Source organism: Mus musculus, chromosome 10 (assembly GCF_000001635.26).
Source record: "Mus musculus strain C57BL/6J chromosome 10, GRCm38.p6 C57BL/6J".
Taxonomy (NCBI): domain Eukaryota; kingdom Metazoa; phylum Chordata; class Mammalia; order Rodentia; family Muridae; genus Mus; species Mus musculus.
In genome coordinates this window covers 58,443,959-58,494,810 of record NC_000076.6, presented here as the reverse complement: position 1 = coordinate 58,494,810, position 50,852 = coordinate 58,443,959, and the positions used below count along the sequence as shown (strand labels likewise).

Sequence of the window (50,852 nt, the reverse complement as noted above, 5' to 3'; positions counted from 1 at the left end):
ATGGTATAGATCTTTTAAAAATATTGATACTTTATCACAAGAACTAGAGAAAAATCCAATTCTATCATCAGGACCAAGCTGAAGTTTCTGAGGTAGTAGAGACAGGTAACAGAAATGTGAATGGAAAGAAGGAAAAAAGGAAGAGAAGAAAGGAGGATGGGGAGGAAGGAGAGAAGGCTAGCTAAGGAAATGATCAACTTATTTAAAATGTAAAAATTAACGTCTTCAAAAGAGCACAACATATCAAGAAAAGACAGTATCCTACTTAAAAGTTAATTTTTAACTACACAGGAGCATAAAAATGACAGAAGAGCACTTTGGTTAACTCCTATCTTCTGTGGCTCTATCCATATGTCAGTCTATACATAAATGAGCACAGGAATAGCTAAGATTACTATATATATATATATATATATATATATATTTCAAATCTAAAATAAAATTATCTGCATTATGGTCCCCTTATTCAATGATAAGTACCATGCAGGAAGTCCAGATATCTTAACAGGAATTAAAATAAGTTGCATATATCATATTACTTCAATAGTCTGGGAAATTCTATTGCTTTTAACAAAATTTGTATTAGCCATTCTAATATAGATATGTCAGGAGTACATAAAAATAAGTACACCTGAAATACACCAGTGTTTAAACTTTTATTTCACACCATGCAAGATCAATTATTACACACTAAAAAGTGACAACAGCTATAAGCTACAATTTTACATTTATACATCGGAAACATCTGTTTTCAAAAGGTGAACATAATTACTATACTGTCTGTAACAATTACGCATCAATTCAACTGCTTATATAGATAAAACTCACTGTGAAAAATTATTTTATAGCTGTCCACATTCTGTGATACAAATTCTTCTACTAACAGACCCTTTAGGAGAACCAAATGATTCAATCTTTCTCACAGTATCCATGCCATCCTTAACAAACCCAAATACTACATGCTTAAAGTCCAAATGTTCTGCTTTCTTCAGTGTTATAAAAAATTGAGAACTGTTGGTATTCTGGCCGTAATTGGCCATGGATAGTAAGCCAGGACCAGTGTGTTTCAAATCAAAGTTTTCATCGTCAAATTTATCTCCATAAATGGACTGTCCACCTGTTCCATTGTATTTGGTAATATCTCCCCCCTGAAAAAAACAAAAAAATATTTCTGTTAATACTGACTAAACATTAAAACACACAGAATGATAGGGCAAATCACGAATCCTCTATTTCTTTAAGAATACATTTTGACAGCTAGGCAGTGGTGGTGCATGCCTTTAATCCTAGCACCCAGAAGGCAGAGAAAGGTAGATCTCTGTAAGTTTGAAGCCAGCCTGGTCTTCAGGACAACCAGAAGTACACAACACAGAGAAACCCTGTCCCAAAAGAAAATTAAAAGAAAAATTGAAAACTAAGAAATACATGTACTGCTGTTTTGTTCTGGGTGGGGAGGTCAAGTCTGGGGATTCCCTCCTGTCTCTAGCAGGTACAAAGCATTAGAAATTTGGATCCTTTCAGGCTGAATGTTTGAAAGAGAGTGTCCAGTTACAGTGTGGGAAAACTGAAAATTCCCAAGATGAATGAGGATGAGGGGAAGAAGAAATACCTTCCCAAGATGGTGTGGTCTAGTTTTAGCAGATATAACCATGATGTATGTATAGTGACACTTACTTGGCAAATAAAATCTGGAACTACTCGGTGAAAAATGGAGTTCTTAAAACCAAAGCCCTTCTCTCCAGTGCATAATGCTCTGAAGTTCTCAGCAGTTTGAGGAACGATATTTGAAAATAATTCCATGATTATCCGTCCTAGAGGTTCACCATCCGCACAAACATCAAAAAACACCACAGGATTGGTGTCCTTTGATAATTCTGCTGCAAGGGATGTATGTCCATTCTGGAGTTTTATTATATTTTGTTGACATTCTTCAAATTTTTTCTTAAAACTCTCAGTCATTTCCTTTGTCTTAAATCTCACTGCAAGCTGTTCTACTTTTGCTTCTCCATCTGTTATAAGGAGTGGAGGTGGGAAGACCTTAATATTAAACTTACATTCAAAGCATGTGTATGATATAGACTTCAGAAGTCAATCAAGTTAAAAGGCATGTGAAGGTAGAGACTCACCAGCATAATCGGAGGCAGTCCAGACTAAAGCATTGTTTGAAACATTTAAAGGTTTTAATTCCATGGCTTTGGTAATAACATGGTTTGCACACACTTTAAAAACCTGGTCTCTTCTCATTAGGATCCGATAATACTTCTTCATTGTATGCCAGAGAATCTTTATATCTCCAATACCTCTCTCCTTCCACTGACTGACATCTCTGTCCCACCTATAAAGTTTGGCTCTCTCTTTGAACAAAACTTCTTCATCTTCCTCTCCAGATTTCACTTCTACCTATGACGAGATGAGAATAATTTATATAAACAACTAGTCATGACAAATCCATTAACCAGTGCCAACAGGTTTTACTCTAGCATGGTATCTAATTAATACCCTATACTAATAATATATCTGATTTGGTTAAGCAGTAAAGATGTGACTTATCATTAAATATTTTATTTATCTCTGTGAAAAGAAAATGCCTTTAAAGGTTAAAGGGGGTTTCAAAAATGCTGGTTCTTGCCAAGCATGACAGTATACACCAATAATCCCAACATTTGGAGTGTGGAAGCAAAAGGGTCAGTTCAAGGTCGGCCTGGGCTATACAAGAAGAAATGTGGTTTTTTGCATGGATGGGCAGTAATCCCAGCACTCCAGAGGCTGGGAGGCCAGAAGATTAGAACAGTTTTGAGGCCAGTCTGGGCTAGTACATGTAACAGTATGTTAAAAAGTATTCTGTTTTTATAACTTTATATATATGGCTGTTTTGCCTGCCTGTGTATCTAGGCAGTGAATTCCTCTATTGCCCCTGATCTCAAAAGAGGGTAACAGATCCCTTGGAAGCAGAGTTACAGACAGTTGTTAGCTACCATGTGTGTACTAGGAATTAGCCTCTGAGCTATCTTTCCAACCCTTTCTATTCTTTTAAAGATGTGCTCATTTTCAATTTTATGTATGTGTGAGTATGTACATATGAATGCAGATGACTACAGATGCCAAAGGCATTGATCTCCCTGTTACAGGCAGCTGTGAGCTGGCTGACGTGGATGCTGGGAACCAACAAGTACAAACATCACCTCTGAGCAAATCTCTCCAGACACAGCAGTGCTGATTCTTGTACTGTGACAGTAACTGAGACTAAAAATGGATATCATAATTTTCTAAAAACAAGTCTTCTCCATTTCTTACCTAAAATTATTTTATGAAGACAAACATGATCTCCTAATGACAAGACAAAAATGCCTATGGCTGAGCAGGATGTCCAGTGAGTAAACACGATTGCTAGCTACCCAATCCTAAAAACCTGAGGTCAAGGCTGAGAAAGCTATCCTCTAACCTCCATATAACACCATGGCATATGCATACCTGCTTGTGTTCTCTCATACTCTCTGTGGTATGTGCATACCCACTTCTTTCCTCCCTCTCACCCACTCTCTAGAAACAAGAACTCGGGAAAAGTCGAGTGGGCACCAGTAGTATTGTGCTTGTTAACATGAGCAAGGCCCTGGATTCTGTCTTCAACACTACATCCAAAAATAACTCAAAACATTTCCTAGGAAAAGGCTGGGAATCTGGGCTGCTGATATGGGTTCAGCAGTTCCTAGCACTGGCTGCTCTTTCAGAGGACCTGGGTTCAATTCTCAGCGCGCACAAGGCAGCTCATAACCATCTATAACTCCATCTGTATATAACTCCAGTCCAAAGGGAAATGACACCCTCAGGGGATATGACCATAGGCACACACATGATACACAGACATGCATGTAGGCAAAAGATTCATACACATAAAATAAATAATTTTTTAAAAGTTTGGAAATGTAACAAATAGAACATAATATTTAACTGCTTTGGGAAAAAATGTAGATAGCAGTATTTTTAAAAAAAAAATGGATGCAGGGTGTTATTTTTACATATCATCACTAGTGAAGTGTTTACTTCCTGGTATTTACCTCTGGTAAGGAGACTATAGGTTCAAAGTGGATGTCCTCATTATGAACTACATCTTCATCACTGCCGTCTTCATCCTCGCCACCTTTACTTGTTGTCTGTGTTCCAAACACAGCTGCTCCAGTATTTGCCCACTGGAAATTTTTATCTGATAAATAAATTAGACAATTTAAACAGTGAACTCTTAAATTTTTATAAAAAAGAATTTTGCATTTTTTTAGATTACGTTTCAATGATGAAATCAGTGAATGTAATTTTCAACAATGTCATAAACACATCTATTTGAGATGTTCAAAGTAATATTATTCTGGCCATTTCAACAACTATGGAATACAATTGACTGCAGTGTGTTTCTAGGTTAAATACTATTTTAAGAAAGCAAAGTGCCAGACAGAGTGGCCAATACCTTTAATACTAACACCAGGAAGGAGAGGCAGGTGGACATCTGTGTGTTCAAGGCTAGCCTAGTCTACACAGTGAGTTCCTACAGCCAGAGCTATTATAGTGAGACCCTGTTTCAAAGCACAGAAAGAAAGAGGGGGGGAGGGAGGGGGGGAGGGAGGGAGGAAAAGAAAGGAAGGAAGGAAGGAAGGAAGGAAGAGAGAGAGAGAGAGAGAGAGAGAGAGAAAACAGAAGATGTATAAAGTAATGTAAGGATTCAACATGGAAGAAAACAAATACAATGAAGAAAAAAATAAAATATAAGCAAAGCGGAGAAATAATAAAGCAAAAATCTACTTTTGGCTTCACACTCCCTATGTTAACAAAACAAACAAGCGAAGTGAAGAGGATGCAGTGATACTATTTATTAAGGCAAGGCTAACCTGGTAAGCTCCATCTCATCCTTGCTGTACAATACTGATAATAAGCCATCACTACCAATGTTCACTTGGCTTTTCAGGGGAGATAAGTATACCTACTGTACTGGTATATTTACTCACTACCCATCTTTTAATGCTAATCTAGTAAATACATTAAAACTAAAGTTGAAAAGCTTGGTGTCACACCTTTAATTGCAACATTTGGGAGGCAGAAAGAGATAGATCTTTGTGAACTGAAGGCCAGTCTACTCATATTAAGAGTTCCAGCTTAGAAAGGATACATAGCAAGACCCTGTCTCAAAAAAATAGTAACTTGGCATAAGTAAAACTATGAATTCTTATCAATCATTTATTTTCTCCCTCCCCGGCCCCCCCCCCTCCAGACAGGATTTCTCTGTGTGCCGCTGTAATAACTTTTTTTCTTTCTTTCCTTCTTCTTCTTCCTTTTTTTTTTTTTTTTTTTTTTTTTTGAGACAAGCTCTCACTGTATAGCCCTAGCCATCCTGGAACTTATTCTGTAGACCAGGCTAGCCTTGAACTCACAGAGAGCTCTGCCTGCCTTTGCTTCAAGAGTGCAGGGACTCAAGGTGTGTACCACCACTGTCTAGCCCTATCAATCATTTCTAAAAGTTTAATGTGTTTCTGTAAGTAGCATGAACCTAAAAATGTATAAAGATCTAAGTAGGACTTAAAGGACTAAAATTTTAAATTGGATTATTTCATCATTCTAAAATGTCTCCAAATATCTTAAAGAATAATTTACATTGTGCTATATTATGAGTAAAGACAGTGAACAAATAGCACCTGCATGGCTCATAACCATCTGTAACTCCAGTTCCAGAGGATGTGCTCACTAAGGGCACTGCATACATGTGGTAGAAATAAACATATGCGACAGAAACACACTCACAAATAAATGACTCTTAAAAATATACACACCACTGATAAATGAGAAGAGACACTAGTTTGTAAATTTCTACAGCCGTAATGCAGAAATCCAATTTGTCTTAAAACCAAGTCAGGGTTATCCCAAAACTGAAAAACATACATGTATATGAGGAAAGGAAGTACTATCAGTACTAAACTAAAATTAAGAGAAAATTCTTAGAGCTGTTATCATCAATGCCAGACTGTGTAATCCTAGTTACTAATAAGCAAACCAAGGACAGGGCCATCCTACTTAAGTCACAACATGGAAAGGACTGCTTTTTTCAATTACACTTGGCTGAAATCAATAGTCATCTTTTTCCTCTTCATCTTACCTTTAGAGCCAAAAGCAAAATCTCCAGAATTACTTGAAGCCAAGTCTGCAAATGACAGGCCTGTACCACTTCCAAATCCAAACAAAACAGGCTTGTTTTCCCCTGACAACAAACAAACAAGCAGACAAACAAAAAACAACTTTCAGTTTGAGATAAGATTATATATCAAAACCTTACCCAGTACTCCAGGTGAGGCAAGGTATAAAATACACTTTTTAAATCTAGTATTTACTCTTCTAAAATGCCTTCAAGTTCACTAAGTTTTTTGAGTTGTTTTTTTTTACAGACTATGTGTTTGTACATATGTATATATTTCCTTTTTAAAGAAAAGGATTTATTTTAATTATTTGAGTACACTGTTTCTCTCTTCAGATACACCAGAAGAGGGCATTGGATCCCATTACAGATGGTTGTGAACCACCATGCTGGGAATTGAAATCAGGACCTCTGGAAGAACAATTACTGCTCTTAACCACTGAGCCATCTCTCTAGCCCCTACAAACTATATTTTAAATTACAAAATACATTCAATTTCAAGCTTGCTCAGTAATATTAAGTTTACAGGTGCTATGCCCAATGAACACCAACCCAAAACCTAAACCAATTCTCCTTTCAAATCCACTGAGCTACACACTAAGCTACATTATGAGACTACATATCAAGGTTCTTACACACCCAATCAAGCAGTCAAAGGGTAGAGCTTAGAAAAACTCTGTACTAAACATTTTTTAAAAGACTTGGTTCCCCCCACCCCTGGAGACAGGGTTTCTCTGTGTAGCCCTGGCTGTCCTCCAACTCAGAGATTCAGCTGCCTCTGCCTCCCAAGTGCTGGGATTAAAGGCGTGCTCTAACACCACCTGGCAAGACTTGTTATTTTTAACTGTGTGTTTCTGCATGTCTATGTGTGAGTAAATAAATGCACATGAGTGCAGGCTCCCAGAAAGGAGAAAAAAGGCTGAAGGTGTGGGTTACCTGCCTGCCATGGGTGCTATCAACTGAACTCTGCAAAAGCAGTGGGCACTTAAACTAAATTTTCCTGTGTTCTTTACATTTAGACACCTTGTCTAAATTCTACTAGTTTCATGATCTCTGAGATTTCTTTGGCCTACTTAGTGTTCTCTGAAAACAGAGCTTTTGGTTACAAAGTTAGCTATTTTGTCCAGCATATTAAAGATAAAGTGCCACAAATGTGCTCTTTGTGACCTATGTTGGGGTTACTTCTGGAAAGGAAAAGATGATGATATAGATGTCCATATATAAAGAAACACAATTCACAAAGACACTTCTTCCAACTTAGAACAACTGAGACACATAGTAATTACTGTAAATGACAAGTTAGTTTTGGAGCTTGTACAAATTTTAGTATCATAAAAATGTTAAGTTTCTACAGTAATAATCTTTAACTAAAGCACCGTGAATATGTTTGGGTAATACTAATATATAATTCAACAACAGTTAAGTTAAAGTATTATTTAACACCAAGAAAATTACCATGCAAGCAAATTATTCTATTTTATGCAGACAGGCCAATCATAATGCTCTCTATTCTCTAATAGCTTAAAATCAAAAGATAGGTAGGGTGTTTTAGTGCAGCATAGGCAGCCAGATCCCTGAGTGTGAGGCCAGTCTGATCTACAGAATGAGTTCCAGGACAGCCAAGATTACACAGAGAAACCCTGTGTTTAAAAATTAAAATAAGGGCTGGAGAGATGGCTCAGCAGTTAAGAGCACTGACTGCTCTTCCAAAGGTCCTGAGTTCAAATCCCAGCAACCACATGGTAGCTCACAACCATCCGTAATGAGATCTGACGCCCTCTTCTGGTGTGTCTGAAGGCAGCTACAGTGTACTTACATATAATAAATAAATAAATCTTTAAAAAAAAAATTAAAATAAAAGCCTGGTCTACAAAGTGAGTTCCAGGACAGCCTGGTTACAGAGTTACAGAGAAACCCTGTCTCGAAAAACCAAAAAATATTGGGAACAAAACACCCATGGAAGGAGTTACAGAAACAAAGTATGGAGCTGAGATGAAAGGATGGACCATGTAGAGACTGCCATATCCAGGGATCCACCCCATAATCAGCTTCCAAATGCTGACACCATTGCATACACTAGCAAGATTTTACTGAAAGGACCCAGATGTAGCTGTCTCTTGTGAGACTATGCCGGGGCCTAGCAAACACAGAAGTGGATGCTCACAGTCAGCTAATGGATGGATCACAGGGCTCCCAATGGAGGAGCTAGAGAAAGTACCCAAGGAGCTAAAGGGATCTTCAACCCTATAGGTGGAACAACATTATGAACTAACCAGTACCCCTGAGCTCTTGACTCTAGCTGCATATGTATCAAAAGATGGCCTAGTCGGCCATCACTGGAAAGAGAGGCCCATTGGACACGCAGACTTTGTGTGCCCCGGTACAGGGGAACGCCAGGGCCAAAGGGGGGGAGTGGGTGGGTAGGGGAGTGGGGGTGGGTGGGTAAGGGGGACTTTTGGTATAGCATTGGAAATGTAAATGAGCTAAATACCTAATAAAAAATGGAAAAAAAAAAAAAAAAGAAAAACCAAAAAATAAAAATTAAAATTAAAAAAATATACCAAATGATAAAATGTTACTATTCACTGTTTCATTTTTTGAGAAGGCAATGATTGTTTGATTACTGTGACAAATACATTATGCTCCTATATTCATCTTAAACATTTTCAACTAAGCTCTTAGAATCTACTCTATTTTCTCAAACACATAGGCAGAACCTTATATATTGCATAATATAAACACATGATCAACTTTTACCTTTGCTTGGGAATTCCATGTCAGTTTCTTTTCTAGTGGACAAATCGACAGGTTTGTCCATAGTCCCAGAAACAGGGGATGAGCTACTGTGTTTGGTATCAGAATCAGGTTCTTCAGACTTACAGCCAACAGGGTTTGTTACTTCAGTCTCACCTATATGCTCAATACCAACTCTATCAGTCACTTTCTCATTCTGGGATTTCTGCAAAAAGGAAAGAATAAAACATATCATTAAATCATCCTCTACAGTCACCAAAAGAAATAGAAAAATAGTAGGTAGTTTCTATAAAGTTTGGTATGTGTTCTAAAGATTTATTTATTATTTATTTTATGTGAGTACACTATAGCTATCCTCAGACTCATCAGAAGAAAACATCAGATCCCATTACAGATGGTTGTGAGCCACTATGTGGTTGCTGGGAACTGAACTCAAAAGACCTCTAGAAGAGCAGCCAGTGCTCTTAATCACTGAGCTCTCCCCAGTCCCTGGTGTGTATTTTATGTCTTTATAATAATCACTGAAAAGACAGGAAAATTAACAGAAATAAAAACTACAAAGGGACAGGCAAAATTAAAAATGAACTTAGAACCAACCTACCTCTCTGATTAAATGAATGTCAAATAGTCCACTAGTAAAAGATTATTCAATCAGATTTGTTTGTTTTTACTACAGAAAACACCATGGTTGGAGAGTTATCTTGGTACCCAAGCTTGCACATTTAACTGCAAGACCCTGGGTTTGGTTCCATGGAAAAACACACACAGGACATTAACAGGTTTAGGAGAATGAGAAGTTAGAGGGATGGGGGCATAATGATGAAGACATAGATTATCCCTTAGCAGCCTGTTTATTTTCTAATAGAGACAAAGTAGATCCAGATAGGAGAATAGGGAGAAACAGAGAGGAGTTGAAGGAGGGAAATGAAAATATATTGTGTGAGGAAAGAAAATATATTTTCAATAAAAGAGGAAAAAAACTTACTCATATCAGCTATAATTTAATGGTTAAGAAATTTTAAAGCCGATTTGTTTAGATCGACAAAGAATCCTGCTGGTGTTTCAACGGACATGATATTAAGCCTGTAGTTTAGCCTCAGATTCAATATCCTAATCATTTTGAGAGTTCTCATTCATGAACAGTAACACGGTTCTCTATTTATAATCTAACACATGTGCTTGCTAAGGCCAAATATTACATCTGATAGTAAGATTTTAAAATGTACCAAGAGAACTGAGTGGCAAACAATGGAGACAGTCTAACCTGAGCTTCACAGACTTTTCGAAGCTCTGACTGAAAATCCTCCCCATTTCCATTGTCCTCATCAGTATCACTGCAGACTCCACAGAAAAATGTAGGTGGAAGCTTTAAAGTATCTGCTTTTGCTCTTTCTTCAACTGTTGGCTTCTTTTCCCAAACAATAACACATTCCTTGTCATTATCTGAAAAAGCCATACAACACAAGCAATGACACAATCAGAAACCCAATCACTCCATAATTGTCAGTCTGAAGGGTTTGCAATACAATTTAAAGACCTCCTTAACATGGACTAGGAATGCTCATGAAACCAGTGCATGGGTACCAAAGGGAATCAGTGTCTTTCAACTAGTATTACTTTGTTAATACTGTAAATGAGCATGGTTGTATCCCGTAAATAAAACTGGACATTACAGGTAACTATCAGAGTAAACCTTTCTTTACCCATGTATTGTGGCATATGCCTTTAATCCCAGCAGTGGTCAAAGAGGGAGATCTCTGTGAATTCAAGGCCAACCTGGTCTATAAAGTGAGTCCAGGATAGCCATGGCTCTGTTACACAGAGAAATACCGTCTCCAAAAGAAAAAAAAAAAAAAAAAAAAGAGGGGGGCACTTAAAATACTAAAATTGTATAAACATACCTGCTAGATTTTCTTCCAATGGTTTTTCTGAGTCATCCAGATAGAGTTTTCCATTAAGCTTCTTGACAGCCATTTCATAATCTTCATCTTCAAATGCAATTGATCATATTGAGCAAAATAATTTTAGTAGGTAGGTTTTCCCATCCACAAACCTAGAAATGATCTTCACACTCTCCCTCTCTCACACATGGCCCTGAGCTCTGACAATCTGGCCTTTAACCTCCGACTGCTGTTCATAGTTCCCATTTGTGCTCCCCTCATGCTTAGCCATTCTGTCATTTCAACACAGATGCCAACACGTGGTCACTCAGTCCCACATGAGATTTTCTATAAGACCACTGTGCAAAAGATCTTACTGGGCCTTTGAGGATGTTATCCTTCTCCCTCTTTTAATTTGAATACATTTGGAATTATGATTACTTCCAATTTCCTTAAAACATCTGCCTGGCATATGATAACCATCTTTTTAAGGGCTTTTTTTAGTCAATGCCATTCTTCTCATCATTTCATACACTGACAATTTTATAAACACAGGCTAAAAACCCACCGCTAAGGGTATTAAGTCTGTTTCAATTTTGTTTGTTTGTTTGTTTGAGATGAGGTGTCACTCTCTAACCCAAGGTAGTCTGAAACTCCCCATGAACATGAATTCATAAGCATCCTACCTCAGTCTATCAGGTGCTAGGATTACAGGCATGAGCCGTCTTGTCTGGCAAAAAGTCAGGCTTTAAATAAGTAAACTATACTCCCAATTACTAAGATTATCGATTGACAACAAACTTACCATCCTCCTCTTCTTCACTAACATAGCCAGGCCTATTCTTATAACAAAAGAAAGTTGAAGGAAGCAGAAGTTTCTCTGCCAGGGCTTTCTGCTCAGGGGTGGGAGTGAGTTCATACACAATGAGAATATCATTATCTGAGGGGAGATCTTCAGGTTTGCTCTTCTCTTGTGCTGTAACCAAATTAAAACAACTGAGAAGTAAGTGAACATAACCAGCCTAATTAAAAACACAAAGAACATGAAACTTATCTATGAGTTAAAACAGCACACTGATAAAATAAAAACACATACTTTGGAACAAACCAAGTTCTATAATGATCATGACTTTGAATTAAAGCCTGGTTTAGTGTTCTATTAAAACTTTTAGAGGATACAAAGCTTTTAAAAATCCTTTTACTGATCACTCAAATTACTAATTTCTGTAATTTAAAAAGTGTTGCTATAATCACACTCCATACACTAAACAAAAGTATCCATGCATTTACTACTGAGAAAGTACCTCTGGTATTATCCAACATAAATATTAGTACAACCTTTATTAGTTCCTATAAAGGAAGCAAACAATTTTTTTAACTGCAAAGGATGGCAAGTGATAGCATCGTATCCAATTTTTGCATACTTCCAAGTGTGCAACTAGATAAAATCATGTTGCTACTTTACGTATAAGACAATTTCGGTGGCTAAAAACATTGCATCTACTCCCACCTGATAAAAGGACAAAGATTTAGAGAGCAAAAAAGGAACCCTATACATAAAGTCTGTTCTGATATATTAAGAATGTCTAACTTGTAGGTACTGACAAAACAGTGCCTTAAACCAGTCATGAAACATGTATGTGCCAGCCACTACAGGGGACCTATCCTCTAAAGCTTCCCTGTCCAATATGGTAGGCTTACCCATATGCAGTTTCCTAATACTTGAAAGACGGCTAAGTCAAACTAAGGTGTACTAAAGGTACTCAAAGTCTGCACACTGGATTCAAATGGCCTGGCATAAAAGAAAGAATGTAAATACTGTGTGGTTTTTTTTTTTTTAATCTTAATTGACTAAAAGTTGAAATATTTTGTATACATACATTATATTGAATAATTACTAAACTGATTTTCTTTTATGCTACCTATTTCTTTTAGTGTTTCATTTTCTATGTTGCTCTCAGAATACTTTAGACAGATCATAATATATTTCTACTGGTTAGGATAACTAAAGAGAACTGGTACCCATTTTTCTGCAAGGTCAAGATGAATACTAGACAAATTTCCCCCATTTGCTCGTAATGGGCTTCTACAAATTCTGCATTCTTATTATTCTAGTCAAGAAGCAACACTTATTTCTATAAATGACCTGCATTACATAAGAAACATATGTTATAGAATGATAGCTGTTCAAAATGAGGTCTAATTTCAAATATAATCTCTAAACCCTCAGTAGACATGTATTATATTCATATATCTGAATACTGGCAGGCAGTAGGGCTAAGGTCAACAGTGAGAAAAAAACAGGTCTTTATTACAGAGTTAAAAAGAATAAAGAAAAGTTCAATGAAGCAGTAAGACAAAGACAGACAGACATTAATTAAGCAGAGTTGAAAATGAGGCAAAGACAGCATAATAACACATAGACAGCATCCAGATACAAATTTAAATTAAAGGCTGTTACATCACCACTCAAAAAGTATGTTTTGTAATATGTCATTCTTTAACATGCACATTGCAGTGTTAATTACTCCAATTCATACAGCCACAATTACTTGGCTAAGGACTACCAGCTAGTAGTCGCCTCACACCGAGAATGCTAGCTCTATACCTTTGCTCTCAGGTTGTGAGGTAGGGATGCTGGTCCAAAAGGCCATTGGATTAGATTTAAAAAGGCTAAAATTAAATCCTAGGAACATAAAGAATATTTCATTTTTTTCTAACATCTGTGAAACAAAATTAATAACTTAAAAAATTCAGACCTCTCCTTTTATACCAATCTGGTTATCTTACATGTTAACTTTATGCACAAGATCTCTTTCTTTGCCAACTGAATAAATGGTGGCAACACTAACTTATATTACATGCAACTTCTCAGTAACACATGCTTCAAGTGATTTTTAAAAACAATACAACATTGAAGAATCAACATTTAAAAGACTCAATACTCATGATTCAAGTGTATGAGTCCTTGTATTATACTAGGTTCTTTTGCACTGCTTTATAACGAACGATACTGTCTCTTCAGTGGTCTGTTAGTTGTAATATTCACAAGCTTTTTAGGGATTAAACTTGTCCAAATACTTTTGTACGTTTATAAACTCGTGTTTATGACACAACTTTGACTAAAATATGACTTTCCTATAAAGAGTCAAATGTAAACACTAACTGTAATACTAAGTACTTACCCTTTTCTGGTGTTTTAAATGTATAACTAGTTGAAGAGTTCTCTTTTGAAAAGGCACTGAGATTTTTGACTTTGCCATCAGAAGATTGCTTGATGTCAGAGTTCTGTGGCAGCTCACATTTGTCGGGTTTTACTTTTCCTTCAGATCCACTCTGGACTCTGGAAGTCATTTCACTATTGCTATTTTTCAAAGGTGCATTAAAACTAAATCCAAACAAAGAACCAGTGGCTGAACTGTTGCCAAATGCAAATGGCTTGGATTTTTCACTACTAAAAATGCTTTTAACAGATTCTGAGCCAAATACAAACTTAGGAGGAGAAACTACTGCTTTTGGTGTTGTTTCAGAAGTGCTAGATGTTTCTCCAGCTTCTGAAGTTGTATCTATTACTTCATCTCCCTGAGTTAAATCTGTCCTTTCTCTTGTGGTTTCTTCTAAAACAGCAATAGCAATTTTGCCACATGGTGACTCTCTAGGGGTGCTCAGATGAGAAACATGAGGTGTTATCAATGAATCTTTTTCTTGGGCTGTTTTTGCTTCATCAAAAATTTTCTTAAATGAGTCTGCAACATCCTGTAGTTTAAAACGAACAGCCAAATGTTCTATTTTTCTTTCTCCATCTGCAAAATCACATGCAGTCCACACCCACACTCTTTCAGTCCCTTTCATAGTTTGCAAAGTCATATCTGGAGTTATTCTGTGATTGGCACAAAGTTTTAATACCTGGTCCCTTCTCATCACGATGCGAACTTGTTTATTATCATAATTCTGTAAGATCTTTATATCTCCAATGCCTCTTTCTTTCCACTGGCCAACATCTTTATCGTATCTGTAAAGTTTTGCTCTGTGACTAAAAACAACTTGTTCATTTTCCTCACCACTGGATACTTCAACTAGATCAGGTAAAGGAACAACAGGTTCAAAGTACTGTCCATCTCTCTCTTCTTCTTGAGTAACATCAGACTCCTCATCAGTGCCAACTGAAGCTCCACTCTGGTTCAATTTGGCTGGAGACTTAGATGGACTCAGAGCAGATTTAAAACTGAAGTTAAATCCTGTAGTGGACTCACCAAAGCGGAAGAGGTTTTTCCGCACAGGGCTGCTTGCCAATGGAGAAGCATGAACTGAGCTGCTGCTGACACTGTCATCCAAGGCGTCCTCCCGTAAGTCATAGTTATCCCATTCTAAGGCAGGCCCGGTGTTATCAGGATTTTGCTTGGCTGTGGTGTCTGATGCACTGGGAGCATCTGCACCTGAACTTGCATTCTCTTCATCGGTGACCTTTACTTGATCATTTGTCAAAAAGGTTTTGAAATCTTTCAGGCCGCTCTTCATTTCCTCAGCTCTCTGTATTAATTTAGCAGCCCTGCCAGTATCTACAAGTTTATGGGGTGTCTGAAGTGGAATGTCTAAGAGAAGACGTTGACACTCCTCAAATTTCTGCTTGAATTCTTCAGCTAGCTCTGGCGTTTTAAACTTTGCAGCCAGTTGTTCCAGTTTCGCGTCACCATCGGAGAAATCACTAGCTAGCCACATCCATGCTCTATCTGACCCCGAGAGAGGCTTCAGGTTCATTGTAGTGGTTATCCAATGATTGGCACAAACTTTTAGCACTTGTTCTCTTCGCATCAGCATTCTCAGTTTACCATTGACTTCATTTTTGAGAATTTTTAAATTCCCCAAACCCCTTTCTTTCCACTGACTTATCTCAGCATCAAATCTAAATAATTTCACCCTTTGTGAATACAAAACTTTTTCATCTTCTTCTCCTGTTACTAGTTCCACCTTTTCTGGCATCTGCACTACTGGCTCAAAATGGATGTCATCACTGTCCTCAGTCTTATATGCATCATCATCTTTCTCGAGATCAGAAGACGTATTTGCTTTCTCAGCCACTTTGCCGCTTTGTGACGAGAATAATTTTTCTCCTGCACCTGAAAATCCCTTAAAATTAGGGTCTTTCTTGCCAAATTGAAACCCTTCTCTTGATGTTGACTTTGCAAGATCTGCAAAGGTAAAGGTGCTGCTTGTCTGACCAAAGACCACACCACTACCATTCTTCTGACCACTAGTATCATGAGCTTGGAAACTAGGGTCATTTTCAAGATGTTTTTCACTCTTTTTCTCTTGATTTCCCTTTTCCTGAATGCCAAATTTAAACCCATCAGCAGATACAGGAATGCAAAAACTAAATCCATCCTTGATTGACTTAAATTCTGTATTAGAGCCACCCTGAAAGGCAAAGGAAGGTGTTTTTTCTTGATCCACATGCCCAAATTTAAATTTCTGCTCTGAAATGCCAACTTTAAAATTCTTTTCTGGAAAGTTACTTTTGAATTCTGTTCCCACTTGACTTCCTGCAGATTCATTTGACTGTGACTTTGAGCCCACTGTGAAAGCTGAAGGAGCTTCATGAGGCTTATGAGTTGGCTTGGAGGCTTCACAAGCCACACATTTTAGGGAAGAGCTCTCATTTTGTACAGAACAAACAGCACACTCCCACTCTCCTTCCTTTTTGGGGAATAAGCCTTCAAATCCACTCTTTGGAGACCTGCTTGTCTCTGAAGAGGCAGGAGCTGATACACAAGATGTAGGCTGATTCTGCTTATTTGGATACTGACAAGCAATACAGTGAGTAGCACTGGCTTCATTTCGGACAAAACACAAGCTACAGTCCCACTGTCCTTCTTTCTTGGCGAACATACCCTCAAATCCAATCCTGAAAGGCTTACTCATCTCTGAGGTACCAAACTTAAAAGAGGGAGGTGCAGTAGATAAACTTGGTGTAACAGGATTATTACAAGCAACACATTTTATAGCATGTGCTTCATTTTTCACCGAGCACAAACTACAATGCCATTCTTTGAACTGTTTTCCTGGGTTCTCACAAGCAACACATTTTTTAGCGCTTCTTTCATTTCGGACTAGGCATACACTGCATTCCCACTGACCTTCTTTTTTAGAAAAAACAGATCTGAAATCACTGTCAACAGACTTAGGAAGATCTCCCTGACCAAATTTGAAAGAAGTTTGAACAAACGAAGACGCAGACTTTGTGTTCTGACATGCAATGCACCTAGAGACGGTGGGTTCATTTCTTACTAAACAAACACTGCAGTCCCAATGGCCTTCTTTATTTGCAGTCATTGTTGCAAATCGATCTTGAGCATTTTCCAGGCCAGTTTTAGGAGCAAAGCCATTTTCAACTAATGGAGGACCTAGGAGCTCTTTGTTACTGGTTGGGTTTGTATTCTGGCATGATACACATTTCTTAGCAGTTGCAGCATTCTTAAAGGAGCAGCTGTTACAATTCCAGTAAGGCCCTTCCTTCTTTACAATCTGGAATTCAAAATTCAAGTTTCCACCATCAGCTTTGCAAATATCCTTGTTATCCTGAGTTGCAGACTCCTTTACAATTCTAAGAGTATGATTTGGTGCTGTAGATGTGTTTGTTCCTAAGGCTTTTAAAATGTTCTGGGCCTCTTCAAATTTACACTTAAATAGTGCTGCTTCCTCAGGAGTTTTGAATCTAATTGCAAGCTGTTCTGGTTTTGGCAATTCATCTGCATAATCAAGGGCATGCCATACAAAAGATCTATCTGAGCCAGCATTTGGCGTCAGTTTCATATCTGGGCTTATGTAATGATTTGCACAGATCTTTAATACTTGCTCTCGTCTCATCAGAAGGCGAATTTTACCAGATGTTTTATGCCTTAGTATTTTTACATTGCCTATCCCACGTTCCTTCCATTCTTTGGATTCACCATCAAAACGGAACAACTTTGCACGATTGCAAAAGAATTCTTCTTCATCTTCCTCGCCAGTTTTTACTTCTATCTTGTCAGGAAGAGGTACCACAGGCTCAAAGTGAGGGCCATCATCCTCCTCATCCCCATGAGCACTTCCTCCATCTGTCTCATGACTTTTATTTGCCAGCTCGGAAGCAGCTGTTGTAAATACAGACTTCCCTGGACCGTGAAAAGCAAACATGTCATCACTGCGATGAAAACCAAAATTCTTCTGCTGATTTGGGCCCATGTTTTCTGTAAGTGTATTTTTGCTTCCAAAACTGAATGTATTCCGAGACCCACTAGCTTGGCCAGATATTGGCTTTAGTCCACTATAGCCATCTCCTTGTAAAGGCTTATCTGAAGTCAGAAGACCTAGAAGACTTTCACTATTGCTATAAGCTGTTGAAGGAGGCTGGGCCACTACCTGTGGTGATGAAAATGTGAAGTCGCCATCATTTGATTTGAAATTTGAGTTAAATTTAAAGGGAGTTGGCTGTGTTGTATGTGCTGGTGTTGTCAAGGGTGGCCTTATTACTTCACCCTGCATGGGCTGAACGAAATTGGATTTTCCAAATTCTATAACCTTTGATTCTGCTGACCTTGAAGCGTGAGCTACAAGTGGAGGCTTTGTGAAATACCCTGGTTCTGGCAAAGGTGGATTTGTGCTTGTCTGTTGAACATTGTAATTAAAATAATCATCACCCCTAGGTGATAGAATTCCTGTTGCAGGAGACTCAAAACGCAAGGGAGGACCATACATCTCCTGAGAGAACATACAAGCAGATGAACTTTGCACTGGTGGTGTGTGCATCTGTTGTGAATATGCATAAATATGTTGTTGGGGTGGAAGCCTATTCATGCCATAAACTGGACCCTAAAAGGGAAAAAAAATACTTTCTTGATTATTCATAAAACTATAAAAATCTACAAACAAATCAACTCTCACAAACCTCAAATTAGAGTATCATTCAGCAGAAAACACCAATGTACACAGCACATTAACAGATACCAATGGTGCCACAAAGACACCTGAATATATATTTGATAAGACAGCACCTTAAAAATCTGTACTGACAATGACTAGAAAAAAATAATTCTTCATTCACTAAACAATTACTAAATGATGTTAACAGTGATGATTATTACTAACATTCATTAAGCATTTATTAATGTATCAACTAGGCACAGTTCTAACCATTTTAACTTACTTTAGAAGTTAAAGGTTTTTAGCCTCAAAAACTCTATTAACTATAGTATTATTCTCATTTAAAACCAGGTGGCCTAAGAGGTACACAGGTTAAAAAACATTGCCCAAGTTCACAATAAGCAGAACCGGGATCTAAATGTACCAACGCACCCAGATCTCCATCCTGGAAGTCATAGTTTTTAGTTACTGTCATAATATCCAGTTTGAGTCAAAAGGATGACAATAAATCAGCCTAGCAAAACAAAAATAGCCTTACTCCTATCAAAATAGAATAATAACACAAGGGCCAAAACCATCCAATCCTCCTATTTAAAATATTCCAAATGTTTCGACTTATTGTTAACACACAAAAAAAGATGACTATGAAATGCCTATATCAAAGGTCACATATCTTCCAATACTGAACTACTTGTTTCAATTTCTTTAAAAGAAGCCTAAACATTTAAAACGTAAACAGTTCTAATTGTGTGCTTTTCCTTTGTTACCTTGGTGGGAGTTACATTAGCAGCTGGTCTGAGAAGATACTGGGAGTTATATGCAGGTGACTGACTATAATATACTGATGGGCCAGTAGTTGCAACTAAAGTGAAAGAAACAAAAACAAGAAAACAATGTTAAAAGTCTATTCTATAGTTTAAAATACTACCTAGACAAGAATTATAAATATACAATAAGAATCAAAGGAAGTTTTAATTATTCTGATCTTTACATTTCTACATACTCAAGTATACCATAAAGCAATTAATAAATGAAGAACTAAAAAAAAAAAAACCAGTTAAATGACACAAAGAATAAAAAATAACACTACTATTGTCAACAGGAACAAGTACTTAACAAGCATGCCAGAGTAAGGCATAATGGCACATGCCATTTGATCTCCCACACTCAAAGGGACAGGTAGATTTCTGTAAGTTTCAGCTAACGAACGCTACATAGTGAGAGAGCTCTAAAAAGAAAACAAAGAAAGTAAATGGTCCAAGATCAGCAGAATGTAAAAGCACAGAACGGCTCCACGTTAGGAAAAAAGTTATCACAAAGAATTTAGTAACCAAAATGCACCTGATGGCCTAAACATTTAAAAGAGGACTTGAAACTCTAGAGAATGACAGGGTTGCAGAATATGATCTCAAATAATTACTCAGATTTATGCTTAAAATAACCTGGTACAATTATAAAAAGGGTCTCACAATAAGCATAAAGCCAACTACATGGCTCAGCAGGTAAAGATGGTTACCACATAAACATAGCAATATGCCTTTCATTTCTAGAACACATGTAAAGGTAGGTTGTCTTCTGATCTCTGCATATGCTGTGGAGATATATATATATACACACATATACATATATATATATATACACACACACACATACATACATACATTCCACAGCCACGTGTATGTATGTATGTATGTATGTATGTATGTATGTATGTATGTGTATATATATATATACACACACACACACACACACACACACACACACACACGTACAGGCCCGCACGCATGCGCACATGCACGCACATATGTACAAATGTTTTAAATTAAAATTTAAAAACAAATTAGCATCAAATTTGTTCTTTGGCTTAAAGCAGACAGATGTGCACAGATGCATGCATGCATACATACATACATACGTACATATAAATACAGATACACAAACTATATGTTCCATCTGTTCTGTGAGGTTTATAAAAGGCACTTATACTAATGGCAAAACTATAGTGGTATGCTTAATCTGTTTTACAACAGTTTTACCAGAACTAAAAACCAAAAGACCTTTCATACTGTACATGAAGTGGAAAACTGAAATTGTGAATTAATCTTGAAAAAAGCAATAAAAAGTAGACGGACAGTAAATATTTCTCCCCGTTTGAATCTGAAAAACCTAATGGAGTGTTATTTTGGAACTCCCCTGAGGAGGAGTAAACAGGTATGGAAACAGGTTGGTTGACATGAGGCAAGAATCTGAAAAATCTAGATAAGGGGCTGGAGACATGGCTTAACAGTTACCCACACTTGCTGTCCTTACAGCACAGCATACAAGCAACTCACAACTCTCTGCTATCAGCATTGTATGCCTAAGCACATATATACATGCAGTCAAATAAGTACTTATATCTACAATAAAAAAGACATATTTTGTCTACAATTAAAATTAGCAACTCTATCAGTGACTAGTAACTCAGCAGGTAAAGATGGTTACCACATAAACATAGCAAAAAATTAGAAGTCCTTATAAACTTAATGAACAGACAATTCGGGGGTAAAATTCAAGAGACTATAAAATACAAAGCATGTACTATATAAAGATATTAAAACTGGTAACATAGCCGGGCGTGGTGGCGCAATCCCAGCACTCAGGAGGCAGAGGCAGGCGGATTTCTGAGTTCAAGGCCAGCCTGGTCTACAGAGTGAGTTCCAGGACAGCCAGGGGTATACAGAGAAACCCTGTCTCCAAAAAAAAACAAAAAACAAAAAAACCAAAAAAAAAAACAAAAAAACCTAGTAACATTTTGTTCTTACAACTCAGGCCAGGTTTTTGTATAGTTTAGAGTACAAGATGGTACTATTAGATACTAGTAATAAAAGCAAAAACAGAACTTTTAAAACACATGAAGAGTTTAACAGTATAGTTCTATTCAATGGTAGAACACATCAAGCATGTAGGAGACCCTAGGATTAAGCTTCAGCACAATAAAAAAAAGAAAAATAAAAATGAAATTTCTAGGGTTCTAACAACCCTAGAAATGTGACCAAGCATTATTTAGAGGAGAACAAACTAAAACATTAAAAATACTGGCAGTATTTGCATATGAGGAAATAGGGTAATGTGGTTATTTGCATACTGTGTTTTCAAAGATTTTTCAAAAAAATGTTCCAAACTTAAAGTAACATTTAAAAAAAAGCAGGCCATACACATACACATATACACATAAACACACACATATATATGCCTTTATATATATACATATAAAATCATTTTATGTAGCCAAATAAGAATGATCAAGAAAGACAATGTTGCAAATGATCTGACTAGGGACTGGAGAGATGGTTCCCCTGTAAGCTGGCAGACAGTGCACAGGAGTTTTAAGAAGGCAAGCAAGGTCTGAGCTCTAAACACATACTTATCTATGTAAAATATGACATTTGAGTTTAACTTCAAAAAACGTTGCTAACACTTAGAAATCACTGCGAGAAGAACACAGTGATTTAAGTATGGCTCTATGAACCAAATATGCTTATTTCAATTGGATCTCCCTCTAACCTTCCTGGTTTGAAAGCAGTTAGAAAACAACATGCACTAAAGGGAACAGTGGCTCAGACCTTCAATCCCATCCTTCAAGCAGAGATAGGAGAATCACTCTAAGTTTGAAGACAGTTTTGAGTTATATATCATAGGTTCTAGACCAGCCTGGGCTCAAAATAAAATGCTGCCCACCCACCCCCCAATCAATATACATTACAGTTCTAGTTAAGAATCTCTTGTCCAAATTTTTGGTACCAAAGGTATTTCAGGTTTCAGAATATTTGCATATACATAAAAATGTCTTAAAAATAGAATGCAAGTACCACTAAACTCATTCATATTTCATAAATTCATCCAGAACATATTCTGAAAGTCTCTGGACTGTTTCTGAAATGGGGCCTTACTACGCAGGCCAGGCTGGCCTTGACTTGTGATCTTCCTAGCTTAGCATCTTGAGTACTAGATTATAGGCATGTTTGCCACCACACCATGCCTGGTCATTTTCAGTGATATATATTTTGACAACAACCTTCATGAGTGTATGGTATAGGATTTTTCCACTTATAATCAATCCTGTGACAACACACAAAAGTCTCAGGTTTTAAAGAATTTCAGATTTCAGAATGTCAGAATAGGAATACCAAGTGGCACTGTATCAGACTAGAAAGTTGCTTCTCAATTAGGGGACTGCCACATCTACCACTAATTAGCTGTATAGTAAGTAATAATAGAAAACCCTTCTAAAGTTATTTTCTCATCTATAAAACCAAGTTTACCAATAATGTTTACAACCTGTTACTGTAATAAAATTACCTACAAAATGTACTTTTACACATAGCTACCCACAAAAAGACACTATTAATAACCTTGGCTCATTAGGTTTACTAGGTAGTAAAAAAATATTCCATACCTACCTGCACATATACAAATACTCATAGTAATTATGTAAAGCAAGTGTCAAGAAAAACTTATTATGGAGCCAGCTGTGGGAGTGCGTGGCTACAAGTGGGTAGGAAGAGGTAGGTAAATAAATTTCTGAGTTTGAGGCCAGCCTGGCCTACAAAGTGAGTTCCAGGCCATCCAGAGTGACATAGGCCCTAAATAGATGCACAGACAGGTAGGGTAATTAATAAAAAATAGGAAGAGAACAACTCATTATAGGTTTTCCAGTGAATAATCATATTTGAAAATAAGGGCAGGAGAGATAAAAAACACCAAAATTACTCAAGAAGTTTAAATTCTTTTTTTTTTTTTGGTTTTTCGAGACGGGGTTTCTCTTTATAGCTCTGGCTGTCCTGGAACTCACTTTGTAGACCAGGCTGGCCTCGAACTCAGAAATCCGCCTGCCTCTGCCTCCCAAGTGCTGGGATTAAAGGCGTGCGCCACCACGCCCGGCTAGAAGTTTAAATTCTTATTAGGAACCTCTTAATACATAACTATATTAACTAACATGTTTCAATTTATGAAACATTTCACAGTTTAGTTTCAATGTACATAAAAAAATTTAGCTTTAATATATTTAGAGTATTAAGACTTGTTTATTCTGTTTCTGATTGGATTTATAAAATTTCTGTATATTACAGTGTTTTGGTAAACAAGTAGACATATTCTAGAATGTACAAAACCACAAACAAGTTAAATTCACAAGTTACCTATTTAAATGGGGACAAGAAGGCTGAGCTGGGGTATAAATCAGGGGAACACCTATCTAGCAAGCACGAGCTCCAAAGTCTTAGTACTACAAAAAAGAAAAAGAACTTAAAAAGAGAGGCATTATTTTACTGGAATACAGGGTTTGTTTAGCTGACAGCTCACCTGTTAGTGGAGCCCCGTGAAAAGTTTGTGAGCCCTGATATCCGTCAGGAGCTGGGTCTTGTCCGTAAGGCTCTGCCGGCCAGCGATGAGGGGATGCAGAGTTATTGCTATTTAGCTTCAATTCCTGCATCTCTTTCTATTTAAAATAAAAAAGAAATAAGGAATGTTAAATGTTTAATTATACAATGCTGGAAACAGTCTCAGCAAACACTCAACAAATATTGTAAACTTAAGTGGTTGGTGTCATTTAGATTATACTTTCCACTGGAAAAGGAGTGCCAAGAACACAATTCCTTAATTCCTCATTCACTTTAACTCTACTCCAAAGAACTAACTCCCTAAATCTCATAACATTTCCATTCATTTTTACTTACATTTATCTTCATAAAATTTAATCCATCCAAAACATTTACCTACTCAAAAAACTAAGACCTACAAATGAAACATCTTTTTCTGACACTCACTTTCCTAAGCATTCCAAGCTACCTACTCAGCTTCCAAATTCTCGGTCTCATAAATCTATATTCTTCTGATTATCAACACTGAAAATCATCTCTTAATACTTATCCACATGGAAGGTAACCAACAAATGTCCAAGTTTACAACCAATGCTCAGCAGCTACTAAAAGCATTATATGCCCAGACATTATCGCATATACACTGTTAGATCATTGTTAGCAAACAATAACCCATACCTCACATAGACGGGTAGAGAGACAAAAGCAAGGAAGGACAGAGCTGGTACCTAAGCTACACCAGACTCCAAAACGGTTTCACAACAACTCTCTACTGCCAGACAAGATGGCAGAAACACTAGAGCCTTCTACAAGACTATCTTATCTCTGTTACTTTATTAAATGGACAGCATCCCGACACAAGAACTTACAAAACTTTCTTTTTTAATATGGGACTTACCAATGAATTGTTTCTATTTTGTTTGTTGAAACAGAGTTTCTCTATAAAGCTTGGCTGTCCCAGAACATACTACTTGTACCAGGCTGACCTCAAACTGGAGATCCTGTCTCTACCTCCCACGTGCTGGAATTAAAAGTATGAGCAACTACCACCTGGTTTCCTATTTCACTTTTCTCAAAAAAAAAAAAAAAAAATCAAATATATCTGGGTATAAAATGACTGGTCAATTTTGAAAACAGCTTCAAATTTTTGAAAACAGCATCCAACTAATTTAAAATAAATGAGATCAAAAAAACCTAATGTACTTGCTTTCTTGATCTAAATGCTGCATTTGGCAAGGTAGCTCACATATATAATCCGAGTAACAGGAAAAGTAAGGCATGAAAACTGTTACAAGTTTCAAGCCTTCCAGTACTATATATAAACAATGACTCAAACACAAAACAAACAAATAAATGTGTTTCAAATACCTCAATTTTCAAGTTCAAAATAGTCCCCACTTATCCACCTCCTCAACTCCGTCTAGACACTACACGTCCACAAATAAAAACTACAAAACATGATGGGTACCTAGCCCATAGTTCTAAACTGGCTATACAATATAACCGTAACTGTTAATAGTGAAAGAGCTAGGGACCCTGGGGAGCCAACAGTCTGTAAAGTGTCTGTTACACTGTGTTCAGACTCCAGTGTCCACATAAAAGCTGGGCTTAGTGATGTCAACCAAACATCCTAGCATTATAGGGCGGAGAGAGAGAATTCCCCAGAACTCACTGGCCAGTCAATCTAGCCAACTGGTGAATTGCACAATCGATAAGAATAAAATAAGGTGGAAATTAATAGAAGACAACCAGAGGTCAACATCTGTGGCCTCCACATGTACACACACATTAAAAAAAAATGTGGTAACAACTGGTTTCAACAATTCTAAAACTTCACAATACATAAATTAGACAAAAGAAAAAAACAACTTTTCCAAGAATAACTAGCGTCAAGAGCTCTGTGTAGGAACCAGTTTTCTAAGCTCACAGACAAGGTCTCCATTACATTTCCACAGAATAGTGCTGAATGACTGAAACCTGTATATTGAAAGAAACTCTAATGTGGTAGTATGGTTTATATAACACACACACACACACATACACACACACACACACACACACACACACACACAAATTATTGTACAAACCCAAAACTTTGTTATTTAATCAGTTTTCAAAGCTGAACACTGTTGATTATATATACCATAATAATCACCACATAGCAAAATGTACTTAGTGTAACATTAGGTATAGGAATAATTTAGTTCTTAGCCAATAGGCATTAAAAAAGATTTGTGTAATTCTAAAATTAAAAAACAAAACACTAAATGCTAGACTATAAATAAGCCATTCATATAAAAAGCATACACACACACACACACACACAATTAAGTACAGACAACTTTTCAATTCCCAATGATAAATTTGATATACTTTCTCAACAGACATGCTGAGAAATGAATTAACACAAAATAGTATGATAGTGTATAGTAGTACAAGTTACTCATGTGGGGATAACAGAAATCAAATTATGTTTTACATAAAAAGTTATCTTAAAGCCGGGCAGTGGTGAGGCCTTTAATCCCAGCACTTGGGAGGCAGAGACAGGCGGATTTCTGAGTTCGAGGCCAGCCTGGTCTACAAAGTGAGTTCCAGAACAGCCAAGACTATACAGAGAAACCTTGTCTCGAAAAACCAAAAAAAAAAAAAAAAAAGTTATCTTAAAAGACTTGCGGGGGGGAGGGTATGGGGGACTTGAAATGTAAATGAAGAAAATACCTAATTAAAAAAAAAAAAAAAAGGGGGGGGGGGCTGGAGAGATGGCTCAACAGTTAAGAGCACCAAGTGCTCTTCCAGAGGTCCTGAGTTCAATTCCCAGCAACCACATGGTGGCTCACAGCCATCTGTAATGGGATCCGATGCCCTCTTCTGGTGTGTCTGAAGACAGCTACAGTGTACTTACATAAAATAAAAAATAAATCTTAAAAAAAAAAGAAGAAGACTTGCATCTCATATGGAAATAGTAAGTAATTTAGAAAATATGGTTAAGAGTCAAGGGAAACTGATTCTAACTATACTAAGGGTACACTTTGATCAACTGTAAGTAAGGACAGGGGGGGGGGGGGAGAGAAATGAATGAACTTGAAGCCAGGTGTGGTGGTGAAAGCACTTAATGACAGTACTCAGGAGGCAAAGGCCAGCCCAGTGGACAGAGGCAGGGCAGCCAGAGTTACAAAGAAAAACATTTGTCTTGCAAAACCAAAGAAAGTAAGGAACTGATTAGAGAAAAAAATCTTAGCATGAGAGTTACAGTGAACCAAACTAAATGTCACCTTAATGGCCTCTACTTGCTGGCAGATCATTTTCAGTAAAGAATTTTGATCTTCTGCCCATCGAGGTGGTGTCTTTGGAGAATACTAGACATACAAACAAACACACGAATATGTTAACAGTGTTTACAACATGTAGAAAACAACCTCATAGTACAATGACTCGTTTGCATTCTACTTGCCTTGTAACTTTTACTTGGTGATAGAGAATATTTGGTAGGAGATGGTGTTGAATGCTTTAACTCTGAATCAGCACTTCGCCAGCAACCATTTTTATAAAGAGTACCTCCTTCACTGTAGTCTTCAAGTTCCTGCATAACTGAGTTCAGCATCTCTTTTACAGACTCAAGGGGAACAGGCAACTGAAAAAGAAAATGCCTTAGTTTGCAAAAATAATGCTAAAATACCTTAGAAATAAAGACCCAATTTTATTAAGCTGTTCGCATTTTCCTTATTTTGTTTATTTGAGTCAGGAACTCACTTTGTAGCCCAGGGTACCCTTGACTTCTCAGTCCTTATTCAGCCTTCGAAGTGTGAAGACTATGTGTGTACCACAGCACATTTTAACAAGCATCTTATTACATGTTAAGTTATACATATAAAGGCATTGCAGAATATAAAGTCTAAGTTGTTCCTATCACATTTGTAAGTCATAGTAACAAAGAAAAGTGAACTTAGAAAGCTTTTCCTTATGGAAGTTACACATTCTTCTCAGATACTTTGAACAGAGTGAAATATAAATGCTGAAATACACCAGACAATATAATCCTAAGATCAGCAATACACATTAATAAACAAAATACTCAGAAAGAAGGTTAAACAGAAAACCCCTTTGAGTGTGAAACTGCTGAGAGCTAGTCCATAGGAAATAATAAGGGGAAAAAAATGCTGATTTTACATAACCAAAATTCATTAAGAACTAGTCCTGGAGCCTGGCGTGGTGGCACATGCCTTTAATCCCAGCAACTTGGGAAGCAGAGGCAGGCGGATTTCTGAGTTCGAGGCCAGCCTGGTCTACAAAGTGAGTTCCAGGACAACACAGAAAAACCCTGTCTCGAAAAACAAAAAACAAAACAAAACTAGTCCTCAAGTTATCATATTCATTTTGAATACATGAAAAAAAGACAAAATTACTGTCTATCTTAGAAATCAGTATGTACTTAGATACCAAAGTTGTGTAGGTGTATGAGTGTGTGAGTGAGTGCAAGCAAGCTAGATATTTACACATGTATGGCAGGAATGTGCACATGCGTGCATGTGGAAGCCAGAGATTGATATCAAATATTTCCCTTGATCACTTGATCTCCACCTTATATATGGAACCATGGACTCTTGCTGAACCCTGAGCTGCTTCTTCTAATCTAACTAGTAAGCTTGCTCAAGGGATGTCCTATCATGGCCACCTAGAATTTACTTGAGCACTGAGTGGCCAATCTTAGACCCTCACACTTGTGCAATCTTCCCAACCCCAAATGCCAAATTTTTGTTGTTTCGAGATATACCAAAGCTAAGATAAAAGAAAACTTAACATTCGTACACATTCACACTACACACATGCCCCTAGCACATCTATCCTAAGTGATACTTAGAGACATAAGAAATGCCCACATTTAAAGCCTGGGCAGTTATCAACAATACTAAACATCAGACAACAGCCAGCAACTTACTTTCTGAACCACAGAAGTATTTGAATCACTATCATCTAAAATCCTTATCAGGTAGTCCCTAGTCTTTCTCAGATAATTTTTGCATTCTTCTTGTTCTTCAGGAGACAAGGCATCATTTTCAATGTCTTCTGCTTTCCTGTGGAAAATCTACACAAAATACAATTAGATTTTTCAAAGCAAGCAAGCAAACAAACAAACAAAACTCAATTCAATTCTTATTTCACTTACCAGTGCAAGATTCCAATAAGAAACTACATTTTTAATAGATTCAAAAGCAGTCATAGCATCTTCTATATTTCCATTAACAGCATCCAATATAGCAAAAGTTATGTGTGCATCTTCTTCATATTCACCAATTTCAGATGCCTAAATACATTTATTATTAGTTAAACTGCTTCAAACCCAAATTTCCAAAGATTACATTTTATCTGAAGAAAATTAACATTTCATTATAGTCATAATTCTTATCAGCTACAAGATTTAGAAAGCAAAACTATCATAAAATAGCAACACAATTTACTTAGTTATTTTCTATATGTGTATAAATTACATAAGTAATCGGTTCATTAGCATTCTTTATTACCTGAATATCCACACTATGGAAATGTTTAAACAGAGGATCAATAGGTTCAGGAATACTATTCTTCTTTCTGATCATCTTCAACAATGGTAAAACTTTCCTCCAATAATGAACACTTCTGCCTATGTATTCCCGTTGATCATAAAAAGAATTAAGACTGCTGCCCTAAAATAGAAAGTCAGAAGTCCGCAACATTATAACTGTTTTTGAGAAACTGAGAAAACTTTCAAATTAAAATTAAGTAGAGCATCAAAAGAAAAAGTTATGAACTGCCTACAAGAGGCAGCCCAATCTATTTTCAAGAGTTGCCATTTTTAAGTGGCAAGATGGCACACAACTGGCTCACAACCTTGTATCTGGGATATAGAAGCAAGCAAATTGGAAGTTTAAAGTCATCCCTGGCCATATATCAAGTTCAAGGCCAGTTAGGCTATGTGAGACTATGTATCACATTTCCTCTGTAACAACACTTGCAATAAAACCTGACATTTTTAGAGAACCAAAGTCTGCCTCTGAAAGAAACACTTTGGTCAAAAAGCTAAACAGCCACATCTACTCTGATATACAATACATAATATTAGTCTTAGCACTAGTCAGCATTTTACTAATTACTTATGTGTAAGCAATTAACTTTATTACAGAAAAACACTTTTATTTAAGACAAAGTTCTCTTTTAAAAATTAACATTTCAATGAACTCACTGTTTTTTGAAGACTCTGGGCCCAATGCACAAGCAGAGCAGGTTGAAGGCCGTGCTTTTCCTGGCCTCTCAGACTGTTTATTTCACGTTGAACTAGAAGTCGCAATTTTGCTGAGGTTCCAGGTCTTAAAAAAGTAAGTTTAATTGAATTATTTTAAAGAACTGCAGTTCAGCACTTACATATATGTTAAGTGTCTTCACGTGACAACTAAACTAAAGCCCTAGTAAAACTCGGGCCCTAATCTAAGGAGTATCACTGTTTACTACTTACAGCGCCTTTCGGTGAATCAGAGTACAAACTGCATCCCACCACGTCTTCTGTCTCTCTGTACAAAGCTGTCTGCACACAGGAAGTGGCAAACACAATGGTTGATAGGAAGTGTGGTGAGAATTACACTTCTCCTTTAATTGTAAGTGACTGGTATATATAACTCCAAGTAAGAATACCTGTTTGATTTTAAAAAATAGTAAGTTAGAAAAACAAATTACAAACACTAAAAATATTTAATTAATTATCATCATTGCTTACTTCAAGATCTAAAATACAGATTGATTCAGGTGCATTTGTTTCAAGCCTTGACGTCTCCTGAGGCAAATGGTGGAAGAGCTGTTTTAACCATTTTCGAATTGCTGGTAAAGTAGACAGTGAATTCCATTGTAAGCCAAGCCAGGTAAGGTGCTGAAGACTACCATTATGTGCTCGAACGGCACCTGGAACAGAGGGGAAAAACTGCCATGCATGATACATTTTCTTTGGGTCTTTAGATTACAAAAATAAACAACTAATTTAGCAAAAAATTTAATTACAAACATTTTTTTCTGTTTCAAAACTGAAGAACAGAATAGCAAAAATTTCACATTTTTATTGAATGTATTCATACTTTTAAAAACTTTGTTTTTCCAAGACAGGGTTTCTCTATGCAGCCAGTCTGTCCCGAAACTCACATGCTATGGCCTTGAACTCAAGAGATCTACCTACCTCTGCCTTCTGAATGTTGAGACTAAGGGAGTATGCCACCATGCCCAGCTACACTTTATAAATTTTAATAAGAAACAGTGTAAATGAAAAAGGTTTTCTATACCATCTAAGAAAATAAGACTCATCAAGAAAGTTAAAAATTAAACTTAAAAAAACTTAAAAAATTAATAAAACTAAACTGTCAAGAATAATGTGCACTTTATATTATTATTATTATTAAAGTTTCAAGATTTTCCTTTCAATAAGGAGTAATTAAATTACAATGGAATACTTAATTTATGAGCATATTAAAAGATGTTTTCTTCTATAAGAAATCTAATACTGAAAAAGCTTATGAAATTCTGGAAGTAAAAAAAAGTCCAACTTTCCTAGAAACGATAACACTTCTAGCAATTTGCAAGAAAAAAAAATCTGTCTCAGTAGTTTCATTTTTAGGAAACTCCAAGGAATTGATTTCGAAACACATACTATCTATTAATGAAGTTCTCTAACACACTGCCCTTTTGTGATCATCACTGCCCATCTGAAAGAATAAAGTTATTCAGTTTGTACAAGGGCACTAAAAAGGTCAGCAGACTAGCAAAGTGGTCCAGATTTATAGGAAGAAATAGGCCATGTACATTGACTAGGTATAGCAAGAAAAGGCTAATGGCACTCCTGTCCAAATAAGTATTCACCCCAACAAGGTGACTGTCACAAAGATAAAACAAAACAAAAACAAAAAACACCCTAGAACATAAACAAGGAAAAAAAGGGCAAATACAACGAAGAAAACAATGGAGAAGATGCAAAGGTAGAAAAATCTTAAATACAACTTTCATTAAAACCTGGTTAAATGAGGCCAGGTGTAGTAGAGTATACCATTAATATCAGCACTTCAGAGGCAGAGCAGTCGGATCTCTGAGTTCAAGGCCATCACTTACATAGCTAATTGCAGGCCAGGCAAGACTATATATAGTGAGACCCTGTTTCAAAACAAGCAAAAAGATCCTGTTTGAAGTTCTAAGTAGTATTATTTTAACAGTAGTAAAAAACTGTAAATAAATTAAATGTTGAATAATACAAAGTACCTAGCAAACAACATATACATACAGATATATACATACACACTATAGGAGAGAAAATTCACAAAAGCAAAACATATATAAATATATGTTTATAAATAATTATTTTGCCAGGCAGTGGTGGCACACACCTTTAATCACAGCACTCAGGAGGCAAAAAACAGGCAGATCTATTAATTCAAGAACAGCCTGGTCTACAGAGCAAATTCTAGGAGAGCCAGGGATACACAGAAAAAAATTCTGTCTTGAGAGAGAGAGACAGAGAGAGACAGAAAAATATAGAAGCAAACAAATATTTCAAAGAAAATGTGTCATTTACACCTGTACATCTATTTTATGTAAACTAAATCTAGAAAGAATCCAAAATATATTATGACTGTTGCGCCTTCCTGGTAGAAACAGATTATGATGAAGAATATTTCTTTGAAAGATGCAACTTACCAGTATCATATCTAGCCAAGTCATCAGGGTCTGGCACTTGTCCATCAAGGTTTCCAATATCATCATTCCCAAGAAAGGATCTCTCCTTGGATGACTGACTGGAAAACAGAGCATCACAGAGAGCAGACTGGCCGCTTTTGTTAGCAAAAGATTCCACAACTTCCTTTAGAAAGTCTTGCTTGCCACGACTTAAGTTTAACAACATGTGCCCTGAAAAACAAATTATTCCCATCATTGTATAATGAAACAATTACTTACTCCTGTCTCTTAATCATTTCATTGAGACATCCAAGAAGAAATTAACAAGGTTATCTGAGACCCCATTTTCCAACCTCCAAATCACAGCTGGTCAACAAAAACAGTACTTTATCAAAACTAAACAAGACAGGCTTCACAGTATCTGTCTACATAAAGTAAAACAAACAGAAGGGGAAATAAAATGAATTTAAAAATGCCAAAGGTCTTATCATTTTAGATAGTTAATATAGGAATTAAGAGACCTTCCGACAACAGCCAAGAACCAAGCCCCAATGCTCTGATCTGACGCCCTGGTGGCTAAAACTCTGATGGCTAAAACTGGGTTCTCAGATTCTTGCTGTTTTTAAAGAACATTAAGGAAATATCTATATGTAGGCTCTACCGAATTTTTTTTTTATTCCACAAGTTCAGGATAAGGATTTAAGCCAGTACTTGGATTAAATACTATTACATATTACACCATGGATGGACCCCAAAAAATATAGGAAATATAGAGTTACGAAGCATTTTCTATCACTCTATTTAGGCAATTAAAGACTGTCCCCACAGAGCAGTGTCTCCAAGCAGTAGTGTTAAACAACATTTGGCTACAGAAATGCTTTGCACACTCAAGAGGGATGCTCTAACACCCAGATAGAGCAGGTATCTCCACTGGGAAGCAAACAAAATTAAGTAGGTTCTTATTTTTAAAGAATGCAATGGGGATTTAGCTTAGTCCTAGCCTATCAAGTACAGAGTCCTAGGTTCAGTCCTCAGCCCACACCCTCTGGGGGGAGCAAAGTGGGGCAGATAGAATGTCTTTTTTTTTTTTTCTAATCTCTGCTATGCATAACACCTTTGGCAAAGTAAGAACAAGTATGAATATAGCAAAACGTGGCAAAAATAAGCCAAGTAATTATAGAGAATTATCTAAGGATACTATAAAGACTTTAACTAAAGTAGCCTAAAGAAAGTTTGAATCTTAGGATGGCAAGATGGCTCAACTTTCAAGGCATGTGCCACTAAGTCTGAGGACCTGAGTTCAACCCCAGAGCCCACATGGTAAAGACAGAATCAACTCCTAAGTGATGTACAGTATGAGTGAGAACACATACAACTCATACACACAAATAAATAAGTGTAAGGAAAAAAATTTAAATATTTTATCATTTCAGAATTTAATCAGTTAAAATATTATGTTACCTGACTGGCTAAGGCGATCGTGGGCCATCGTTTCCAGGAGATTTTGTCCAGCTTCTCCTTTTATTAATTTAACCTTTGGTCTGGGAACCTGACAATTTTAGAATAAAAATAATCTAATTCAATGATACCCATATTCCCAACAGTTAGATATTCCTTTCCATACTATTTCTTAAATAATCTCGTTAATTAGAAAATAATTATTTTTTTAAAAATATTTTAATTAGGGTATAGTAGATAACAGAAGAATCTATTGTGAGTTCAAGACCTGCCTGTGCTACACATGGACTTCCAAACAAACCAGGGCTATGAAGATCTTGTCAAACACCTTGAACATGGAGAAGTGGAGCAGGTGCCTAACTAGACAGAGCCTTCAGTCCTACAGACTAGTGTTCATAGTACTGAAAGATATTCTTCACACTGCCAAAGGAGAATGGTAAACACCAACTGTAATGGTTTGTATATGCTTGGCCCAGGGAGTGGTACTATTAGAAGGTGTGGCTTTGTTTGGGTAGGTGTGGCCTCATTGGAGGAAGTGTGTCCCTGTGGGCATTAGCTTCAAGAGCCTCATCCTAGCTGCTTGGAAGCCAGTGTTCTATTCTGCTAGCAGCCTTCAAATGAAGATGTAGAACTCCCAGCTCCTCCTGCACTATGCCTGCCTGGATGCTGCCATGCTCGATGATAATGGACTGAACCTCTGAACCTGTAGGCCAGCCCCAATTAAATGTTGTCTTTATATGAAGAGTTCTTGGTCACTGTATCTGTGCACAGCAATGAAAACCCTAACTAAGATACCAACCCAGCCACACACCCTTCACTCTACAAAGGTGACCTGACTGCGAGATACACTGACAGTGTACAAAGCTTGCCACCGAATAACTGATCTGACTTAAGGCTCACTCCATTAGATGAACCCTATGCCCAATGCCACCTGGGTGACTAAGACTAAATAGGCCAATGAGCTAGGAAAAACCAAGTACTACTGTTCTGCTAAAGGAACGTTGCAATAAAATGCATCCTAACAACCTCCTGCTATACTCATAAATCTTTGCATGGCTCAACTAACATCAGAGAAGCTGTCTCCTGCACCAGATGGAGACAAATGAAGACCCACAGTCAGACAGTATACAAAGAATGAAAGACCTAGGAACACTCAGCCCTAAAAAGAAATGTTCCAATCAAATCCCTCCCCACTAGGGCTCAGGGAACATTACAGAAGAGGCAGCAGAAAGAGTCTAAGAGCCAGGATATAAAAAAGGAAGCCAAGGAATCAAGGCCTTCTAGATACAACAGGGCTGGCGCACATATGAACTCACAGAGACTGTGACACCTGCACAGGGCTTGCATGGGGCTGCACTGCATAAGGTCCCAGAGCTGAAAGTGAATAAACATCTCATTCCTAACCCTGAAGCTATCTCCAATTGACTGCCACTTGCAAATGAAAAAGTTTCCTCCAAGACAGTCTCACTAAAGAAACAGACCACTCTTAGGGGTAGGCCGCATGGCCAGCATTAGGCACAAAATGAACAGCATCTTTGAAGGTTCTTTCTCTCATGTTATGTCAGGGAAGTTTTTTGTTTGTTTCTTTTTTTTTTTTTTTTTTTTTTTTACCTTACATGTCCTTTGCACGTAATTATGGCTTCCAGTTTGGGACTTTTATAAGAATCCTAAGTGTGCAAATATGAGTATCACTACATCTATAGCCTTTTTGTGCTTTTTCTTTGGTTCTTCTTCATCTCATTTTATCATATTCCAATTTTTTGTTTTTATTTTACTATTTTTTCTTACTATTATTCCTTAGATGTCTGTTTTTCTATTAAAGACAGAAAGTGTGTGGATCAAGATGAAAAGATAGAAAGGAACTGAGAGTAGTAGGGAGAAGGAAAACTAACCAGAATATACTGTATAAAAGTATCTTCAATTTGAAAAATGTTGCCAAAAGAAACAGACAGAGAGGGATAGGAGCATAAGAGAAAAGGGAGAGAAAGAAAAGAGCAAAAGAAGGAGAGGAGAGGGAGAGTGGGGAGAAAATGAAATATGTGAAGGGAAAGAGGAGAGGGGAGAGAAAGGTAGAAAGGGAAAGAAAGGAAGAAGAGAAAGTGGAAGGACGGAGGGAAGGTTATCTGCCCTATATAACCTCTTGAATCAAGCTTATTTAGCCCATATACAATTTCATCTTTAGAGGCTGGAGAGATGGTTCAGTAGTTAAGAACAGTAGCTGCGCTGGGAGCTGGTGGCAGGCGGATTTCTGAGTTAGAGGCCAGCCTGGTCTACAAAGTGAGTTCCAGGACAGCCAGGGCTACACAGAAAAACCCTGTCTCGAAAAAACAAACAAACAAAACAAAAAACAAAAAAAACAAAACAAAAAAAAACAGTAGCCACTCTTACAGAGAACTTGGGTTCAATTTCCAGTACCCTCATGGCAGCTCACAACTGTAATTCTAGTTCCAAGAGATCCAACAGCCTCATACAGACATATGCAAGCAAAACACCAGTGTACATGAAATAAAAATAAAACATTAATAATAAAATTTCATTTTTAATATTATGTTCCTAGAGATGGCCAAGCTAAAAGAACAAATGCTTCAAAATGATCTACAAATAAATAAGCCCAATATAGACTGTCCACAAGAATGCATTAACGCCTGCTTCACCTAACTAAACAATGCACTGACCTTGTTAGAGTTGTTTATCAAATTAACTTGTATCCTAATTTTAACACAGGATTTATTCACATATTTTTATTATACATTATGACATTAACTATAAGAAACACAACAGTCTTTTTGAAATAATAACTACACCTAAAACCGGAAAAGCTTACCTGAAATGCTACAAGATAGCACAATGCAGCCAGCTCAGAAAGAGCTCGCCACTGGATGTCACTCTGCTGACCCATCTTCAAAAGCAGAGAACCAACATGCATGTAGAAATGTCCTTTTGTTTCTAGGAAAGTAGCTGATAGCTCATCATTTCCACCCACAGAAGACTTCACAGACTGAAGAGCACTATCAAAGCTGTAAAATTAAAAGAGTAAACAGGCAGTCCACACCTACAACAATGTGACTAATCAGTTTCATTATTTAATTCAAAATAAAATTACTAAGACCTACATTAAATTTCATCTTCTTCATTCACACTTCACAGATGAAGCACCCTAGTGGATAATCACACATCAAAGAGCTAGTAGGAATTTTCACCCAGCACTCTACAAGGATATCCTACTCCAAAATAGCTATTACTTACACACACAAAAAAAAGCAAATCAAATTATTGATAAAATGTGAATATCCAATATTAAATGAGAATAAGACATAGTTCAGAAATTTTTAGTTTATATTTTAACTAACATTTTTAAAATCTAGTAGTGACCAATCCCTGCAAGTTTCACACTGTGTGAAGGATTATTTTAAAGCAGCTTATCTCAAGAAATGAGAGCAAGAGACTTTCTACCAAATAATGTCTGAGAATTTCTATGGGTTCTCAAAGATCTCTTAGGGAATTCCTTGAGGTTAAAACAATTTTTGTAATAATAGTAAGAAACAAGAAATGTTTTGCCCTTTATACTTTTTCCCACACATGTCTAAATGAATTTTCAGAGAATTCAAATATTAAACATAATGACATAGTTGAGAACCTAGCTGTGTTCAATTAAGACAGATGCTACACAACCAAAATGTATAATAATGTCTTATTTTCTCACAACTTTGTTGTTTAAGAAATCCTTTAACTCTTAGGGTCTTTCTCTTTAGCTCTGGCTGTCCTGGAACTCATTCTCTAGACCAGGCTGGCCACAAACTCAAGAAATCTTCCTGTCTCTGCATCCTGACTGCTAGGTTTAAAGTCAAGCGAATTTTGGCACCTCTGTCCAGTGAATCCTTTATTTTCAAAGTAGTGATCCATGAACTCCTATCAGCCTGTCCTTACACAAATACAAAGCGATGTTTATGTGATATGAAATTTGGTTCAAAAAAAATTTTTAAAAATGGGGGTAGTAGGGTAAACATGAAAACTTGTTATATCTGAATTACTTTGTTCCTAAGCCAAAACGATGTTTTCCAAAATATTAGCGATGCTGAACGCTTACATCAGCAGATCTGAACCTGGCCACTGAGAGACAAAAAACTTTCTTACATGGTTTTTACTCAAAATTACATTAAAAATAAAAAGTGACGGCCAGAACATTCATTTGGCTGTACTATTAAGCATGCCAAAATTGAATATTAAGCTGTGAGGCTAATTTTAAAAGATGAACTGTAATAATCTTCTGAGGATGGCAATACAGCTTAAGAGGGTAAAGCTATTTATAGCCAAGACTGATGAAGTCGTTCCCCGGGACCTACAAAGTGGAAGAACAGAACCAACTAACTCCTCTACGTTATCCTGATAACTGCACCACAGCATGTGACACCTCATACATAAAAGAATGGAACTTAAAATTACAAGAAAATAATTCTCTAAAAATAAGTTGTATATAATTATATAAAATCCCATAAGAGCAAAAGTAATTTTCCTCTGAGTGTTTTACTGTGTGGACTGTAGGTAAACTAGAGGAATGCTAACAATGTAAAGAACCTAGACCAATTATTGCAAAAAAGAAAACCTGTCATTTGTTAAGTGTGTGCCTGTGCACACTCTCTCAACATCACCATACCTTTCCAATAGTTCTCTACCTTCCTGCACATCTCTGGTGGAAAGTGTAAGTAGCATAAGGTTAGCATAGGCTAGAAGTAAGTCTTTATTGGTTGCTCTCCAAGTACTTTTATCAGAATCCAAACACTGCAGAGACTCCAGATATTCCTAATTTTTAAGAAAAACACAGTGAGTTACAAAACTTCAATAGACTTTGAAAAATTGACCACTGTATCCCTACAAACTACTTGGCCCATTCTTATTAAAACTGTGCAAAACTGAGTGTTTTTATGCTAGCCTTTTAAATAAAATATCAAACACACACACACAGAGCAAATTATAGGTGTATGAAATTACATTAGCCTTATAAATAAAAATACCAAATACACAGAAAGATCCACACCGAATTTATTTTCCCAATTTATTGACTTAAATTGAGCTTGGCAAAAATGTCATTTTACAGTTGTGCTATATCAATGAAAGAAATTGAAGTGTTAGAACACTGTAGAGAAATAAGTTTCACCTACCTTAAGAGTCTGTACAACACATAAATTCCATTCTAAACTTGAACGTAAAGCTGTGTTCCTGTCTGCCTCATGGCAGTGGGCCACAGCATCCTTCAATCTTTTATTTGAACGGTAAAGCTCTACTAGTCGGATATTTACATGAATATCATCAGGTCTTGCATAAAGTTCTGACTGAATCAAGTCAAAAAGTTTATTCCATCCATCTTCACCTTTACAATCTAAAAGTTGTTCCTATTTGGGAGAAAAGTCATTAAATGTTGAGTAATCTAAGTTTCCTCTGCTTCCCAAGTACTGGGACTAAAGTCATGCACTACCATGGCAGGCTACAACACATTTCTTTATAATAGGTCTAAGCTTCTGACCTGTAGATAATTATCTAATGAACCAAAGATTTTATTCCAGACAGAGCTTCATTTACACCTTAGCTGCACACACCCTCACCTTACTTCCACTGATTACAATATGATACAATCGACCAACTACACTGTACAATCTATGAAACTGTATAATCACTAAAACATGATTCCAGAAAAATAACTGAGATAGCATTTGTAAAGTTTTATGTTGCCTAGAAAGACAACACTCAGAACTGTTTTAAAGGAATTACTTAAAGAAAGCAGGAGCATGTTCTGTTAAGTTGCTACTGAGAAGTATTTAAGCTTCAAAATACTAAAAATGATCGTATCTTAGTTTTCTCCATAAGTTTCTTGGTTTGAGGCTTTACCTTTAACTTATAAATGGCAGGACTTCCTGGGAAAAGTTTGGCTGCTCTTTCAACCCAGTATTTTGCTCTTCCATCAGTCACATCATTTTTACAAAGCAATTCTGCAATCTTCAACACAAGATCTTTTTGCGTTGGGTTTAATTCCACTGAACGCTGATGTCAGAAAAAATACCGAAAATAGAAAATTTAACTTGTATACATAAAGTCATCAAAAAAGCTGTACACATTATCTATTTTTCAAAGACTTTTACATTTTTAAAAATTATATGTTTTTGCACATGAGCACCCACATGAATGTAGGTACACAAAGAGGACTACAGAGGATGTCAGATCCCCTAAAACTAGAAGTACAGGTAGTTGAGTAGTTCCATATGGGTGCTGGGACCCCACTCAGTACAAGAGTAGAAGCAGTCTTCTGCTGAGCCTCTGAAGATCCTATTCCTAAATGATGTGAGTTTAAAGCTGGGAAAGCACCCATAGGTTTTTTGTGGAGTGGTGTGGTGCCCCCATATGCCACACTTTTCATTTTAGAACTCAGGAGGCAGAGGCAGGAAGATCTGCGAGTTCAAGACCAGCTTGGCCTACATAGCAAATTCTAGTTCAGCCAGCACTATATAAGATGCCCTTGAAAAACAGAGCAAAAACAAATTTTTGCAAAAACAAATCAAATAACTTTTGCATTACTTAGGAAAATTAAAAGAATAAATGAAATCATTATCTCTGACCTTTTTTTGGCCTTTTTATAAGTTACATTTTTATTTATTCTGGATTCCAGGGGTGTATGTACCCTTGTGCCAAGGCAAACCAGTCAAGGTCACAGGACAACTCCCTGCTTTTACCTTGCAGGTTGTAGGAATCAAACTCAAATGGCCAGCCTTAGCAGCAGGTGCCTTTACCAGCTGGGCCATCTCACCAGTATGGACTTAAATTTTGTGTTTTAAATATTCAAAATCTCAAGTATGTTCCGAGCTAAGCCACCTAGTAGTACTGATGTTTGTTTTCACTACGTGGATAAAATGTGTATGATTATTTACTACATACCATGGGTTACTTATTACAACCCCTGCAAGGTTATATTTTTCTTTTAAGCATGTACTGCTTTTTAGCCTGCTTGTAGTATGTCTGCGCACTATGTATGTGTCAGGGAGGCCAGCAAGATGCCAGATGCCTTTGAACTGGAATTACAAAAGGCTGTGAACCATCATGTGGGTGCTGGGAAGGAAACCCAGCTCCTCTGGAAGAGCAGCCTATGCTCTTAATTATTCCAGCCTCACATAACCTGTACTTTAATCATATAATTACCTTATAACATTCTACAGCTTTGTCTATATTTTCTTCGACTTCATAAAGAAGACCCAAAAATCTGTGGGCTTTAGGGTCTCTCTCTTGCACATTAATATACGTAGAAATGTATCTGTTTTAAAATACAAAAATAACAAATTAAACATATACTGTACCTAGTATGTACATTAAAATAATTTAAAATAAAAATACTTGCAACTAGACTGAAATACTGATAGTAGATTACAGCCTAAACCAAGCAACCATCCAATTATTTTATTGTAGCTCAATTACTGGCTACCATTACTTATTTAACATAGAGTTTAAAAATATTCATTTCAAAGTAACTAATAACCATACAGAGCTAATAACATGTTTACACATTTTACTATTTAATTCACGATTTAGACACTTATTTTATGTGTATCTAAGTGCTAGCATAAAAGTATTTGTGCCACAATGGTGCCTGGTGCCCAAGGAGACCAGAAGGTGGCACCAGGTCTCCTGGAGCTCAAGTTACAGGTGTTAGGAAGTCCCCACTTCCTCTGCAAGAGCCTCTGAGCACTCCTAACCACTAAGCCACCTCTCCTGACCCTCATTTTACTACAAAGTGCTATATTCCTCAAATATTTTTCCACCGCTACCTACCAGAAATGAACACATAAAATGCTTTTTCTTCCTGATTACACTTAGTAAAGCATTGAAGAATTTCACATAAGATAATCAAAATGATTATCATCTACAAACAATAAAATTTTAAAGTGAAAATATGTAAAACACTAAAGTTTCCCAAACTAAGAGAATCGTGTCTAAACAAGAAAATTATACATAAATACATTATGTCATACATAAAATTCATCAGAGAGATAAGTAACTAAGTGTGGTATTAAAGAACTATCCTTTTAAAACCAAGGTTACATGCAGCCTTTCTCACTACCAAGTGCCCTCCTCTTCCTATCACTGCTTTCATAATCTGCCTCCAGTGTAACTTCCACCTCTAGGCTACTCTGAGTAAGGAAATGAGACTCAGCAAGTCTCTTGCCTTACTGACAAGACAGCAACTGCTCAACTGTTAGCACTGAGTCTGTGTCTGTTGCTTATCTCCAGCCACCTGAAGCACCAGATAGCTAACCAAGAAGAAATTGACAAACAGGAATGATCTCTTTCATCCTACCCGAGAGCAATTTTAGAAAAAGTGTTTTAAACCAAGTAACTTCTGCACTAGATATAAACAGAAAGCAGTAAGAAATACTTGTTAGAGGCTCAATCTAACTATTGTCTGAGAGCAGTTAATTCCTGATTCCAGAATACACTTGAAAGAAAAAATGTGTTCTTTAGCAGTTTTTCCTATTACAAGGATGAAAAATTAAAACATTTCCAGTTTGGTACTTACTTTTTAGCAAGATCATATTCTTTAGCTTCATAGTACAGCTTTGCAAAATAGAATCCTTTCATTGACTTCTAAAAAAGAGAGTTGAGTGGTTTTACTGTTCACATTTTCAAATATTGCATTTTTTTCAAAGTACCAAAAAAAATACCCTAACAAGTTTAATACTATTTTTTTTATATAAAAGGTAAAAAATGCTGCCTAGTGTTTTAAAAGTTAATGGTCCCAAATATTATAATTTCTATCATAAAAAATAAATTCAAGGATAGTTAAAACAGACATCAGAAGCTACATTTCAAGGCATGTAAAGTAATTCATATCTGTACTCCTAAGCACTCAGGAAATAGAAGCAAAAAGATCATGAGTTCAAAGCCATCCTAAACTCAAAACCAGCCTGAGCTTACAGACAGACAGAGACACAGACACAGTCAGACACACACACAGCTTCACTCATTCTGACTGGCTAGGGATGCTTGGCCATGTATTACCCAGCATGTTTTATGTATTACCCACCAAGTATTACCCAGCATGTTTTATGTATTACCCACCAAGTATTACCCAGCATGTTTTGTACTGACTCACTGGCATCACTCTACAGAGAAGTACACAGAAAACAACTTGTCTGGGGAAAGAGACATATACTAGAAATCACTCTTTTCCTACCATGTGTAAGAAGTCTCCTTGGGAAAGCATTTCAGAACCATTAAGGTACTAGAAATTCCCTGGTCAACGTACTATTTTCTTTACAGACCAGCATTTTACACAAGGCTAAAATAAAATTTGGTATTTTGTTTTGGTTTAGGTTTTTGTTGTTTTTTTATTTGCTTGTTTTTTGTTTTTTGAGACAGGGTTTCTCTGTATAGCCCTGGCTGTCCTGGAACTCACTCTGTAGACCAGGCTGGCCTCGAACTCAGAAATCCACCTGCCTCTGCCTCCCGAGTGCTGGGATTAAAGGCGTGCACCACCACCGCCCAGCTCAAGCAAGACTGATTTCTTAAGCAATGAAATTGGTTTTTTTGCTATTTACTTTAGTGGTAATATGCTAAGAAAAGCTATTCTCACTTGAGATTCGTAAAATTTTCATCCCTATTCTTTCAGTTTCTCTAAAATTATTTTGAAATATAACACCTATTTTTCCAAGTAGTATACACTGGAGCCTTTGTTTCTAAAACCAACCATCAATTTTCAAGCAATACCTACTAGATAACCCACCCATTAAACAAACCAATCCCTTTCTCCATATTTTGGAAAGAACCAAATGTTCACGTGTAACAGAATCTGGTTCTGTTTTGAAGCCATCTTCTAGCTCTAGCACAAACTGACCTGAAATGCCACTACAGCCCAGGCTGCAAATGAACTGGGATTACGGTTATGAGCTACTATGCATTAGTATGTATCTTTTATGTATTGCAGTCTTAATTTATTAATACCTCTTTCTGCTACCCAACTTTACAAATGATTTACAAGATTATATTTGAAAATTGAACATGACATGACAATAGCAAGTTGTATTTACTTTCAATTTTTTTTAACAGTTTGTTTATCCAATTTACTTGTCTGCATGTAGGTTGTGTACACCACATACCTGTGTGATGCTGGAGGAGGTCAGAAATTAGTGTTGTATCCCCTGGAACTCAAATTATGAGCCACCATGTGGGTCCTGAGAACTAAACCAGTGTCTTTTGCAAGAGTAGTAAGTGCTCTTAGCCTCTAAGCCATCTCTCCAGCCCCTTCAATTTTTAGCTAAGTCAGACAAACTTGTAATTCAGTATTAGCTTTAGTTATTCAAAAACAATATTACAATATACAATCAATGTATATATCTGACTAGAGGTGCTTTTGCAAGTTCACTAGGACAAGTAGAGGAGATATATCGCTACTATAAATTTGTAAACTATATGAACATAATATTTAAGATAACTGGGGCTGCAGGGGATCTGATACATTCTTCTGGCCTCCTTAGGCACAAGCACACACAAAGATACATAGACATACATGTAGGCAGTACACCTACACACATAAAAATAAATTTAAATTTTTTTTAAAGACTAAATATAATTAGGACTGACAACGTGGCTTCAGTGAGTAAATGTACCTGGCATTAAGCCTAAAGACCTAAATCCCATCCCTAGGCCTCACATGGCAGAAGAGAACCAACTGCAGCAAACTTACCTTTAACTTCTACACACGTGAGCATACACATATACATACATAAACACACACACACACGCTCCCAAAATAAAATGTAGTAAGGTATTAAGCTTAAGTATCAAGCAGAACATTGGTGAGCAAGCACTCAAATGTTTTTATATCAATGTTTGTTGCATTATATGTATTAGGCAAAAGATATAAACAACCTAAGTGTCAATCAACAGTGAATGAATAACCACATGTAGCATACCTAAGGTAATATATAATCTTATAATGTTAACTTATAAATATCTTAAAAATTATCTTATAATATTAAAATATTCAGCCACTCACCGCTCCCCACAAAAAAGCTGGGCAGTGGTAGCACACGCCTTTAATCCCAGCACTCAATGCCACTATAGCAGAAGAAGCAGGCTGCTCTCTTGAATTCAAACTAGCCAGATCTACAAAGTTAGTTCCAGGATAGCCAGGGCTACACACAGAAACCCCATCTGAAAAACTATTTAAAGAATAACAATAGGGGCTGGAGAGATGGCTCAGCAGTTAAGAAAACAGACTGCTCTTCCAGAGGTCCTGAGTTCAATTCCCAGCAACCACATGGTGGCTCACAACCATCTGTAATAGAATCTGATGCCCTCTTCTGGTGTGCCTGAAAACAGTTACAGTGTACTCATATAAATACAAATAAAACCTTTAAAAGAAAAGATTAATAGTAGTAATAATAATAAGGAATTAATAAGGAATAATTCTCCCAACACCTGCTACAACATGGATGACCTTAAAAATATACTAACAGGACAAATATAAGATTCTACAAATGAAAAATAAAAAATAACCAAATTCATAAATAGAAAAAGAGGTCACCAGGAACACAGAAAAGAAGGGCCTGTGGCATTATTTCTTAATAGAACGCGTTTAGCATCATCTTTTTTAAAAATACAAAAAAAATTGGAAATAAGAATTATGACTGAGCTGGACATGATGGCGTACACGTTTAATCCCAGCACTTGGGAGGCAGAGGCAGAGGCAGGCGGCGGATTTCTGAGTTTGAGGCCAGCCTGGTCTACAAAATGAGTTCCAGGACAGCCAGAGCTATACAGAGAAACCCTGTCCAAAAAGAAAAAAAAAAAAAAAAATTGAACAATGGAACTAGTTAAAACAAAAAATGTCTTATAGTTGTCATACTATCCAAATCAATATAACCAACCCAACCAACCTTCGATAAATATTAAAAAAAAAATAGTAGCAGGATGTGGTGGCACACACCTTCAATCCCAGAACTTGGGAAGAAGAGGCAGGTGGATCTCTGTGAGTTTGAGGCCAGCCTGATCTACACAGTGAGTTCCAGAACATAATAGAAACTCTGTCTCAAAACAAAGAAAAACAACTCAAAAGTCATATTTGAATATGTAGAGACTTTGAAATGGTTCCTAACATAATTTAACAACCATTTACACATTTACATACAATTAATACAATAGTATTAGATACTTTAGTATGCTTTATCTGAAATGCTTGGCATTTTTAGATTTCAGGGTCTTGTTTTTTTAGATTTTTAAATATCTTCAAGCATGTTAGATATCCTGGTAACAAATCCTAAATCTAATATAAACACATTTATCTAAAATGTACACCTTATAGACAGAAACCCAAAAGCACTTTCATATAACTCTTGTACCATGGCATTCTGATTTTGATCCATCAGAGGAAACTGGGTGTAAAATTTCCCACTTTGGGCATACCAGCACTAAATGAACTTGAGACTTTTAAAATCGCTTTGGGGGAGGGGTTGTAGATTTGCTGGACTGGATTATTTAACCTGCAGAAGCCATCTAAAGAAGAGACTTTAAGTAACAACAACAACAACAACAAAAATTATGCCATTTGACTTGTATGTTCATGAACTTTGGTTTATATAGATGACCATAAAACCCTCAGAGACAGAATGTAAAATATATATATATATATATATATATATATATATATATATACACAACTGAATTGGGCGTTTGTAAACAAAAATTGAAGCCCTCTGACTCTTTGTATCTCAAAGTCTGCCCTAAATGTTAACACGAATCATCCTCGGTAACACTAAATAACACTAACAAGGTCAAAATGCCGTTTACTGATGAAGAGTCTATACTGTACCAAGTTAGTTTACCAATGGTAGAACTTGATTGTTCAACACACCCCTCCCCCGCCCAAAAAATAACTGACTGTAGAGCCTCTGTACATCTCTCTCCACCGGCCAACACTCTTTAAGAACCCAAAATAAACACAACGTTAATGATCTTAAACACACACACACACACACACACACACAAAACACGTTGCGAAATAACGTTAGAAATGTTAAGGTATTGCAACTACCGCCTAGAAGGAATTCCGACTAGCAGCCTCCAAAAGGGGTTTGGGGAAGCGGGGCACAGCACTAGAAGACTTAAATTATGGGCCTTCCGTGTCGTTTATGCTGACGCGCCCTTCCTTCCCGCCCTGCTTCGTCCGTGGAGCCACCCACACAACCGTGCAAGCCCACCGCCGCGCGGTGTCAGCCTCCCCCCGAGACACGGCAGCCGTGACAGGGCCTAGCTATCCGGGAGACCGACGACGCCGGGCGGGCGGGCGGGCGAACCCCGCAGAGCGCCCCACGACGGCCTACGGAGCGGAGGCCGAAGAAGCCAGGCCCGAGTGGGCCCGCGGATAGCCATGAAGAGGAAACGCTGGCGGCCGCAGTCCCCACGCCTCCGGTGCTCAGCAGCGCCACGCCGCCCGCGACCGCCTCCACTCCAGCGGGGAGCCGAGGCCGCCGGGAGCCATGACACCGGCGCCACCGCCACCGGACCAGACCCGCTTACCTCTCGGGGCGACGGGGCGGAGCCCTGCACCGAGGCGATGTACCGCTCCACGTCGGCCTTGCTACGCCTCATCGCGCCGCGGACCAGGCTCCCCAGGAGCGGCAGACCAGCCCTGGGGCCTACAGCGACTGCGGGCTCCAGGAGGTGAGCGCCGAACACCGGTGACGCAGCTCCGTCGCGAACGGATGGGCACAGGGCGTGCGGCGCGCGTCATCACTGTGCGCCGCGCTGCGGCCTGGAGCGCCTGCTCGCTGTCACCCCGCCACGCCCGCGCTCCAGACCACGTGACCGTTTCGCAAACGATCGAGACGAACTCCCTTTCCCCGGGAAAGGCTTTATAGATTTCACTGGTGCTACGTCACAAAGCGGACCTAAAATGGCAGTGCCCTAATAAATCCGACCTTTTCGGGTGCTGCATCTGGTCAACACTTGATTTCCTTCTAAAGAGACAAACGTCGTCATTGCCTCCGGTTTCAGCAGAATAAAGGTTAATATTGGTTGAACAGTGTCTTTATGCTTAGATAAATCGGAGTGGAAATATTAGCGTTACGTGATGAGATGCACCTCACGGGGTAGTTGACGGTTAGGGGCAGAGGAGGAAGTGGTGGCTTTCCTGGCAAACAGAAACAGGCTTCACGAGGTTTTAAGAAATGATGACTTTAGGTTTCTGTTTGGGTAAGAATCGAGGCGGCCGTTAGGACGCTGTCAGCAACAATTGCCTTCAGGGGCCTGTTTTGTGACTTAACAATGAGCAGAACAGATTATATTAGAATATTAAAAGTAATAATCTCTTCGTGCTAGAGAGATGGCTCCGCAGTTAAGAGTGCTTGTTGGTCCTCTGAAGGACCGAAGTTCAGTTCTCAGCAGCCGGTTCCAGGGCATCTATCTAAATCCGGGTTCTGACCCCCGTAGAACCCACACACACACGTCCTCATGTACACACACACACACACACACACACAAAGTTTTAAGTAATAGTCTCAAGATTGTGAATAAACTGTCGTAAACGACAACTGCTGAAAAGAACCTTTGTCTGCAAAGACTGATCAAAACCGCAGTGGAGAGGTTAGAGTGGTGCAGTTCCAGATGTTAAATACCTTATTGTCAGATACAAAGGGTACCCCACCCATCCCCCAAAAATGCCACTGACTCCAAAATTGGATCTAACTTAGACTCAGTCTGGACTGTGGAGGATTTCTAGTGGTTAGGAAAAGCCTGCATTCCTTAGTAACTTGTGAAACTGTTTCCTATCTACCAAAGGAGTAATTTCCCTTACCTCTGGCAGAAATGGATTTACAGCTCTGCGCTAGCCCCCAGGCTCCCCAGTCCATACTTACAAGTACTTGTTATACAATTCAAAGCCCCCTTGCCAGCATCCTGGCTCTTTGCTTCCCTCCTCCCCAGATACATATTCCCCCATCTCCCTTCTCTCAGCTTTTCCTGAGAGAGACAACCTTTGTTGTTTGGAATAAACTTTACCTTGTCTACCCAAAGAGTGGCCGTTTCAGTCTCTTTACTGTGCCCCTTGCCCTTGCATACACTTACCTTGGACTAGGTTAGTCCCAGAACAGCATCTTGCTCACCTCTGTGTCAGAACTAACATTCTGTAAACTATAGATTAAAAATCATTGGAATCTATTAACTTAGCAGACTACCAGCTTCTACCAGCAAACAGCCCAAAATGTCAGCAGTGTCATAGGACTATAAAAAGCTTCTCCGCCTTACTGTTACTACATCTCTCATATATCAGGATATATGTTAAGCTTACCTTTATTTATATGACTTTCTTTATTCTATAAAACTTTTTCATGTTGGGTGATGGGGCTTGAGGTAACCTAAATCTGTGTTCCCAGGCTGTGTGCTTTATAAACACAGTATGATGTGGCAGGAGAGGGTGTCTTAGTGAGCCCATGTTGAGGGGTCCCGCTGAGGTGTCAACCATAGGACAGTCCTAGTATATAAAAGGAAGTTTACTTGAGGCCTGGAAGGGAGCAGAGTCTGGAGAAGAGAATAAAGTCAGAGAAAAGAAGAAGACAGTGAAGGACAGAAAAAGAAAGAGAGGAAGAGAGAAAGAAGGGAAGAGACAGGCCGGGGACATGTAGGAAGAGAGAGCATAGATGGAGAGAAAGAGGAAATAAAGAGAGGAGAGAGAGAGAGAGAGAGAGAGAGAGAGAGAGAGAGAGAGAGAGAGAGAGAGAGAGAAGCTTGAACATTCCTTACATGCCTGACTCCTGGCTTGTACCTGGCCATTGCCAGGTAACTGTTGGATGAAGCCTAGAAGATATGCTAACATTCCTCCATTTTGGTTTAATTGAAAAGAGAAATTAGAGATGATGGTGGGTCAGGAGTAGGATGTCATATTCTTTAGCTACTTCCTGCTGACTCTGGGGCAATGGGTGAGTGTACTGGCTAGTTTTGTGTCAACCTGACACAAGCTGGAGTTATCACAGAGAAAGGAGCTTCAGTTGAGGAAATACCTCCATGAGATCCAACTGTAAGGCATTTTCTCAATTAGTGATCAAGGGGGAAAGGCCCCTTGTGGGTGGGACCATCTCTGGGCTGGTAGTCTTGGGTTCTATAAAAGAGCAGGCTGAGCAAGCCAGGAGAAGCAAGCCAGTAATGAACATCCCTCCATGGTCTCTGCATCAGGTCCTGCTTTCTGACCTGCTTGAGTTTCCGGTCCTGACTTCCTTGGTGATAAACAGCAGTATGGAATTGTAAGCCAAATAAACCCTTTCCTCCCCAACTTGCTTCTTGGTCATGATGTTTGTGCAGGAATAGAAACCCTAACTAAGACAGTGAGTCTTTTGGAAACCTAAGAAAATTGGGATGGGAATGCTGGCCAAGTTTTGGGATAGCTGGGTGTTTCATTGCTGTCCAGGGTCTGTGGGACCATGGGCAGGTAGAAAGGCACAGGCCCAGTAGAGGCATCTGGGAGGGTAGACCAGAGCATCTATGGGTTGCTTCTCTGGAGCTGTCCTGGGTGTAGATTTTGAGCAAATGCCTGGATGTGGCAGGATGCTGAAACAAATATACATATTAGAGGCAGAAAATAAAGTTAAGTAGGTTCAGAAGAAAAACCTTTTCTTAGGT

At 37.6% G+C, this 50,852-nt stretch overlaps 1 protein-coding gene across 1 annotated transcript; it reads right to left on the bottom strand.

Moving 5' to 3' along the window:
- Positions 1–655: 655 nt before the first annotated feature.
- Ranbp2 (RAN binding protein 2) lies at positions 656–47,959 on the bottom strand. The gene is made up of 29 exons (NM_011240.3): positions 47,760–47,959; positions 42,760–42,827; positions 41,388–41,499; positions 40,086–40,238; positions 39,362–39,592; positions 38,857–39,002; positions 37,027–37,219; positions 34,206–34,293; positions 32,766–32,975; positions 30,811–30,992; positions 30,553–30,728; positions 30,283–30,406; positions 29,585–29,746; positions 29,230–29,367; positions 29,002–29,148; positions 27,517–27,696; positions 27,338–27,421; positions 24,049–24,184; positions 19,473–19,567; positions 13,992–18,654; positions 11,612–11,782; positions 10,828–10,914; positions 10,191–10,369; positions 8,930–9,131; positions 6,137–6,238; positions 4,056–4,201; positions 2,127–2,400; positions 1,675–2,009; positions 656–1,148 (listed from the first exon to the last, which is right to left on the bottom strand). The coding sequence occupies exons 1-29, from the start codon at positions 47,829–47,831 to the stop codon at positions 843–845; spliced, it is 9,162 nt and encodes a 3,053-aa protein (NP_035370.2). The 5' UTR covers positions 47,832–47,959; the 3' UTR covers positions 656–842.
- Between the last annotated feature and the right edge of the window lie 2,893 nt (positions 47,960–50,852).

Bases quoted from the DNA above. Each gene is read 5' to 3' on its own strand.
- Ranbp2 (NM_011240.3), bottom strand. From the start codon at position 47,831: ATGAGGCGTAGCAAGGCCGACGTGGAGCGGTACATCGCCTCGGTGCAG. The intron at 41,500-42,759 runs GTAAGTACCAAA...ATTTTAAAACAG, and splicing joins GAATATGATCTTGCTAAAAA to ATACATTTCTACGTATATTA. The intron at 39,003-39,361 runs GTAGGTGAAACT...CTTAAAAATTAG, and splicing joins GTGTTGTACAGACTCTTAAG to GAATATCTGGAGTCTCTGCA.